The 72,089-nt window shown below is 37.3% G+C and overlaps 4 protein-coding genes across 5 annotated transcripts; 1 reads left to right on the top strand and 3 right to left on the bottom strand.

Annotated features, from left to right (window-relative positions):
• Positions 1 to 26,511: 26,511 nt before the first annotated feature.
• On the bottom strand, positions 26,512 to 30,511 carry LOC133822980 (protein ALP1-like). Of its 2 annotated transcripts, XM_062255493.1 has the most exons (5): positions 30,320 to 30,511; positions 30,168 to 30,224; positions 27,442 to 27,949; positions 27,091 to 27,322; positions 26,512 to 26,997 (listed from the first exon to the last, which is right to left on the bottom strand). In XM_062255493.1, the coding sequence occupies exons 3-5, from the start codon at positions 27,931 to 27,933 to the stop codon at positions 26,519 to 26,521; spliced, it is 1,203 nt and encodes a 400-aa protein (XP_062111477.1). In that variant the 5' UTR covers positions 27,934 to 27,949; positions 30,168 to 30,224; positions 30,320 to 30,511; the 3' UTR covers positions 26,512 to 26,518. The 2 variants fall into 2 exon arrangements, with proteins under 2 accessions (XP_062111477.1, XP_062111476.1); XM_062255492.1 differs by lacking the exons at positions 30,168 to 30,224; positions 30,320 to 30,511 and adding an exon at positions 28,778 to 29,579 and having other exon boundaries at positions 27,442 to 28,690.
• Positions 28,115 to 29,104, bottom strand: LOC133824688 (L10-interacting MYB domain-containing protein-like). The gene is made up of 2 exons (XM_062257651.1): positions 28,778 to 29,104; positions 28,115 to 28,690 (listed from the first exon to the last, which is right to left on the bottom strand). The coding sequence occupies exons 1-2, from the start codon at positions 29,102 to 29,104 to the stop codon at positions 28,115 to 28,117; spliced, it is 903 nt and encodes a 300-aa protein (XP_062113635.1).
• A 1,895-nt stretch (positions 30,512 to 32,406) lies between the features above and the next one.
• LOC133822979 (pentatricopeptide repeat-containing protein At1g26460, mitochondrial) lies at positions 32,407 to 36,858 on the bottom strand. The gene is made up of 7 exons (XM_062255491.1): positions 36,190 to 36,858; positions 35,139 to 35,361; positions 34,546 to 35,028; positions 33,795 to 34,001; positions 33,240 to 33,377; positions 32,962 to 33,150; positions 32,407 to 32,788 (listed from the first exon to the last, which is right to left on the bottom strand). The coding sequence occupies exons 1-6, from the start codon at positions 36,795 to 36,797 to the stop codon at positions 32,962 to 32,964; spliced, it is 1,848 nt and encodes a 615-aa protein (XP_062111475.1). The 5' UTR covers positions 36,798 to 36,858; the 3' UTR covers positions 32,407 to 32,788.
• Positions 36,859 to 48,960: 12,102 nt separating this feature from the next.
• Positions 48,961 to 49,861, top strand: LOC133824687 (uncharacterized). Its single transcript, XM_062257650.1, has 2 exons — positions 48,961 to 49,683; positions 49,727 to 49,861. Exons 1-2 carry the CDS (start codon positions 48,961 to 48,963, stop codon positions 49,859 to 49,861), a joined length of 858 nt encoding a protein of 285 aa, XP_062113634.1.
• Positions 49,862 to 72,089: the final 22,228 nt, after the last annotated feature.

The raw sequence follows: 72,089 nt of genomic DNA, 5'->3' as shown, positions 1-72,089 counted from the left end.
ATCAAATTCCACCAAGCACGGTAGTGGAATCGATCTCGAGCACCCTAGGTTAAGTTCTCGCATCTAAAAACCTCATTAAGGCCAAAAATGCCTTTAAGAGCCACGGCCCTAGGCCCTCCATGCCGCAGCCCGCCTCCTCCCAGAGGCTCAGCCTCCCCAAAAATCACACACGAGCCGTGGCCTTAAGCTTCCCATGCCGCGGCCCGCCCAGAATCCTTTGATCCGTAATGGGAAATACCGGGTAAAAAGCTGTGCAATCCCACACCGCCTGGGGAAAGTCAAGTGTGATGATTCTGAGACTGTGTAGGTATGGGACTACACAGTTGAAGAGGGCTTGAATGGATTGATGGATACTACCTATATCAACAAGATGCATTTTCTTTTTGGTAGCCCATCACTTAAGAACTCCAAAGTTAAGCGTGCTTGACCTGGAGTAATCTCAAGATGGGTGACCTCCTGGGAAGTTTTCCCAGGAAGCGTGCGAGTGAGGACAAAGCACGCTGGAAAGACTCATGTTGGTTGTAGGGCCAGTCGTCATTCCATGAAGCAGCCATAGTGACGTGGGGCATTACAAATGGTATCAGAGCCTTGACCCAACCGGAAGTGTGGCCGACGGGGACATCGGACTCCTAGGGGGGGTGATTGTGACATTCAGAATCCCGTGATCTACAAGGGGAAAGACTGGGTAAAAAGTTGTGCAATCCCACACCGCCTGGGGAAGGTCAAGTGTGATGATTCTAAGACTGTGTAGGTATGGGACTACACAGTTAAAGAAGGCTTAAATGGATTGATGGGTACTACCTATATCAACAAGATGCATCTTCTTTTCGGCAACCCATCACTTGAGAACCCCAAAGTTAAGCGTGCTTGACCTGGAGTAATCTCAAGATGGGTGACCTCCTGGGAAGTTTTCCCAGGAAGCGTGTGAGTGAGGACAAAGCACACTAGAAAGAATCGTGTTGGTTTATAGGGCCAGTCGTCATTCCAGGAAGCAGCCATAGTGACGTGGGGCGTTACACAAGATGTGTTCGCATGGTCACACTCGGACATGGTGGGAATCAGTTTGAATGTCATGAGCCATACACTTAACATTGACAAAAGCTTCCCCCCGAAGCAGCAAAAGCGAAGACTCCTAGACGATGATAGAAAGAAGGCCTTCAAGGAAGAAGTCGACAGGTTAAAGGAAAATCGATTCATACGAGATGCCTTCTATCCTGATTGGATTGCCAATCTAGTGTTGGTTCCGAAACCCAACAGCAAATGGTGAACCTGTATCGACTACTCTGATCTTAACAAGGCATGCCCTAAAGACTTTTTCCCCTTACCTCGGATAGATCAGCTCATAGATGCCACGGCATGTCACGACATCATGTCATTTATGGATGCTCATTATGGATATAACCAGATCTCCATGCACGCACCGGACCAAGAACATACTAGCTTCGTAACCGACAAGGGGTTATACTGCTACAATGTCATGCCTTTCAGGCTCAAAAATGCTGGAGCCACATACCAAAGGCTGGTGAACAGGATGTTCTCTGAACATATAGGGAATAACATGGAAGTTTATGTTGACGACATGCTAGTCAAGTCCAAACATAACAATGACGATGTGGATGATCTTGCCGAACGCTTTACTGTATTACGGAAATAAAACATGAAGCTCAACCCACAAAAGTGCTCTTTCGGAGTGTCTTCGGGAAAGTTTCTAGGATTTATAGTAAATGAACGGGGAATAGAGGTTAATCCAGAAAAAATCAAGGCATTAATTTATATGCCCTCACCTCAAAAGCATAAGGATGTCCAAAGTTTAACTGGATGGATGGCGGCGCTAAGTAGGTTTATTTCGAAATCTACTGACTGTTGTCTTCCTTTTTTCAACCTTTTAAGAGGGGCAAAAAGTTCGAGTGGTCAGAGGAATGCGAGCTTGCATTACAGAACCTAAAGAAACATCTCGCCGAACCACCAATCTTGTCAAAGCCTATCCCGGGAGAAGTCTTGTACTTGTACCTCGCTACAACCGAGCACACCATTAGTCTCGTGCTCGTCCGAGAAGATAAGAAGGTCCAAGAACTAGTGTACTATGTCAACAAAAGGTTACTGGGGGCAGAATTAAGATACCATTTAATGGAAAAACTTCTCAGCCTGATCCACTCATGTTGAAAGCTCCGACCTTATTTCCAAGCACACCCTATTCATGTGTTAACTGACCAACCACTACGACAAGTTCTATCTAAACCAGAAGCTTCTGGAAGATTGTTAAAGTGGGTTGTCGAGCTCGGTCAATTTGAGATTACATACCACCCGAGAACGACCATCAAGGGACAGGCCCTAGCAGATTTCATTGTAGAGTGTAATGGAGTATCTAACGATGAAGTTGTAACCCCAGCCCGCGAGCTGTGGAAACTTTACGTTGACGGATCCTCCAACGAACATGGATCGGGGGTAGGCATTATACTGATCACCCCAGCAGGAAATCGATTCCACAGCTTTAAGGTTCAACTTCGAGACATTGAATAATGTGGTCGAATACGAAGCATTGCTAGCAGTACTTCGAATAGCCAAGGAACTCAAAGCTAAGGCTATACACTGCTATAGTGACTCACAGCTGGTGGTCAACCAAGTTTTGGGGGAATATCAGGCTCGGGGCATAAGAATGGCCGCGTACCTAGACAAAGCAAAAGTTGTACTCGGACAGTTCGAATTCTATGCTATGGAGCAGGTTCCCCGATAACAAAATTTGAATGCAGACGTATTGGCTAGGCTCACTATGACTAGCGAAGCTGATACACTGAACGTTGTCCCAGTAGAGTTTCTATCACCCCGAGTATCAGCGAGCCTAACGAAGATGACATGTGCATGATCGACTCTCAACTTACCTGGATGACCCCAATAGTCGATTACCTAGAAACTGGAATACTCCCAGCAGAACGGAACGAGGCTCAGAAACTGATGTATCAGATCCCGAGATACACTATTGTGGAAGGAAGGTTGTATCGAAGAGGGTATTCTATGCCATTACTCCGATGTGTAACTTCACCCGAGGCGAAGAAAATTTTGGAAGAAATTCATGAAGGATTCTGTGGAGATCACACTAGGGGGCATAGCCTATCCAAGAAGGTGATAAAACAGGGATATTTCTGGCCCACAGTCAAGGCAGATGCATTTGTATATGTTAAAAAATGTGATAAATGTCAGCGATTTGCTTCAATTCTGCGAGCTCCACCTACCGAACTTACCATGTTGACCTCCCCATGGTCGTTCGCAGTATGGGGCATTGACCTTGTAGGCTCGTTACCAAATGGCAAAGGTGGGGTAAAGTACATTGTGGTCGCGGTCGATTATTTCACAAAATGTACTGAAACTGAACCTCTGGCAACTATTGCATCGAAAAAAGTTTTAGACTTTGTGGTAAAAAAATATCATCTGCTGATATAGGATGCCCAAAAAGATAGTGTCGGACAATGGTACCCAGTTTGACAGTGACCTGTTTACCCATTTCTATGAGAAAAATGGGATTATAAAAAGCTTTTCCTTTGTTGCCCATCTTCAGTCAAATGGCCAGGTCGAAGTAGTTAACAAAACCCTAAAAGGCTCCATAAAGAAAAGGTTAGAAGAGGCTAAGGGAAGGTGGCCTGAGGAGTTGCCTCGGGTTTTGTGGGCTTATCGGACCACAGCTCAAACTTCGATCGGCCATACTCCTTTCTCCCAAGCATATGGTTACGAAGCCATGTTTTCGATTGAAGTCGAAATACCTACAATACAGAGCCATGCGTACGATCAAGCCTTGAACCAATCCCAGCTCAAAGAAAGTCTAGACCTCATTGAAGAAAGACGAGATGAATTTCAACTAAAAAATGATGCATACCAGCAATGAGCTACCAGATATTTCAACAAGAAGGTTCGAGATAGGAAGTTCGGATTGGGAGAGCTGGTCCTATAGCGTGTGTTTCTGGCTACACAAGACCCGTCTGCTGGAGTACTCAGACCTAACTGGGAATGACCTTACCAGATCGAGTCTATCATTCGACTTGGGGTATATAAATTGGCGATACTAAACGGAGAGTTGGTGCCGCAAGCTTGGAATGGTGAACATCTACGACCTTATTATCAATAATGTAGGAAAGATGTTTTTGTTGTAACCAAGCTTGTTTATTTTTCAAACATTTGTTAATAAAAATATTGAATTTTGTTCCAAAGTTGTTTTTTTTTTATTAAATGTTGTATTTTTTGCAAAATCCTTTAATTTAATAACCTATGGTCACACTCATAGGATATTAAGGGGGAATCAGTGGTATACAATCATACCATAAGTTTGAAAAAGTAAATAATATAGAATAAAATTTCTGGATCGTTAACCCGACATAAAAATGTTAAGTATACACGAAAACTAACAAAAATGTATCGATCATTAACCCGGCATAGAAGTTATAAGTGCATACGTGAGCTAAAGCTGTCTGAATATAACCAGATGCGCGAGCTGAGATGGTCTGGACATAACCAGATTATAAAAATTATAAGTGTCTGGATATACCATATGCGTGAGCTAAGATGATCTGGACATAACCAGATTATAAAAATTACAAGTGTATGGATTAATAACCAAACACGTGAGTTAAGATAGTTTGGACATAACCAGATTATAAAAAAAAATTATAAGTGGATGGATTACAAACCAGACACGAGATAAATAAGTTTGGAACAAACCAGCTAAAACTAATCGACGGAAAGTTGGAATGTAAATAGACCTATTTCGAGTTAAGTCGAGTCTGAGGCTGGAATATTTTGCAAAAAGATAGTTTCGACCTCACAACCTTGGGGAGCTACTCGAGGAAGAGGAAAAGTGACTAGAAAAGAAGATATAACTAAACTACTAATCTTACATGCCATATAAGTACTTTCAAGTGCATGGTGAAAGTAAGGACTGACACTGACAAATAATGAGATCAGACATGAATATATCGGGTAAATTGTGCATGAATGCATTGAAACTCGAGCTTAAATCCAACAAGTGTGTTTGCACGAATAAACAAACATAAAAGCAAACCTTTAATATAGATGCTTGAAATATTTCGACCTAGAAATGTAAAGCAAAAATATTAAAGTAAAAGTTGAAAGTAAAATCAAATGTATAAAGGTTTTCGAGCAAGAAAATCATATATATAAAGATTAAAATTACTGTTTGAACAAACATAAAATATCCCTAAAACGAGCTATAAATTTTCTTTTCCCTTAGGGCATAAATACAAGAGTATTACAAAATGTTAATGGGACACAGCCCATGACCTCGCTTCTATGAAGCAAGTGCATCCCCCTCAGCAACATCAGGCTTCTCCGCCGTCTTTTCGGCCTCCTCCTTGGCGTCCTCCTCGTCCAGCCGAGCCTGCCACCTCTCAAGGAACTCATCTTCGAGAGTGTCTAGAAAGCTAGTATCGAGATCAGCATTGTTGGCCCAGATATGGTACATGGCCATATCAACAACATGATCTTTCTTCTGCTTAAACTCCTTGAGAAGGTGAGCCTTCTCACCCTCAATTATATCAAAGGTGGCCTTCTTCTCCTCCTCGAGCTTAGCATTCAGTTCCTCAAGCTCTTTGATCCTGGAGTCTCTCTCCTTGATTTCAGCATCCTTAGCCTCCAGTTTTGACTTGAGGTCAGACACCATCGACTTTACAGCCTTGAGCTCGTCCACGAGCTTGATCTGGAGGCTCTTCGCCTCCTGAGCGTAGGACAAGCTCGAGTGGACTTTGTTGTTTAGCTTGTAATTAAGCTGAGAAAACATGGCAAAAGCCTATACACAAAAAACAATGGGTTAGTAAACATACAGAATAAGTCCAAATGGGAAACATGACATAGTAAAAAGACTTATCGAGGTGAGGAGCTCGCTGCCCTTGTCATAAAGGGTGTTGTTGTCTCAGCAGGAGGTGAGGAACTATCATTGAGGGGCCCCAAGGTTGCTGAAACTTTGGCCAACTCTAGATAGTACATCCGAGCCCAGACTGGCTCCGTGTGTCCCCACAGCGTTGTTGATCACATACTCAGGGGTATGGATCGAAATCGACAACAAGCATTCCCGTGTGGGAACTAGCTTCTTTGGAGCCGGAGCAGTCTGTTGAGAAGTTTGAATTGCAGGAGGTAGGGGGAGTGAGACCTCAGTGGAGACTCTGACCTCGGGATCAGCAGGTTGGCTCGAGCCGTGAGTTTTCGAGGCAGGAGGTGTCGCTTCAATTTTTTTCAGAATTTTGGAGGGTTGCCTCGATCTTTGCGAGGCCCTCAGGCGCTTGCTTTGCTTAGCTCCCGAGTGCGGTTGAGCACATTGTCAAGGTCAAATTCCATGTCGCCTGCACATACACAATTTACACATTAGTGAGCAGGCCAAAACGACAAAAAGAAACAAGGCTAAAGTCAAAAGAAAGCTAACTGGAACTCTCCTCTGAGCTTGTGCTCGGTGACCAAGTAATCCCCCTATCTTCAGAGGAGGCTGGGGGAGTCCCTTCCCTATACGTAGGTGATAGCCTCAAAAGGTCTCTATAGTCATTGGTACTGTATTGAACGGTAACCCCATCCCAAACTTCATTTAAACTATACATAGTTTGGAACTTTCCTAACCAACTATCGAACCTATGTACCCTATGATCTACCCAGGACCAAACATGAAAGTTATCTCTGGAATCTGGAAATAGGATCAGAGTGTTGGGCTTATATTTAAGCATAGAGGGGGACCACATGGTCGAGCTAAGTATTATTTTACCTCTACCACCTGAGCTTGAGGCCTTGTCTTGGGCTTTGTTTCTCGAGGTGGGATTTTTGTGACGGCGAGCCACAGAGGGACGGTCCCGTGAGCTCGATGACCTCCGTCTCGGGGGGAGCTCCTCAATGGGAAGTGGCACATGCTCCCACTTAAAGTACTTTCGGTAGGCAGCATCGTCTGTCGACTGATCTTGCTCCAAGAGGTCGCAAGCTCGGAGCCGTTCTTCATGGAGAAGATAAGATAAAGAGCGTCGACCATATGGAAATTGGAGCAAGGCCTCCTTATACTCCACCATGGATTCCGAGGGTGTGAGACAGTGATAGTTGGTTGAAGAAAAGGATGTGCTATTATTCTGAGCATAATCAATCGAACGAACAAGAAAGAAATAAGAATGAGCACTTACGGATGCGTTGGAAAGAACAGAATATGGAAGGAGTGAGGTCATTCGTCCAAAAGAGGGTCAGCTTGAAGTTTGGAGGATGGTTTGGCATATCCTCAAAAATCTTCTTCTCCTTCGGATAGCTCGACAAGTAGTATAAGCCATCCCCTCCCCGAGCTCAAGAGGGGTTGTTTTTCAGACAAAAGAAATATAGAATCTCTTTTGGTTAGGGTCCTTCCCACTTCAGCTCGTGATATAACGACCTGAGGGCAAAGAGAACCCTATAAGAGTTGGTCTGGAGTTGGAATGGGATGAGCCCAACAAAATCCAGAAAATCCTTAAAAAAGGATTTCAGGGGAAGTAGGGCCCCTGACTTCATATTCTCGCGACTCCAGGCCGCGAGCTTGATCTTACTATCGGGATTGCCATCACCTGGGGTGTAGCAGCTCCGCTCGTTTGGGGTTGCAGGCCGAAAAATCAGTGTGCCGGAGAGTTTCAGGCCCTGGCAGGCAAGAATCGCAGAGATTTGGTCTGTTGAGGTGACCAAGCTCCAATAATGCTCCGCCTCGAAAAAAACCCTCTTGCAGGGTTGGAATAGACGCCGCTTGAGAAGTACAAGGGCGATTTGAAGGGTCCTCCATCAGTGAAAAGGAAAGTTCACCAGGCTCGTAAGCAACAGTGACTTTGAGTTTAGGATCAAGTGGGATAGGTCTGATCTCGGGGTCCGAATTTGGATAAACTGCGACCTGGAGTTTTTTCCTTTTTCTTTCCATGACCTCGTCAATCTGACATCATAAATGGTCTCGGATGTCCTCTTGTTCACACCTCACGTTGTGCTCGCGTATCAGTCGCTGGTTCCGAGTGAAAGGAGACTTTGGACTGGGAATTGATGGAGAGTAAGGAATTGTGAGCACTGACCCCCATAGATTCTTAGAGTTCTACGACATCTAGCAAGAAAGAAAAGGGTGAGGGTCAGGCATACAAGAAATGAGAATACAATTTTGATGATTCGAGCTCGAAAGCCCGAGGTCTTGAAAGGACATATCGAATTCAAGGAAGAACCCCGAACTATTTTAAAGTTCGGACTTCAAGCGTGTACTTGATGCGAGGGTCAAAAAGTGTGGATTCATTTTAAGAATCCCGGATTTTCAGGAATAAAGTTGACGGTTACCCAAAAAGGTGATAATTTTGGGATTTGTGCAATTGAAAACCCTAATTCAGAACCCTCATTTCTTGGCTTACACGATACACTACCCTTAATTTAAAAAACCCTATTTTTGCATTTCTTGCACTAAATCTGGGTTTGAGAATCGTGATTTTAAAAAATTTTGAATCAAAAGTTTGTGTAACATCAGATGCACTACTTTGCAAAAGATGGAAATAGAAACTAGTAAACACATTCATACAGTAGAAAAATGCGTAAATAACAGAGTAAGGATGAAGAACATGAACTTACACAAAGTTGTTTGTGGGAATAGTGAGATCGTCGATTGTAATGGTGATAGCAAGAAGGACTTCACAGAATCGAGCGAGTTGAAGTATTTTGTTTCTGTGGTTTCAAGAACATACAATGAAAATTCAAGTTTTTCTCTTTTCTTCCTCTGGTGCAAGTTTTTGCTAAAGAGAGTGAAAGTGAAATGAAGAAGATGAAGTGGGTATATTTATAAACCCCAGAGGATATCAAGGGTCGGACTGATCTGGGCCTTTGGCTTGATTAAAAATTCGATCTAACGAATGGGGTACGAATATAACATTGGCGGCAAAAAAGGAGATACGAAAAGACGTGGGCAGATGTAAAAGGTACTCAAGTACTCTGACTGCGCAATCCTTGCCTGACACGTGTCCACACTCAAGTGTAGTAGGTGGCCCGATTTTCGAAAGTAGCAGTTCAAAAGTTTCCTTCTCATAGGATTCGAACTGATACTTTTGAGGGGGAAAAATGTTACATCCCGATTTTGAGAACGGAGATCTTGATCTCGAAACTCAGGGTCGTAAGGTGTTAGCTCGAAACAAGCATAATTGTCATGTAATCAACAATTCAAAGACAGTCTCCTTGAGCAATAAATGCGACAACATCAGGATTGGTGAGCTCGGAAACTACGTGGTCTCCGAGGTGTTCCGAGGTTATAAGTTAGGCTCGAAACTCACAATGGCAATGGTTCAACACTTGCATAAATCTCTTGATTCATTTACGACAAGACGATTCGAGCTCGAGTATTGTGAGCTCGAAGAGGGTGGTCTCGTCAACGTTACTTGTCAACAACAGAGGTGAACCAAGTTGATGAGCTCATGATGGGTGAACGATCTCGAAGGCGTGTGAGTTAAATGCCTAAGCTCGTAAGCTGTGTGTGTACATGTTTACTGTTGTAAAATCCCTATGTTTAAGGGATCTGATGTGCTCTGTTATTAAATCCCAAATATCATGGGATATTACCGCGTACGTAGAAACTAATGCATTTAATGGCATTTATTTGAATTGATTTGTATCATATCAACTCGAATTATGTGGGAAGATATTTAGTAAACCACTCTATAAATAGAGTGGGACGAATCATTTGTAGAGACTGAGAAACTGATAATGGGAAAACTTTGTATAATTGCTTCCAGAAAGCTTTAAGAGAATTCCAAAGAGTTAATAGCACTGACTCGTGGACTAGACAGATTTTAACTGTTGAACCACGTAAAAAATCGTGTCTATACATATTGTTTCCTCTGGTATTTTTCGTTTAATTGCTCTTCTTTTCTAAGTTGACGAAAAACAACGTCAACAGAGTGCTTTGAAGATATTTAAAAAATAATTATATGTTAATCAAATTAATATGTATATATATATATTGATTATTTTAATTATTAAGATATTTTAGAAAATATACAATGAATAAAAAAATTAGATTAAATGAGAAAATAGAAAGAGTGCTTTGAAGAGATTTAAAAAATGACTATATGTTAATCAAATTAATAAAAAAATTAGATTAAATGAGAAAATAAAAAGATTGCTTTGAAGATATTTAAAAAATAATTATATGTTAATCAAATTAATATGTATATATATATTGATATTTTTAATTGTTAAGATATTTTAGAAAATAGAAAATGAATAAAAAAAATTAGATTATATGAGAAAATAGAAAGAGTGATTTGAAGAGATTTTAGAGTGCGACATAATCTCTTTGAAGCTCTCATTTATATATATACTAGAAAACATAGCCGCACTTTGCGCAGTTTTTTATAATGATTAAAAAATATATATTTTTTAAATATTTTTTGGGAGATTGTGTGTAAGAGATTTATTTTCATCCCGTAGAACATGCTCCTTATATTTATATGTAAGGGCATATTGACCGTAATTTTTTTCATGATAATGTTTATTATATAGCGAGTCTTCTGCAGGTTTTCGAGAAATTCTAAATAATTAAAGTGTCAAAAATAAAATTCGAACTACTTGTTCTACGTGTGCTTTTATTTAATATTACTATTATTTTATACGCTTTGCGTTGTTTTTTTATTTATTATATAAATTTTTATTTTTAGGGTAGAAAATTTATAAATCATGAGCTTTTGCACAATCATTCATTTTTTTAAATAATTTTTTTATTAATTTAATTAATAATGTTCTCAATCAAATTAATATCACATTTATATATGTTGATATTTTTATATTGTTAAGATATTTTGGTTTTAAATTTGAAATATCAAAACAATAAATCTTGAAGATAAATGTCAATTTATATATGATTCATTTATTATTATAATTATTAAAAAATTAGTTATTTCTAAATATTTTATTTAAATATAAATAAATATCTTTATTTTAATTCTGAAATGTCAAAACAATAAAAAGATAAATACAGATGAATTTTTTTGAAATAAATATAAATTATATATGATTATTTATTATTATAATTATTAAAAAAATAGTTACTTATAAATAATAAAAAATATTTTTGAAATTTTGAATTTGAAATATGAAACAATAAAAATATTATTATGAATTGAAAACCTTCAAGATAAATGTGAATTTATATGTGATTGATTTATTATAATATTTATTAGAACATTAGTTATTAATAAATATTAAAAAAAAGTTATGGAAAAGACATTGTGTTTTGTTTTTTAATTATTTAATAATCATAAATTAAATAAAATAGAATAAAAAATGTAGAAAAATTAGAAATAGATTAGAGATTTTGACTTGAATTCTCTTTTTTTTTTTTTAAAAAAACGTGTGACATTTTCCAATTTTGACATTGTCATTTAAAATATATTTGACGACGAACGTGACATTATTCATACTTGTTAGGTTTAGAAGTTGGCAGATGTGATAAGTTATTATATACTATTTCTACTCAAATATATTAAAATACATATACATATATTAAATTTTCTATGTAGCAACATATTTTGATGGGAGGGTAAATTTAGATTTTTTTTCCATTCTATTTACTCGTATCTCTTTCGAAAAAATGGAAAAATTATTGAGAGAGATTATAGGATTTTGTATCATAATTATAAGATTCAATTTAAATTGTACCAAAACTTCACATATAATAATAATAATAAATTTAATAATATCTATCGAAAATAATATTTAAAATTAAATTTGTATTCATATACAAAAAAGATATTTTTTTTATAAAATATCTTTAATTTTAAAAAAAAAAAGTCTAAAAAATAGATATGAACATATTATTATAAATAAAAAATTAATATCTTATTTAAATTTAAAATAATAATAGTAAATTAATTAACCACAAATAAGCAAATAAAAAATAAGACGGTTATATCAATTTTATTTTTATTTTTCTATTTTTTATTTATTTTAAATAATAATAGTAATTAAATAAAATATAAATATATTAGAACTCGCAATAGCTTCCACACCAATGAAGATGGTGGAAAATCTTTTGATTAATGATGCTACAGAATCTATTTGAAGATAATAGTTGAATAAATACCAAAACTTTAAAGATTAACAAACATTAATAATTGAATAAATATCCGAGAGGATTGTATTATTATTAACATGCAAATCAATCAAATTTGGATATATGAATTGGAATTCATTGAAAATTGAAATTGAAAGAATTTAGAGAGAAGAAGAGAAAAAAAATTAGGAGATGGTGGAAAATCTTTCGATTAATGATGCAACATAATCTATTTTGAAGATAATAATTGAATAAATACCCAAATTTCAAAGATTAACAAACATTAATAATTGAATAAATACCCGAGAGGATTGTGTTATCATTAACATGCAAATCAATCAAATTTGAAGATATGAATTGGAATTCATTGAAAATTGAAATTGAAATAATTTAGAGAGAAGAAGAGAAAAAAAATTAGAGTAGAGGATGGAAAATCTTTCGATTAATGATGCAACATAATCTATTTTGAAGATATTAATTGAATAAATACTCAAACTTCAATGATTAACAAACATTAATAATTGAATAAATACCCGATAGGATTGTGTTATCATTAACATGTAAATCAATAAAATTTGGAGATATGAATTGGAATTCATTGAAAATTGAAATTGAAATTGAAATAATTTAGAGAGAAGAATGGAAAAGAAAATTAGAGTAGAGGAAAATAAGATATTATTAGAATATATATAGATTCACAAAGAGATATTTATCTATTTTTAAATAATAATATCATATAAATATCTCATTTAAATTTAAAAAATTACATTTATTATTATAATTTATAAAATAAATAAAAAAATTAGATTAAATGAGAAAATAAATAGAGTGGCTTGAAGAGGCTTTAGAGCGCCACATCATCTTCTTGGTGCCCTCCTTTGTATATATATATATATACTAGGTAGAATTAACGTGCAATGCACATTTGCTTAGTTTCAAAGTTGTAAGCATTGTTTATAATTTTAATAAAAACTGGTTCACTTTTAAAAATATATACATATATATATTGTTGACCCAAGATTTGACCAACTGACACGGAGTCAGAATATGATTGATATGAATGATTATGTAGAGAAGAACGTAATGACGAAAAGTAATAACAACACGATATTTTTATAGTGGTTCGGCCCCAGGATCTGGTAATAACCTACGTCCACTTAGATTGTTATTGATATGAGAACCAAAGGAGTGATCAAAGAACAAGGGTTCAATGAGTTTCACTAACCTCTCAAGAACAATACAATATCACTAGGAGAATTACTTCAGTCTCAAATGATTCAAAAGCCAAAAGTCCCTTCCTTGAGCTATCTTTTGCTATTTATAGGCTCAAGGGGGATTACAAAAGATTGTTACAGATATTCTTTCCTGGATAATCAGATACTCAGGAGATTGTGTGAGTTAAATTCGGGATTTAGAAAGATCTTCTCATTAATGTTGCTTTGTATGCGGAACTATCGACCAGACTGGTCGCAGATAAGACTAGGCTGCTTACTGCTCCTAATGCGTCTTCTGGTCGATACTCTAGCAGAGCTTTTCCAGGTGTCAGCCACGTGTCCAGGGATCACTTGCCACATCATCAATGCTAATTTTTTGGATAACATTTTCCCCCCAAGTTTATTTATCACTAGCAATAAATAAACTTTTGGACGAACGACTCTTCGGTAACCCCGCCTTACGTGTCAGAACCCTTCGTGTGTTCTTGGAAAAAGTAACCTACTTCTGTCTAATCACGTCTTTTCGACTCCCCAGAAATAATTCGACGGCCATTCCGCTTCCCCATACTTCGAAAAAGGGAAACTGATGATTACACCTTTTTAATGCCACAGACAAACTTATATAATACCTTCGAAATCTTTCTTTTCTTTTTACGTACGCCATTGTCTTCTCAAGAAACCCTAAAAACCAGAGCTTTAATCGTCCCCGGAGACCGTTTCTTCTGTATTTTCAAGGCTCAGACCGAGAGTTCCTTGATCTCCGAAGGCCCTTTTTCCATCTCCACGATCGTTTTCTTGGTAAGTTTTCAAATTCTTATGCTTCAAATTTTCGTGGTGCATGCTTCTATATGTTGACTGTATGAGTCCATATGCTTTTGGTTTGAGATGCTTGTGAGTAGAATGTTTTGTAGGCAAAAAAGGGTTACGAGTTAGTTAAATAGTCAGGATCATACTTTTAGGACGTAAGATCGAAGTAAAAATTCGATCTTTAGGCTAGTTGGAAAATAGGTTTTTCCCGCCCTAAGGGGAGTTGAAAAAGCTTTTTTGAAAAACTTTTTACTTTCACCCTTTGATCCGTCTTTCAAACTGTTCGTATGGAACACTTAGCTTTTTGTTAGAATGCTGTTGTATAAAAGCTTGGCTTTCATACTCGACCAGCGTTATTCTAAAAAGCTTTTAAAAATTCTTTATCCTCACCTCCCCATTCTTCTGTTTGCAGACATTGATGCCAGATTTGTGGGGAGGTGAACGACCCATCGACGACGACCTTCTCGCCCAGCTGCTCGAGGGCGAAGAACAACCGGCCGACCGAGTTCACGAGATTCCCTTCTCAGGATCCTCCACTAGACCTCGTCCTTCTCCTCCTCAAATGGCCCGTTCCAAATCCGTAGGCAAGAAAAGACCTGAATCTGAAAACAGTCCAAACCTTCCTCCCCAGCCTGATTCGCAGGCTAGGGCTCCCTCGACCAGTGGTCGAGAAAATCCTATTCCTGACCCTAATATCCAAACCAGGGCCCGCCCTCGCCATCAGAATTTTCCTGATGTCGAGTGGTATACTTCTCCGACCAGCTTAGTGACCATGCGGATGGTTGCTAACTACTTCAGGAAATACCCTCTTACAGGGGTTTCCATTACAATTCCTACCGTAGACCAAAGGGCTAACCTCCCTGGGGGCATATACAGTGCCTGGTCTCGGTATCACTTAGAGGCGGGGGCTTACCTCCCTCTACATCCTTTTTATGAGGGGGTGGCCAATTATTTCGGTGTCGCCCCTTTCCAAATTACTCCAAATGGATATAGAATGCTGGCCGCACTCTATATCTTGTATAAACTCAAGAAATGGCCAAAACCTACCCCTCATGAGGTCAACTATCTTTTTGACCTTAAATCCAACCCGCAACAATATGGAACGGGTTTCTTCCACTTCTGTCACCAGGAGACCAACCAGACCTTCCTGAGTGACACCACGCATATATCGAATGTGGGGCAGTACAGTAAGGAATACTTTCTTACACCGGACATAACCAGCAACAACCTGGCCTTCGCTCGAGGAGGTAAGTGCCTTCCTTTGACTGGTCGATACTTTTAATCAAGGTGTCTCCTTTCATTTTTCTCAAATTGCACTTTGTCTTTCAGGCCCATGGTTACGTCCGACCCCAACACCAGACGTGGTGTTGAGGTCCAATAGACTGGCCAGGATGACAGACGCAGAAAAAAGCGTCAATTCCCTGGTCACCGATGAAAACTTGAGGCTGTCTGGCCTCATGGCTCCTCGCCATGAAACAAGAGGGTCCGTGGTAGACGATGCCACTGCCAAGGGGGTTCCCGAGCAGCAACCTCCTGCGTCCCCTCCTTGAAGGAGGCCAACGGGGGTTACAATCAGGGAGCCCACAGGCGATCCTTCCGCAGAAAGGTCTTCTGCTCCCCAAGGAAAGGGGAAACAAAAGGCCAAAGAGCCAGTTGTGGACCTGGGGGAATCCTCTGATGAAAATGGTAAATTTATTTTGCTTTTAAGTAGCTTGCCGATTCCCTGTCATTTGTTTGACGGGGAAGGCAACTATACATATACTCCAAATTTAGGGCCAGAGTTCTTCATGCCAGATAATGAGTGTATGACTAATAGAGTCAATAGTATATCGACCAGTAGTTGTAGCTCGAGTACTAACTTTGTGACCTTCTTTTTCGTTTTGATAGATAGTCTTCATCTGTTTTTATCTTTACCCTTTTGCATGCTTTTTCTCGTGTGCAGATATGGCCACTCCCAACGTCTTCGATTTATACAATGCTGAGGAGAAAGAAGAAGTTCCTCAGCTCCGAAGGAAGTCGTCGCGGAGACAAACTGGCGAAACAAGCCAGAGACCGGCCAAGAAAAATCGAACAGAGGACCCTCCCAGGGATGTGCTAGCTGGGCAAACTTCTATTCATCCTCCGGCCCCTCCCGAGAAAGAGACTCCTCCCGCTCCAAAGATCCCTCCTCCGGCTCCAAAGAACCCTCCTCCGACTGCACCCAGCAGGGAACAAGATAGGCGGGAAGAGACCCTTGGGGCCAAACTCTCGAGTTGTGCCGTACGAGTAGCAAAAGACCGCATTGCGTTCATCGGGAAAAATGACCGCGTCAAGGATGCAATGGTTGAGGCAGAAAATATGACGGTCGACCTGATCCTGAACAGGACCTTGAACGAAATAGCCAGCGTAAGTACTTCTTTAATCCTTTTGGCCTTAGTCTTTTAGTCTTTGCCACAGGTTCTAACTCTTATCCTTTGTCTTCAGGCTTTGCTGTCTGCCACCACTGCTTGCACCCGCACCCAAGCTACCATCGAGCAGGCTAGGGCAAAGGCCATTGAGGGGTACCAAGTGAAGGCAGCCGAGGAGCTTTCGGCTGCAGAGGCCAGGCACGCCAAGGAGTTGGAGGCGATGGTCCAACAGAGGGATGCTGCGGTGACAAAGTTGTCGGAGGCTGAAGCTGTGAAGGAAGCTGTGATAAAGTCGAGGCAGGATTATCAGGATGCCAGCCGCACCCACCTTCGTGAAATCAGAAGATTGGAAGAGGTGCTCAAACCCAAGGACGAGGCCATTGCCACTCTCGAGGGAAAAGTAAAGCAGTTGGAGCTTGAAAACTCCAAAAATCTGGAAAGGTATAAGAGGACGACGCTCCGATGTTTCTACAACTTCTGGAAACACAATCAGGGAGCCGACTTCAGCTATCTTTCATAGGATATAAGGGCTGCCGAGCTGGCTCGATGCACTGCCCAACTGGCTGAAGAGGAGGCAAGAGCGAGGATCCCTGCTTCCCCAAGTCTGGTTGGTGCTGAAGAAGAAAGAGGGGTTGTTGAGGATGTTGTCAACCAGAATGCCGCTAATGACCCTCCGACCCCAAATGCCTCTTGAGCTTTTCCATTATTTTTTCTTTCTTTTTGATTACACGACCCACGGGTCGTGATGTAAAGACAATATTTTTATTTTAAACTTTGCTGCACGGGCAGTAAATCTTTTTCTTTTACTTGAACAATTACATCCAAGCAGTGATGCTTGTGGTGTAAAAGGTTGCATGATGCTATAATATTTTCATTTATTATAACATTTGTCCGTATGACCGAACTTAGCATAGTACTTTGGCATGATTTAACCAAATATAAATTTTGAAAAATACTCTAAGTACCTTAGCATGCTTTCACTCATTTTGCTCATGTGTTTACATACCTCATGGTATGCTTTGCTATCGATGTGCCTTATATGCCCCCCAAGTGATCGAGGAGCTTTAGGTCCTTGGTCACTTGCCTTGACCATGACCTGTCCGAACATTCCTATTCGTGTGTAAAAATAATACTTGTAATACAGCAAAACAACACACGTAATGAACAAATACTTGCAAATATAAACTCACAAAGGTTGGCAAGAATGACTGGCTGCGCACAGTCCCTTATAATCTCGTATTAAAAATGGACTAAACATGTCTTTACGAGTGATTCTGAAATAGAATCTTACAAATACGAGCGATTAGCCATATAGCGTGGCTAACCCTCTTTGCTAAACTTGTAAAAAGAAAAATTAATACAAGCCAGTCCTTTAAGAAGAACTGTTCATTGATAATACTTGCGCAGGTGTTCTCCATTCCAATAACGCGGAACGAGATCTCCGTTTAAGCGTGCAAGTTTGTAGGTGCCCGGATAAAGGACTTCTTCAATTTGGTAAGGTCCTTCCCAATTAGGTTCGAGCACTCCAGCAGTAGGGTCGTGGGTATTTAAGAAAACTCGTCGTAGCACCAAGTCTCCGACGTTGAATTTTCTTTCTTTAACTTTGGAGTTAAAGTACCGGGCGACTTTTTGTTGGTATGCAGCAACTCAGAGTTGGGCCTTCTCCCGTATTTCGTCAATCGAGTCTAGGGATTCCATCATCAGTTGGCTGTCCTGGTTCTGGTCGTATGTTAGACGTCGATGTGAGGGGGGATATAATTCGACAGGCAACATCGCCTCATATCCGTAGGCCAAGGAAAATGGGGTATGTCCTGTCACTGTTCGGTGAGACGTCCTATACGACCAGAGGACTTCAGGCAGTTGTTCTGGCCATGCTCCCTTAGCTTCTTCAAGCCTTTTCTTCAGGGTGTCTTTAAGAGTTTTATTCACGGCTTCGACCTGCCAATTCGCCTGGGGGTGTGCGACTGAAGAAAAGCTTTTAATGACTCCATGTCTTTCACAGAAATCGGTGAATAAGTCGCTGTCAAATTGGGTCCCGTTGTCTGAAACTATCTTTCTGGGCAAACCATATCGACAGACAATGTTCTTGATAACGAAGTCAAGGAGTTTCTTGGTCGTGATGGTAGCGAGCGGTTCAGCTTCGGCCCATTTGGTGAAGTAATCGACTGCCACGACTGCGTACTTTACTCCGCCTTTCCCTGTAGGTAGGGATCCAATCAAATCTATTCCCCATACTGCAAAAGGCCACGGACTTTGCATCTGTTTTAATTCGTTTGGAGTTACTCGTGGAATCTTGGAGAATCTTTGGCATTTATCACATCTTCGTACAAACTCCATCGAATCCTCGTTCATAGTTGGCCAGAAGTAGCCTTGCCTTAGAATCTTCTTTGCCAAACTTTGCCCCCCAGCGTGATCCCCGCAGAAGCCTTCATGCACCTCTTTCATGAGTTCCTTAGCTTTTTATGGTGTAACGCATCTGAGTAGTGGCATTGAATATCCTCTTCGGTACATAACACCATCGACCAGTATGTACCTAGCGGCTCGCCTTTGTAGAGTTCTGGCTTTGTTCCTACCTGTTGGCAATGTACCATTTTTCAGATACTCCAAATAAGGTGCCATCCATGTATCTTCCATCTGTATCTCCATACTGGATTCGATTGTTTGAATGCTTGGCTCACTCAGTCTCTCTACTGGCACGATGTTCAAAGTGTCAGCATCCTTCGCGCTCGCGAGTTTGGCTAAGGCATCTGTGTTTGAATTCTGATCTCGCGGGATTTGCTGGAGGGTGTACTTCGTGAACTGGGCTAGCAGGTCTTTTGTTTTATTTAAGTAGGCCATCATTTTCAAGCCTCGCGCTGATATTCTCCTAGGACCTGATTCACCACCAGCTGTGAGTCACTGTAGATATCAAGCGTCTTTATGCTCATATCCTTTGCCATCCTCAATCCAGCGAGGAGTGCTTCGTATTCTGCTTCATTATTTGACCCGGTGAAGTCGAACCTGATGGCGCAGTGAAATCGATGCCCTTCCGGCGTTATCAATATCACTCCCACTCCAGCGTGGGCTTCATTGGAGGATCCATCCGTGAATAACTTCCACGAAGGAGCTTTGTCTTGAGGCTCAGGCGCTTCAGGTTGTTCGCACTGCTCGCTGTCTGGGAGTTCGGTGAACTCTGCAATAAGGTCGGCCAAGACTTGTCCCTTGACTGCTGCTCGCGGTGAATAAGTTATATCGAACTGCCCCAGTTCGACTGCCCATTTTAATAATCGTCCAACCACTTCTGGTTTTTGGAGGACTTGCCGAAGGGGCTGGTCAGTTAGAACTGTAATAGGATGAGCTTGAAAGTAGGGGCGTAGCTTCCTAGAGGCCAGGATTAAGCAATATGCTAACCTCTCGATTGGTGGATATCTCAATTCTGCCCCGATCAGCCTTTTGCTGACATAGTAGACTGCCTTTTGTACGCCTTCTTCCTCTCGCACTAGTACCGCGCTAGCAGCAACTTCTGTAATCGCCAGGTAAATAAACAAAGTTTCTCCTTCAATTGGCTTTGATAAGATGGGAGGCTGTGCCATATGGGCTTTCAAGGCCTGGAATGCTTTCTCGCAGTCTCCTGTCCATTCAAACTTCTTATTTCCTCTAAGTAGATTGAAAAAAGGGACACACTTGTCTGTTGATTTTGAAATGAATCTACTTAGGGCTGCGATTCTCCCAGTTAAACTTTGTACATCCTTGATCCTCTCTGGCGATTTCATGTCGATCAGGGCTTTTATCTTGTCGGGGTTGGCCTCGATTCCTCTTGAATTTACAATAAACCCCAAAAACTTCCCTGATCCAACTCCGAAGGAACATTTGAGGGGATTTAACTTCATCTGGTATTTGTTCAATACGCTAAAGCACTCTTGTAAATCCCTCACATGTCCTTCTGCCTTTTTAGACTTTACCAGCATGTCGTCCACGTATACCTCCATGTTTACTCCGATTAGCTCCTTAAACATGTGGTTGACTAGCCGTTGGTAAGTCACACCTGCGTTTTTCAGTCCGAAGGGCATTACTTTGTAACAGTATAAGCCCGTATCGGTCTGAAAGCTGGTGTGATCCTCGTCAGGGGGGGTGCATGCTAATCTGGTTGTAGCCTGAATATGCATCCATGAACGAGAGGATCTCGTGCCCTGCAGTTGCATCGACCAGCTGGTCGATTCTTGGGAGTGGGAAGCAGTCTTTTGGCCAGGCTTTATTGAGGTCTGTAAAATCCACACAGGTCTGCCACTTGCCGTTAGGCTTGGGAACCAGCACTGGATTGGAGACCCACGATGGATAAAATGCCACCCTGATGAACCCATTCTCCTTTAGTCTTTCGACTTCTTCTTTTAAGGCTCTTGATCTATCTTTATCGAGCAGCCTTCTCTTTTGTTGCACGGGTGGAAAGGTCTTGTCTATATTCAGGACATGGCTGATAACTGTGGGATCTATCCCAGCCATGTCTTTATGTGACCAGGCGAAAACCTCCTGGTTCTTTCGCAAAAATTCCACCAGTGCGTTCTTCGTGGTAGGCTCTAAGTTTTTCCCAACCTTTACGACTCTGGTCGGGTCTTCTTTGTCGAGTTGGACCTCCTCCAGGTCCTCGACGGGTCCAACATTCTCTTCAAAATCCCCAAAGCGAGGATCCAAATCTCTGTCCTCACTTTGGGCAACACCCTATTTGGTGACTTCATCACCGGATTGGGCTTGTGTATCAACTGCCATCTGCAACCTATCTGAGGTAGCGCTCTTCGACGTTACACTCTTCGCCTTTGTGATTGAGGCATTGTAGCACTCCCTGGCTTCCCTCTGGTTTCCCAACATGCGTCCTACCCCCGCGTCTATTGGGAACTTCATGGCCAAGTGCCACATAGAGATGACGGCCCGCAGATCAACCATTATGGGCCTTCCAATAACGGCATTGTACGCCGAGGGACAATCGACCACTACAAAAGTGGTGAGTAATGTCCTTGTTGCAGGCGTTGTACCCGTCGTTACTGGGAGCTTGATCAATCCGGCGGGGGCGAGTCCTTCTCCAGAGAAGCCGTATATCGTTTGGTTGCAGGGCTCCAAGTCCTTAACGGAAAATTTCATGCGTTCCAGTGTTGATTTATACAGGATATTCACTGAACTTCCTGTATCGACCAGTACTCTCTTCACCATCATGTTGGCCATCTGGATGTCTACGACCAGCGGATCGGAATATGGGAACCTGATGTGTTGGGCGTCGCCATCAAAGAAGGTTATCTCACCTTCCTCTGACCGAGCCTTTTTTGGTGCACGGTCCTCCACAGTCATCATCTCGATGTCCTGGTCGTGGCGCAGAGTCCGAGCATATCGTTCTCTGGCCTTTCTGCTATTTCCCGCGAGGTGCAAGCCTCCACAGATGGTTAAGAGTGTGCTAGTCACGGGGGCAGGCTGTAAGGGTGGCGAGCGTTGGCGCGTGGGCGCTTGCTCGTTGCCACCCGGAGCTTCTCGTTGGGAATTTCCCGAGGCCCGTACGTATCTTCTCAAGTGTCCTTGTCTAATAAGGAACTCGATTTCGTCTTTCAACTGGTTGCATTCATTGGTGTCATGTCTATAGTCGTTATGATAACGACAGAACTTGGTAGTGTCTCTCTTCGAAATATCCTTCCGAATGGGGCCAGGTTTTTTGTAAGGCACACTAGAACTTGTGGCCTGATAAACCTCTCCCCGAGACTCAACGAGGGCAGTGTAGTTAGTGAACCGAGGTTCATAACGATTACCCTTGGCTCGTTTGTTGTCGAAGGTGGAAGGCTCGTTATACGGCCGTTTTCCACCATTCTTGCCATTGCCGTTGTCATTTCCGTTGCCTTTGCCGTTGCCATTAGGTTTGGAACCATTGGCGGCTTTGGCAGGTTCAGAAGCCTTCTTATCCTTGCTTGAGGGCTTTCCGTCGTCAGCGATGGCTTCTTCGAGCTTGATGTAGCGATCAGCCCGGTCCAAAAATTCTTGGGTAGTTCTCACTCCTTCCTTTCAGAGACTTTTCCAAAGGGGAGAACGACGTTTTACCCCTGCGGTAATGGCCATCATTTTGCCTTCGTCCCCCACCGTTTTTGCTCCAGCCACCGCTCGCATAAAGCGCTGGATGTAGTCCTTTACTGACTCCCCATCTTGCTGGCGAATTTCGACCAGATGGTTTGCTTCGGTTGGATGCACACAACCTGCATAGAACTGTCCGTAAAACTCCCTTACGAACATTTCCCAGGAAACTATGCTTGCAGAAGGGAACTTAAAAAACCATTCCTGCGCAGCTTCAGAAAGTGTTGCAGGGAAGATCCTGCACCGAGCGTCTTCGGACACTTTCTGAATGTCCATTTGAATTTCAAACTAGTTGACATGAGACACTGGGTCTCCATACCCGTCAAAGTTTGGGAGTGTAGGCATTTTGAACTTGCTTGGAGTTTCGGCATTAGCTATCCTCTATACGAAAGGAGTGCCTTTCCTCCTATCGTGGTTGATGTAAGATGTCCTTCCCCCGACCAGCTGTTGCACTACCTGGTTGAGGGCGTCTATCTGGGCCTGTACAGCGGCAGGAATCGTTGTGGCCTCTGTTGGCGGGGGGGACGTTCTCGCCATGCCGCTCGTGGCGATCGTTGAGTACGTCACACAAATCCTCATCTCTTCTCCGCTGCTCGCTACCCCCGAGCCTGTTGAAGACATTATTTTGTTTGGGCTGCCCCCCGGCATCCCATCTATTGGGTTGGTCATCTTGAGGTACCTGGCTCCTGCCTTTACCTCTTTCTTCATTCCTTCGGCCAGTGTTCCCCTTGTCTGAGTCAGCCTCATTATATCCATGGCCATCTCTGAACCTCGACTGGCTATGGTGGGATCGACTGTTCCCTCGATTTCCATTCCTGGCTGAAACGTCCCGAGCGTTAGAGGGCGGCCTGCGCTGGTCGTGGTGTCCCCGTGCATCATCGTGCCATGGGGGACCTCGGACCGCAGAGCCTAACTCTGAGTCCCTCCTGTTACCAGGGGGATACTGACCTCTGTTCGGTAGGTTTGGCTCATCACCCCTATGGCGTCTAAGACTACGAGGCTGGTGCTCGGCCCTATTCTGCCTTTGTTGGGGGGGATTGCCGCGACCAGCCTGGGATGGTGGCTGCACCTCAAGATCCAGCGGGACGTCGTCATGGGGCGCTTGAGGCTGCTCTGGCCTTTGTGGACTTGAAGGCTGGATCGGTGGGCTTGGATTAGGACCCCTCTGGGGTGGCCCATTCGCAGGTTGGTCAGACTGCGAGGTAGGTGCGCCCTGATTTCTAGCCAGTTGCAAGGCCGCCTCGAGGGCTGCCATGGCTTCACTCTGGCGGCGGTCCATCTCCGCCTGCCTTTCGCTTAGTTCCGCGCGTTGCCGTTCAATTTCCTACTGCTGCCGTGCCACAACTCCGGCAACAGTCTCCTGACTGGCTCTCAGACTAGCCAGCTCTTCCTGCAACGCGCCCAGGGTACTCTTCAGCGTTGCATCATCCATTTCTTCCTCCTCAAAGTCCAGATGTGGCTCATCCTCCGCCACGCTTGCAGGGGGAGGAGGAGGTGGTTTTGATGGCGCAGCAGCGGCCGCCTGTCCAGCTTTCCTTCCAGTTTTCGCCATTAGTTTTCTCAGCAATGATTAATCAAGCTCTCAATGAAAGTACCAGAATGTTGACCCAAGATTTGGCCAACTGACACGGAGTCAGAATATGCTTGATATGAATGATTATGTAGAGAAGAACGTAATGACGAAAAGTAATAACAACACGATATTTTTATAGTGGTTCGGCCCCAGGATCTGGTAATAACCTACGTCCACTTAGATTGTTATTGATATAAGAACCAAAGGAGTGATCAAAGAACAAGGGTTCAATGAGTTTCACTAACCTCTCAAGAACAATACAATATCACTAGGAGAATTACTTTAGTCTCAAATGATTCAAAAGCCAAAAGTCCCTTCCTTGAGCTATCTTTTGCTATTTATAGGCTCAAAGGGGATTACAAAAGATTGTTACAGATATTCTTTCCTGAATAATCGGATACTCAGGAGATTGTGTGAGTTAAATTCGGGATTTAGAAAGATCTTCTCATTAATGTTGCTTTGTATGCGGAACTATCGACTAGACTGGTCGCAGATAAGACTAGGCTGCTTACTGCTCCTAATGCGTCTTCTGGTCGATACTCTAGCAGAGCTTTTCCAGGTGTCAGCCACGTGTCCAGGGATCACTTGTCACGTCATCAATGCTAATTTTTTGGATAACATATATATATATATAATATAATGAATTATAGTTCTATAGTATATATAAATATTTATATCAATAATCTTTACATATATGATATCTAAACATAACATTGATATATGTATATATATATTTACAGCACTACATGAAATATTTATAAAATACAATAATATTTAAAAAGAAATTAATAATAGAAATAAAATAAGAATAGAAAATGTCATAGTATAGACAGTGGTATACATGCATCAATTAATTTAGTTTCTAATGTATTTTTATTTTTAAGTTTATGTTTGTTGTAGTTTTTGAATTTGAATGGGATAACAAGAGATTGTATATTATATGTTTAATATAATATTAAATTTTAATTTAATTAAATTTTATTTAATTTATAAAATATATGATTTTATTATTTTTAAATATTTATCATTGTAAAATATCTTATTTTAATTTATTTAATTTTATTTAAGATTAAGTCATGTTTACAATCTCTGTTAAATATAAGAATATTATGTTAAATATAAGAATATTCCGTTAAAGTTAGTGGAATAAAATAAAAAAAAAACCGTTAAAACTAATAATTTTATTATTTACACATTTATTATATAAAAGATAAAGATATATATATATATATAGATTATATCAAGGTTTAAAGTAATAAAATAAAAATAATAATGTCTGTAACTACCCTAATAAACTGTTGGAAAAAATAAAAAAACATGTAATAAGTAGTTAAAAACTTAAAAGAAAAAGTAATTGTCAATAATTATCTCAAAATGTAACGGTGAAAAGAAATAATTTAAAAGTAAAATTATTTTTACAAATAAAATAAATAAATAAAATGAGCTTTTTACTAAAAATAAATAAAATTATTCTATAATTTAACCATCTTAAAAACTTTTTAAAACAATTTCAAAGAAATAACTAACTAAAAGCAAATGATCTAAAAATGTTCAATACAAACAAACGGATTAAAACAATAACCGTCACCAGAACAATGATCACTGGAAAAAATATAAAGATATAATGATAATAATATCATCATAAGATGTAATACACTCATCATATAATGTAAAACAAAATAACTGCCACAGAGTAAAGGAAGACATGTTTTTTTTTTGTCTCTAATGAAATTAAATAAATATATGGCCAAAAGAAATGAACTACACACACCAAAATGTTTCCTCTCAGGAATACTTTTTTTAAACCTTTTCTTCCACCTCAAATTAAAGAAACAAACTACGGAATAAACAAACTACAAAAGAGGGTGTTTCGCATTGTTTTATGTTTTCTGTTTTCAAAATTGTGTTTTCAAAAATGAGAATAGAAAATAGTTTTTGTAGTTTTCAAAATATAATGGTGTTTGACTATTATTTTCTAAAAACAGTTTTCAAAAACCAAAAAACCAAAAACATGTTTGGATGATAAAAATACAAGCAGTTTTTAGAAAACATGTTTTTTTTACAATAATTGTTTTAATACTTATTATTATTATTTTTTTAATAAAAATGCAATATGTCACATACATATTTAATCTAACTTAGTTATAATATTGCTAATTTTCATATAAATTAACAATATATCATATTGTTTGAAAAAATATATAATCTAAAAAATATCTAAATAAATTTTACAAGTAAAATATCAATAAAATATTATAATGCTTAAAAAATGTGAGAAATTTTATATTTTAAATAAAATATTTAATCTAAAGTATATAGAAAATCACCATTAATCTACAATATGTCCCCATAAACACAATTTGAATACTAAAATTATTTTATAGTAATAAAATATAGTTGACTAATTTATATTATTATAAGCTGTCCACATAGCTTGAGCAATACGATCTCGACATCTTGCCATTGCTACAGCAGATTCATCAGATAAATTGACTTCACATCTTGACACACTAGTGTTAGCTTCCTCTAAGTTGTCTTCACCCTCAAGTTCTTTCTCTTCCCATTCTCTAAACATATGATCATACTGTGTGCGTTGACGAATAAAATTATGAAGAGTGCAGCAAGCAATAACTATCAAAGGTTGTCTACTCAATTTGTAAGGTGGCATCATCTTCAATATAGGAAAACGTGCTTTTAGTACACCAAAGCACCGTTCAATGACATTCCTAAGAGAAGAATGCCTATAATTGAATAGTTCTTTCATACCACGTGGTCGATTGCGTCCACTATTGTATTCTTGCAAATGATATCTTTCACCACGATATGGTGGGAGAAAACCTTTTGTGCATGGAAATCCAGAATCCAAAACATAGTATTCACCTACATAATAAAACATGTCAAAAAAAAAATAGTTTTCTATATGCACCATCACATAAATTATAAAATAATAATTCAATCCTAGGCTTTCAATACCTTCTTTAGGCAATGGAAACTTATATTTAGGTTGCGTAATTGCATCTATAAACACTCTGGAATCATTTGCGGTACCCTCCCAACCAGCAGATACAAAAGTAAAGAACATTTCAAAGTTACAAGCACACAAGACATTTTGTGTTACCACATTTTTTCGGCCTCTGTAACTGACTTGCTTATCTGTAGGGACACATGCACTCACATGTGTTCCATCAATGGCACCAATGCAATTCTGATAGTACAAAAATCCAAAACCATTATAAACATTTATCGAAGAAAAATGTAAACTAAAAATATGTGAAAATATAATTTATATATAAAGTTATAATACATTGGATGTATATTAAGTACCTGAAACCATGGGTAGTATTTTGAGGAGTTGACAATATGAGAAGGTACCGGAGATTGAGTTAGTCGAATGATATCCTGTCCTAATTTACATATTGCCTTTAATGTTAAATGGAAGTGCCTATCAATAGTTTCAAGCGAATGTTGAAATCGGTCAGCTATAAGTCTCATTCCCACATTTTGACCAACAATTATAAGGAAAATAGCAACTGCTTCTTCAACTTTAATCTCTCGTGTGTCCTTAATGTATTCCTTTTGTTTTAAATAGGTACATAGCTCGATGAATACATTTTTATCCATTCGCAATAATTCATAGCATGTTCTCTCATGACCACCTAATAACTCTCTCACAAAATCTTCTCCACATAAAGAAGATGTTCTTTGAGGGATTTTCTCGATAAACTTTTCATTGTAATCACTTAAAAAGTTTAGCATCAAAAAATCTGAAAAATCATCAAAATCACTATCTGTAGAAGATGAACTAGAATCATCCATTTGATTACTCTGAATCCTGCAAATTATTTGACATGCATAATAAACTTAGAAAAAACCAATACGTATTTGAAACCAATAACAAAGTCTCCACTAGATTATCTTAACATAACATACTATAATAATGTCAAGCACACATAAAGTAAAACTCAAAGCCTACACAGTCAAACATATCACAGTATAGTCAAAGCCTATCTAACCAAGCTCTCTTTCTAATAGTAGACATATTAATAAAAATCTCTCTCCAATATGGATCCTTAAATTTCTCAACAGCTTTCATGTAGGCATCATCACTGACTTCTTCCATTCCTTCGAGGATTTGCATACAATTTGTGAGAGAAAACTCATGATTTTGGCTTCCTCCTCCTTCGGTTGTACTCTTGTATTTTTCAGCTTTAGCTAAAGTGGCCTCTGCTCTTACTTTAGCTACCTCAGTCCATGCAACAATTGCATCACTCATTTGTTGTGATTTTTGTCTCTTAGCTCTTCGCTCTGTACTTGTAGTTGTTGAATTTTTTGTTGAACGTTTAAAAACATCATCAACAAGCCGAGAGCAACTAGTAGAATCATTCTCATCAATATCATGGACGTCTATGCGATCAAATTCATTCTCCATTTCCTTTTCATCATCAGTGTTGGGCAGACCTGAAGCAGCAGAACGATGGAACTGACCAGTGGCAGTTGACTTACTAAAAATTAGTTCCAACAATACAAAATGATCACATCCTTTCTTGCGATATTGTGTTGCCTTTGGGTGTGCCTAAAATAAAAAAGAAAACTAGTTTCATCACTTAATTTGATTCAAAACTAATTTTTTATATAAATAATAGACTTAGTTTGTTCTTACCCTTAGATAATTCTGCCATATTTCCTCAGAAGTAACCACAGTATTGGTTTCACGATCCCAACCAAATCCAGTTTGTTTCAACAACTCAGCAAACTCGCGATACTTAGTGCGCAACCTATTGAACTTTTGCTTAATTTGTTTAATTAAGTATTTCCGCTTACTTTTAATTTGCAACTCCTCAAGAATTTTCGCCCATGTTTTTGAGCCAAATTGACCACTTGCCATATTTCCTTTATTCACTTCATCAACCATGATATCGATGAAAATCTTCTCTACAGTTGGTCCCCATAAACATGCATCATCAACATTTGTGATCTCAATGGCCATATTTCAAATCTAGCAATATTCCATACCATAAATTATCTTAGAGCATAGCCAATATAAGACACTAAACACAAATATTATATTCAATAAATCCTATTTATTTCCTATTAGCTTATAACCCCACTCCTTAAGATCAGCCCCTGTCATTGCCTACACAATCATATGATAAAGGAAAGGTCTCTAATGAGGCAATAGTCAAACAAAACACTTCAACTTTGGCCATTGCACATTGCCCAATGCCTAATGCCATATAGAAGAGCTATCTAGCATGTCAACCTAGAAAATCAACATTGTTATGTCTTCTCTTTCCAAAATCTATTCCAAGAAAATCCATTGCATATATATATCCTAATATATATCACAGTAAATTTTATATTTTAGTGTAACAGTGAACTTATGAACTTCAAGTTGAGACAAACACATAGCAATACCACAAGAATAACATAAATTAAAATAAGATTGTCAAGCAATACATTGATATAATAATCAATTCAATTGAAAAGCAAATTTTATGAACTATGTTACCCTGCTATGAACTATGAAAAGCAAATGGATCTAATCTTACCCTGCTATGAACTATGTTCATATTTCAAGAAAATTTTATGAACCTCACTACCCCTTTTAACCTGACTACATTCTTGTTTTGTTCGATAAAGCAAGAACCATGTAGAAAATCCCAGAAGACAGTTGTTCTGTTTGGTAACCATGAAACAGATATATATATATATAAATGCAAGAGTTGCAGTACCAAAACAATCTATACATGTTTTATATAACAAACTTCCACATGTAATCATCCAAATACAACAATACCCATAAACACACTAAAAGGGTCTTTCATCAATCAACACTGTTAAGGATTTGACCACATATATATATATATATATTTATAGAGTAGCTAGCTATAACCAGCTAATATGTGAATATTCAAAACTTGGTCAAGCTCAAAAAGCATGAAATCCATGACTATACATATTAGACACTCGTACCAGCGTATATGCTAAATGGCAAAACGCCAAGGAAGAACCATATATTTATGTATATATAAATATATAGAAGGAGATACCTTAAAAAACCAGGAGAATGGCAGAGTGAAGGTCTAGCTGCAACATCAAGATATGATCTGCAGAAGAGAAAAAAAAATTAGGGCACAAAAGTGTGTAAGATAAGAAGAACACACAATAAAATGTTGAGAGAATTCGTTTCAATCAGTAGTACAGAAGAGAATTTGTGCGTGGAGAATGTCCTCAGAGGCGGAGAGATGGAGGAGAAGGAGCTCAGAGCTCCATTGAAGTTCATTGACTGTGCTTCTCCTATTTTCGTCGAGAGAGAAATGAGAGATCTGAGAACATATTTTGAAAACATAAATAAGGTGTTTTCTAAATTCTTGTTTTTTTTAACTCAGTTTTTTAAAAACTGTTCTCAAAAAACAAAGCCAAACACATCATTTGTTTTCAAAAAACAATTTTCTATTTTTTAAAACAGAAAACTGTTTTTGAGTTAAAGAGCCAAACAGGCCCTTTGTTTGACATTATTTTTTGTTTTTCGCTTTTAAAGTTAGATTATCAGAAATGAGAATAAAAAATAATTTTTATGGTTTTCAAAAATCAAAAGGTGTTTGGTTAATATTTTTAAAAAATAATATTTTAGTTTTATTTTTTTTAAATCTTAAATAAAAAATTAACAAATATATTTACAAAGAGAAAAATCTTTTAAAAGTTTGTAATAAATAATGAGATAAAATAATTTGAAAGAAAAAATGATGAAAAATAAGAATTGAAAAAGTAATGAGAGAAAATTTGAAGAAATAGAAATTGAGAAGAGAAAAATTGATTTAAGAAAAAATGAAAGAGAATGTGATGAGAAAAAAAAAGTAACGAAGGAGAAGTAAGTAGAGAAAAAGCAATGAGAGATGAAATGTGAGAGAGTGAAAAAATAAGGAGAGATGAAATGAGGATATATTAAGGGATGAGAAAGAAAAAAAAAGGATATAGTAAGTGATGAAAGAGAAAATGATGAAAAAAAATATAAAAAAGATAGAAAGTGAAAAGAGAGAAAATAGCGAGAGATGAAGTGAAGAGAGAAAAGGTAAAGGGATAGAAAGTGATGAGAGAGAAAATAAGGAGATACAAAATGATGGGAGAGAAAGTAAAGAGAGATAAACTAATGAGAGAAAATGACATTACAATAAATCATGTTAGATAATAATAATTAAAAAAGTAATGTGACAAAAAAATAGATAAAAAAATTGAGAACATTAAAAAACAACTTTTTGTTGTTCTAAAAATTTTATATTTTTTGTAACTTTGTTTTTAAAAATTATTTTATAAAAACAAAGTCAAACATCTTAACTTGTTTTCAAAAAATAAATTTTAGTTTTTAAAAATTAAAAATAATTTTTTTAGTTAAAGATTTAAACTCCTTCTAAATTTTTATATATTTTATTTTTAAGAAAGTGAAGTAATAAAAAAATGGAAGGGGAAAAGATAAATCATTAAATATACATAAATATATACAAACCAATATAACAAAAGAATACTTACAGAAAATCAAATTCAGAGGAAATTTGGAAAATACATAGAAGAACCAAAATAAAACTGAATAGAATAAAAACAAATGAACAATGCCAGATCCAATGCTAAGAGAAAAGTAGTGATATATCAATATGAAATATATAGACAAACTAAATATAAAATCACGAACAAATTCAGAATATACTCAACAAAATCCATCAAACCGACAAGAAAACCGCTGTCGTTGAAACAACTAAAGAACATTGTAGATGGAAAAAGAAATCCAAAAATTTCATAAATTAATGAGAGAAAAATACACATCTATTTATTCGCCTCTCAAGAACACTAACGATTGGAAAACCGTTACCGGGAATTAGATCACCAGAATTTTTTTGGGAAGATCCGTCCATTGCTAAAATATGGTTCTTCATGTCTCAACCCCTACTTTATTTGCCCTTTAGAAAAAAGGACCATTTTATTCACAATTTATTCTTATTAACCATTTTAAATTTCAAATAATTAAAAATTGAGAACTTAAATATAAAAATTGAATTTCTCAAATAAGGCGTAAAACATATTTAAATTAATTGGGTCTGAATTGTATTTTTCATATCAACTTTTTTAAACGAAAATCTTTAAGGCCTCTTTTTAGCAGTAAAAAACAGTTTCGGTGATATTTTCAAGAAAAAACATCAAGAAATCTGATGAAGATGTGGAGATTCTCTTTTACTAACATTAAAATGTTAAACAAATTCTACAAGGATTATTAAAACTAAATGAAGAAAATTGAAATAAAGATGGAAGTACAATATGTTAATCTGCATCAAGATGTTTTTCCTATCCATCACTGGATGGACAAAAGTACACTGTTCAGTTATCTAAAAAAACTGATTTTTCCTACAATTTATTCGCTCAACATCAGAACTACTTCTTACTGTTCTAGTCTAACAAATTAAGAAAAAATATATAGTAATAAATATGAAAGAGGAAAACAAAATTAAGGAGCATTATAAAAAAAGGACTGATCCTAGCATTAATCCTGCCAAGCCTCAAAATTTAGTATACTCAGTTAATTTACAAACACTGTCGAAAATTATCGAACAAAACGCTCGAACTCTCTCTTGGTGAAACAAATGAGAAGCGTTCAGATTTTCCGTATCATTAAAAAGCCAACCTACACAGAGAAAACAGGTACTTATTCATTACAAAAATAAGCTTAAAGACATGTTCAAAGAACTCAAGGGGCACGCATGCAGCATTTTATTTTAATTTAGAAAAATGCAGAATTAAGCAACTAGAAAATTCTGTCTTTGATTCTAGCATCTCTTAACTTGTGCTGATAGTTACCTATGAGGCAAACTTGTTGCTGTAGTCAAGATTGAACAGCATGTTCCTGCGATTCTCATTACCCATCCGAATCTTGAATGTTGTTGCTAAAGAATTCACACGATCATCGCTTTCACAGTCCATCTCCCGAATACATCGTCTCCTGGTATTCTTCAATGTTTCTTTGGATGGCTCAAAACCGGCATTTACCTAGCATAAAATATCACACCTTGAATTAGCTTCTTCACATAGACAGCAAATAAAAAAGCACAAGCTATTGATTGCAAAAATGAAGTTACCATGCTATCAATAACAGAGAGAGCGGCTTTTTGATCTCGGTTGACAAGATGAGCATCAACAAGTATCGAGTATGACTTTGCATTGGGTTTAGCGTCCAAACTTAGCATGTGATCGAACACCCTTGAAGCTTCGAATGTCTGCCATGATCACATAATTAATTAGCAAAGTATAGGTCTCTGTTGTGCAAATATTATGCAAATGTGTCTTTCCACCATGTTCAGGCCCATTTGCATCATCACATGCATGCAAATTAGGGCCTCGAAAGAACTGCACTATTCCACATTAATAGACCGTTCTAAAGATGACACTATCTGCCGAGAGAACTTTACTTTTTCCCCCTCTTTCCACACAATCAACCTAATATGATTATATGAATACTTCTCATGAAAATAAATTGGGGTGCAGCAGAACAAGATTACCTCTAGACATATTGGAAAACCTATATGCATGGTAGAGAACATAACGAACTAACTAAAAGCCACAGTGGGCTTACAAAGTGCATGTCTTTGTGAGCGTTTATGGAAGTGAGACAAAATGCAGCCTAAGATGCGCACCTTCTTGAGCCTCCCAAAAGCATACATTAGAGCATTGTAAGAATGAACGTCAGGAGCCAGCCCAAAGGAAGAACTAATTGCCTCAAAGGTCTGGTATGCACGATCAAGGTCCCAAATATTTGCACATCCTAATATTACACAGTTCAAAGCAGCGACTGACTTGTAAGGAGGGTCTGCACGACTCAAATTCTCCAGTTGAAAATACACCTGGAAAAGAAATTAACAATTATAATAATAAATAAAGGTCAGACAATTCTCACCTTCTATACCAGATTAACATAAAAAGCACACATTCATCCATCTTTATTATTATATGAAAGAAAGAAAAAAAAAGGCAAAAGAACTACCAACAATTCAAACCTTAGGACTTCTAAAAAAAATCTATAGTAATAAAATATATGCCTATCTTCTTGTATCATTAAGTTATAACTATAGTTGCACGCATTTACTTGTTTAAATGTTTATTAAAGTGTATATACAATAGCAGAAGAATTATCAACAAGTGTATCCTTAGGGATTTCAAAAGTATCAATTGTCACACGTGTGTATCTTCTTGTTTTCAGTAAGTTATGATAAGCTATATGTTATTATGCAGAGTTACTTGTTATACATATGTTACTTCTAAAAGAACAAAAAAAATTAATAGTATTATTGAACACATATATAAATGAAGGTAAAGGGAAAGGATAAAGGATATTCACAAGATTGTAGCAAACTGAAGCTATCGTATTTAATGGATAGAAAGACATACTGCATCTAAAGTCTCAAAACCTTTCTTGGAACATGCCACAACCAATGGAGATAAAGAGGTGAATGGACAAAATAGTTGAGCTTCTGCTATTTTATTGGAATGTTCATAAGCAGACTCAAACTCATTTAACGTACTAAAAGCTCTCCGTAGCTCCCCCAACGATGCCAAGGCATATATCTTTGCAAGGTAAGATTCAGGATTAGGGGCCTTCTTTTGACGCAATGAGCGCTTTAGGATTGCCCACGATGCATCCAAGAGATTAGAATTGTAAGTTCTACCAGCAGTTCCAAGTGCTGACACAAGTAATCCTTCATCCACAGAAAGAGAAACAGAAGGCCTTGCTTGTTCACCTCTAGCAATCCACTTGGCCAAAAACTCCAGGGCATGATAAGCTAACTTGCTATTGTCCTCTTGCAATGAAAGATCTGCAATGAGGTTGCACGTTGCCCAGGGAGGACAAAGAGATTTGTTTTGTTCCATTGACTGATAACTCCAATTAAAACCAAATTACACAAGTAAATAACTAAATATTATTCTAAATTTTGCACCTGTAACTACAACTCAAAATGTAGTAGTAAGTATCAATTACATACCTTGCACTTCTCAATAATCGAAACCAAGGCATCCAGCCTGCGAGTTTTGAGACAGACTCGAACGAAATCTGTAAACACCTTCACTGACAATGTATAGCCAGATTTTAATGCCAAGTCTATATATTTGACGCCGTCATTAATTCTGTTGGTCTGAAAAAGCAAGGCAAGAACCAAGTTATACGATTCATCATCAGGCAGAGATTCTTTCCCAGTTTGCAGCATCCTGAAAAATTTGAAAAGAAAAGGGTCAGTGAGAATGAGATAAGTCAATGTGATTACAAATAGATAAGTATATGTACCAAAATGCTTAACTAGATTCCTGATTTAAAACACCCTCATGGCCATTAGACACGATACAACTAGCTTACTCAAGCACATAAATCTTTGTTTTCAATCACCACTACAGCAATGCATTGTCTGTAAAACACATTCATATAACCATAAAATTTCCTCGAAAACACTAGGGGGGTCGGTTTTAATTGAACTGTCATCAGATAGAATGGTTTTCTCTAAAGCTGCCTTCCATATTTTGTAATTTTCCTCTTGTGTGACTTGGCAAATAGACAATATATAGCCTTAGAAGGTAAACCTCAATTCCCCCCCAAAAAAACTTCTTTTCTTTATTTGTTTATTTATTTGAGGTTTTAACAAGGAGCCTAGAACAGAGCCTAACACAAAATACAAACTGAATTGAAAAATCAGTTTTCTCAGAATTCTCATTTTTAGTTCTCAGTGCTTATTTTGTTTTTAAGCACACTAGCAACTATGAAACGGCAATTATTTTTGTTCATTATCATTAGTTTCTTTTGAGTTTTTTTTTTCTGCTGTAAATTTCAGAAAAAGAAGTTTTAAGCATTTTGAAGTAGAAGGCCAATCATAAAAATAAATGCTTAATCCAATCTTAATGTTTCAGCATAGAAATAGTTCTATATATTCTTATAAATGCCAACAATTTAGTAAAATACTCAATTATACATTTACATACATACATATTTACCCACATTTAACATGAATACTTATATGAATCAAATGGGAGTTAAAAATATCCAACCGTTCAAGCAACTTCAAGGCAGCTTCAGTCTCTTTGGCCTGGTACATAACTTCGAGTACTAGATTAAACGACGCTGTGTTTGGCTTGACATCATACTCATCCATTTGGGCCACCAGATCCAGCAACTCTCCGGCCGACGCTCCGGTCATCAAATTGGCCCTCAGGTAATTGTTGAAGAGATTCACGTCAGGCTTGTTAGGCTTCCCATTCTTGTCTAGCGACCGAACCCAGTACTCAAACAACTGCTTCATGTCAGCCCAGTTCTGTGACGCCATCCAATCGGCGAATAAATTCATAAGGCTCGCACTGTCTAGGGACTGCGACAAAGCTTGGATGTGAGGGGTCGACGACCGCTGCAAGAAATCAAGAGGAAGCAACGACTGAGCCATGGAAGCATTTGTGATCGGGCTCCTCCAGTTCTCATGGTATAGGGGGCTACCGGAGGCCGGGTTCGGGGGAAGTGGAGTTGCCGGATCGTGATTTGACTCCGCCAGCTGAGGCTCTTGACTCAAGAACCCGAAGGTGGTGATGGACTTAAATTTAGAGTTTTGACTTAAAGTTTTGACTAGGGTTCGGGTCCGACCGAAAATAGCCATTTGGGACGCCATTGATGGAGAACTTGACTGACTGGTTAGGGTTTTTGATGAGCGAAGGTCAGTTCAGTGTTATCGAGGCGATCAAGGATTACATGGTAAATTCAGGCGTATATTCTGGGTCCAATTGGCAGGCCCATATATTAATGGACTGAACAAGACATAAGCCTCAAATGTCGAACTGGGCTATATTACCCATTTACACTGACCTGGGCTGGGCTTTCGGGGATCAAGATGTTCCTAAATTGGGTTCATTAGCACATATCTGGCCCGAACAAAAAGTGAAAATACTTTTAGGATATTTTTTTAGAAATTTACACAATATACTATTTTTGTTTCCAAAATATCTCTTACACGGTGGTACGAAAAAAATTGCATTGTTATTGTCTCTCTAACAAGTATCTCTACTTTTAAGAAGTAAAATTGAAAAGAAAAGAAAATGAAGTAAAGCTTTCATTTATTGGTGTCCCACAATTATATATATTCGAGATTATACTTTTTTAGAACATATGTTTTGTCTTATTATCTATTTGAACTTGTGTTTTGACAAATTACTTTTTAAACCTTGTGTTTTGTAAAATTGTTCAAATAGATCATGTTGACTAGCAATTTTGTTAACAACTAATTAAACAAAGCTTAAAGAAATAGATATTGAGACACGAGATTTTAGGTGGTTCAAGTTATGAATTAATCCTAGTTCACGAGTCAAATATATTTAGATTAGGATGTTAAAATCTTGCAAATGTTGAGCTTCTATGGAGGTTTTCATGCAGCATTTTGGCAATACTTTGAAAGAAAGAAAATGAATCCAAGATCCCTTACAAAGTGTGCCCTAGCCCTATTTATAGATGGCTGAGGGAAATTAGTTCCCTGATGAGGACTAATTACAATTAACCTCCCATAATAGGGACTTAAATGTACAATAAATGGTAAATTCCTCCAGTTAAAGCGCTGGTGAACCCCCTACGTATCTCAATGGACCCAATACGAGGTATCAACCCATTACTTTATAGAGCAACATTCTCCTGACAATGTCAGGAGAGTAGTAGCGTGCTTTCCCATGTCAGGCGTCGTCCTGAGATATCCTACTTGTCGCTTATACAGAATTGACACCATTATCTGTGTAACAGTGAATGTCAGATGGCTGCTTGTGGTTAAGGTCAGTCAGGGTCACTGTGCTTGACACCTGAGCTTTATTCCAGGTTCAGAGGATGATTCTCGCAGAATTGGAGGACATGAATAAAATAGACGGGCTTGTAATAAGACATGGAGCATTTAACTGGAAGGTGGTTCTCGAAAGTGACATGTTAGAATTCTAGCGTTGAGTCTGTTTACACTATATTGATTGATTATAGTGCTACACATTCGTTTGTCTCTAGTAGAGTGGTTGATAGACTGTGTAGGCCTTGTGATTTCTTTACTGTGGGGTTTGGGACCTTATTCCCTACTAGGGAACTAGTAGTTTCTATGAGATGGATTATGTAACGTCCTGCGTTTCGGATACCTTGAAACGACTCGAGTCGGGATTGTTTTCCCCGAGTTAAGAATATTATTTTAAATAATATTATATTTGTTTGGAATTTATTTCCATGAGTTATTGCTAGCCAAATTATGAATTTTGTGTTTAAAAGTTAAGATAAGACTTTCGGTCTTAGACCGACACAAAAACCCTAATCGGGTACAAATCTCATAAAATAAAATGAAAAACTATGGCAAATATATTTTGGGCATAAAATACATTCATAAAAATTAAAGTTTGGTAAAAAAGAATAAATCTAAGGGAAAATGGAAATTTTAAGGCATTTTGTGTTAAATGCTTAATTTTACCAAATTGGGGAATTTTATTCCATGAATGGACCTTAGGTTAAAATTTATTGTGTGATTAATTAAATTAAATGTGAGAGACATTTAATTTAATTATTATGTGTTAAGTTTTGTTTTCAAAACTTAATAAGAGTGAAAAATGTTATAGGAAGTTAAATTAGATTTTTCTTCTTAGGAAATATTTATTAACTTTTATATAATATATATATATGATCACATATATAAAATAAGTGGTGGCCGGCCATGTGAAGGAGTTAATGGGGTTGACCAATTTTTTTTTTAGTTTAATCCCAATTTAAATATAAGGGTTAAGGCATCAAGTGGATGGTAAAAACACTCAAGTGATTAGATATTTTTTTTAGTTGATATGCTCTTCTAACCCTCCCCAACCGACCCCACTCTCTCTCTCACTTTCACTCTCATCTTTTTTTAAAACTCTCTCTCAAGTTTTCTCTCTATCTTCAACCTCAAAAACACTAAGAAGGCTTGGAAGCATTAAGCTTTGGTCTAGGAAGGGTTTCCATAAGGTAAAGTTTCAAAAAACTTGACTTTGTAAAGCTTTTAACCATAGGTCTTTCAATAGCTAACTATCTATGTTGTTGGGGGGAGTTGGTTAAGGTATTGAAAGAGTTTTGAAGGACTCAAAGCTAGTAGGAACATCAAAAACCTGGAGCAAGAACAACAAGAGGAAAAAAGTTTACTTTTTATGGTTGTTATTGTTTGGTTTTTATTTTTAAGCATTATTTTGTATATTTAATGCTTAAAATATCTTATTGGTGATGTGATAAGGCTATGGTAGTTGCTCAATAATTTTTATGATGCTTGTGTGTTGATTTTTGAAAATAGGGACCATAATCCCTAAGGGTTTTGGTGAGAACTCTAAAACAAAATACAAGTTTTACAAAGACCTAAATGGCATACCAAAAATGGAATTGGGAAATTTTGGTAACAATTGGGTATGTAAATTTCAAGTTATGACCTAACAAAGTATGTAGTTAAAAATGTGAAAAATAGTGTTTTCACACTTAGTGTAAAAATGAGATTTTGGAACTTAAGGTAAAAAGTAAAATTTTGCTTATTGCAAGATAAAAACTTGGTAAGTCTTGAAAACATATTTTGACCTAAAATACCACTTTGAGTTTAGTGAGAATTATTTTTATTAAATAATTTTTATTCTTTCTAAAAATAAAAGAATTTATTTATTAATAAGTTAATAGATTAAAAGAGGGTTTAAAACCCTATATTTTGATAAAATAATTAAGTGAATTATTTTTCTAGTAAGCAAACTTGATTAATTGACTTCGGAAAAAATTAACTAATCAAGATGAGAAATTTTTAACGGTTTTCCTAATTAAGATAAATTAGGCAATTTTCTTTAAAATGTTTTTAGATATTAAAACCTTAAGAAAAATAAAAGGGAAATTATGAATTTATTTTCTTAAAAAATAATTAAGGAATTTAATTACTATTTTTCGGGATATAATACTAGCTAAAATCTTTTATATATCTTACCAACTATTGAAAGTACGGGTTAATAGCGGAACTTTTAAAGAATAAGATTTTTAGCGAATTGTGGGAAAATACTATTGTGATACTCGAGCCTAAGTATCGAGACTATAGGGTAGGTCTCCCCGAGACTTAGGGTTTAGTCTCAAATATTTTTGTATGAATTTCCTTAATGGGTTTAAAACCAAATAAGGATCTCTAATCCTTACAAATGATTTTTAAAATGACCAAGCTGCCCAAAATAATAATAATGAATTGTGAAGTGCCATAATTAATCCGAGTATACTGTATGGATAATTACAGCATTGGCTAAGCTTAACTGAATTATACATTGGAGGGTGAAATCTTGCTGAGAGCAAAGGACTCCAGGTAAGTCAACTTCTATTGTGTGGCTGCAACATGAAACGACTATTGAATTGTACGTTAGTATAGACACATGCACATATATACACTGTCGTAGAAAGTTTGCTTAGAGACGTTAGTCCTAGTTGGTGCTGATTCAGAAAATATGATCGGTAGATATCCGTCATATTCTAGACGGCTGATCCCCGTCATACTGCTTGATTTTATTTATGTCTGGTTCATTACTGCGACGAGTGGCCAAGTGGTGAGGATTGCTAGTTTAAACCTAGGGGCGCCAAAATGAATGGGACCTAGGGGCCCTCATGCTTACCTAATCAGTGAACTGTTAGAACCCGAGCAAGTGCTCTGATAAGTTATTCCCGGATAGTAGCCGTGAATATTGGCCATTCAGTGAGAATGCTTAGAGATACTAGGGGTTGCCAAGTTTGAGTGAGGCTGAACACCCTAGGGGTGACTGCTCACCAGCACCACTGATTAACATAGAAGTCTCTGTAAAACTGTGTAACTTCGTTTACACTTTTGGATAAGTAGTGATGCCCTAGGTAACGTGATGGTTACCCTTGTGAGGGATTTACTCTTGGATAAGTAGCGATGCCCTAGGTAACACGATAGTTACCCTTGATGTGGATATTTATTGGCTAGATCTTAGTGTTGAGACTCGGTTCTCTCTTACAGATTTGCATTTATGCTGGAGGGCGTGTTATGCCCGAATTGTTTGAAGTTGTCGAGCGTTGGTCTCAAATTATATTGTGATATATTATATATGCTTGCTCTGAAATTTTTTGAGTGCAGGGATTTATTTATTGATAAGAAATAGTTGTGATATAATATATCTACTTGTTCTAGGATTTTCTGGGTGCAAGAATTTATCTGTTTCTATGAAATAATTTGTCATTGGTTATCAGGCATGACCATAAGTTTGCCAAGACGCTTTTGCGTTCTTGAAATTGATTGTGTAGGGTCTGGATGGATCCGGAACCCTAATTCTCTGCATGCGTTTGTTTTAAAGTTGAACTTACTAAGCGTTTTCGCTTACCTAGTTGTTTCCTGTTGTAGGTAAGAACAAGGGCAAGGCAGAGCAGTGAGCGTTGGAGTCTACCTTGCGAATGTACATGTGGACCGACCTTTTGGGAAGCTGTTTTATTTTTGGAAATAAAACTAGGCTCACTCTACTCTTTATAAAATATGTTTTGTATTAAATGTTAAGTATGGCCATACGACTTTTAAAAAGTTTTTTTAATACGAGTTTTTGAGACATTTGGTTAAATGAAAACATTTATATTTCCGCATTATCGAGTCTTAAAAATCTGGGTCGTTACAAATTAGATCCTTGCCAGTAGAGGTGGATGGTAGAGAGTTGTCAGTAGACCTGATTGAGCAAGCTATGGAGGATTTTGATATGATTCTGGGCATGGATTGGTTAGCCAAGTATGGGGCAACCATAGATTGTGAAAGGAGGATGGTGACCTTTAAGCCCAAGGGAGAGAACTCGTTTGTATTTGTGGGTGCTATGAACGGGCCTCGTATTCCGATGATCTTAGCACTGAAGGCTAGAGAGTTATTGTAGGGAGGTTGCATAAGATTCCTAGTGAGCGTAGTGGATACCACTAGGGATGTGCCGGTTGGGCTGAAAGAGACTAGATTGGTCTGTGAGTTTTTAGATGTATTTTAAAAAGACCTACAGGGATTACCACCGCAGTAGGAGATTGATTTTGTAATAGAGTTGGCACCGGGGACAGAACTAGTACCTAGAGCACCATACAGAATGGCTCTGGCAGAGTTGAAAGAGTTGAAGGTACAACTACAAGAGTTACTGGATTTGGGATTCATTAGACTCAGCTTCTCACCGTGGGGTGGGCCAATGTTGTTTGTTAAGAAGAAGGATGGGACACTGAGGATGTGTATCGATTACAGGGAATTGAACAAGCTGACTATCAAGAACAAGTACCCACTACCGTGGATTGATGACATGTTTGATCAATTGCAGGGTAGGACAATATTCTCAGAGATCGATCTTCGATCTAGTTATCACTAGTTGAGGATCAAAGATGAGGATATTCTGAAGACGACCTTTCGCACAAGATATGGACATTATGAGTTTCTGGTCATGTCGTTTGGACTGACCAATGCCCCAAAAACTTTTATGGATATGATGAACAGGGTGTTCAAGGACTACCTCAACAAGTTTGTGATTGTCGTCATCGATGATATCCTAGTCTACTCTTAGACAGAGGCAAAACACGAGAAACATCTCTGATTGGTACTTCAAAGGTTGAGGAAGCACAGGTTGTATGACAAGTTCAAAAAGTGTGAGTTCTGGTTGCCTCAGGTGACCTTTCTTTCTCTCATTGTTAGCAGAGATGGAACTAAAGTTGATCCAGCTAAGATTGAGGCACTGAGAGATTGGCCAAGGCCTAGAAGTGCATCACAGATCAAGAGCTTCCTTGGATTGACAGGATACTACCGACTCTTTGTGGAAGGGTTCTCAAGGATTACTACACAACTGAAAGAACTGACACACAAGAATCAGAGGTTTGTATGGTGAGACAAATGTGAGAACAACTTCTAGGAGTTGAAGCGACGATAGATTACAGCTCTAGTACTAAGTCTTTCATCAGATCAGGAGAAGTTTGTGGTTTACCGTGATGCGTCAAGGCAGAGGTTAGGCTGTGTCCTTATGCAGGTAGGGAAGGTGATCGCTTATGCATCACGACAGTTGAAAGAAAATGAACAGCAATACCCTACACATGATTTGAAGTTAGCAGCAGTGGTGTTTGCACTAAAGATATGGCGACACTAACTTTATGGGGAAAAGAGTGAGATATACACTGACCACAAGAGCTTAAAGTATTTCTTTACCCAAAGGGATCTAAACATGAGACAGAGGTGTTGGCGGGAGTTAGCAAAAGATTATGATTGTGAGATTCTTTACCACCCAGGGACAGTCAACGTGGTTGTAGATGCCTTGAGCACCCAGAGGTCCGGGATAGTTATTCAGTTTGAGGCAGATATCGAAGGTATTGGCAGAAGATATGACTCGAGCAGAGATTGAGTTAGTGGTGGGTCGGTTAGCCAACGTCACCTTGAAGTCCACTCTTTTGTAAAGGATAAAGGAGGGCTAGTTGAGTGATCCTCAGTTGATGAGGCGCAGGGGGGACATCCTAGCTAGAGTGGCTAAGGACTATGCAGTTTCAGATAGATTTGCAGAGATACAAGGAGCGAATTTGTGTCCCGATGGATTCTACTATCAGGCGAGTGATTCTAGATGAATCTCACACGACACCATATTCATTACATCCAGGCAGCACAAAGATGTACCAAGATCTGAAAACCTTGTATTGGTGGCTTGGGATGAAGAAAGACGTGACTGAGTATGTAGCTAAGTGCCTGACATCTTAGCAAGTTAAGGTTGAACATCAGAGACCGGCAAGGTTATTACAACCTATGGGTATCCCTGAATGGGAATGGGAGGACGTCACTATGTACTTTGTAGTTGGGTTACCCAGGACAATGGGTCAGCATGATTCAGTGTGGGTGATTGCAGATTGATATACCAAATCAGTCCACTTCTTACCAGTAAGGATGAACTATACAGTGGATCAATATGCTGATCTTTATGTGAAAGAAATATTATGTATCCATGGGGCTCCTAGGTCTATCGTATCAGATCGGGACCCCATCTTTACTTCCAAGTTTTTGGGAAGTCTGCAGAAGGCTATGGGAACCCAGTTGAAATTCAGTACAGCTCACCATCCTCAGACAGATGGTCAGTCAGAGAGGACGATTCAAATACTGGAAGACATCCTTTGGGCATGCGTTTTGGACTTTCAAGGGTCCTAAAGCAAGTATTTGCCGTTTATAGAATTTTCCTACAATAACAGCTACCAGTTGGCCATTGGGGTGGCTCTTTACGAGATGTTGTATGGTAGGAGGTGTAGGTCGCCCATTCACTAGGAGGACATGGGTGAAAGGAAATACTTGGGTCCTGAAGTAGTTCAAAGGACCAATGAGGCCGTATAAAAGATTAGAACTTGGATGCTCGCGTCACAGAGGAGACAGGAAAGTTTTTCAAATCTGAGGCGCAAAAATGTGGAATTCCAAGCGGGAGATTGTGTCGTCCTTAGAGTTTCGCCACTGAGAGGGGTGGATGTTTGAAAACATTCAGAGCACGCAGCGAAAAAATTTGTGTGGTGGGCCCATTGTGTTGATTTATTAAGAACATCAACAACAAAAAAATTTCATTAATCATATAAACAATTTATATGACTAAGAAAACAATCCAGAAACATTAACATACAATACTATTAATCATGCAACAAATATATGTATACAATATATTTATATACAACATATAAACAAAACAAAAATCAAGAACATAAACTTTTACGTCTTGAAGCCTATCAAGTGTTCTTGAGTCTTTTCGTGTTTTTTTTTTCGATCTTCCTATCCAAAGCTTTGAGCACTCAAACCATAATCTTTCGGAGTGTTCTCTACACCTCAAGATGTGTGTGGGCACATAGAGAACATGGGTTTGTATTTTAGGAATCACAAGTATTTCTTAGCACATGAGAACTTAGATTATGGTCTGAGAATGGCTAGAATAAAGAAGGACAAGAAGAAATAGTTTTGTCTGACAAAAACTCTGAGAACTATTATGAATTGTCTTCGTATTGTTGTGTCTTTTTTTTGTTATTATGTATTTCTATTGTGTATATCTATTTTTTCTTCTTCTTCTATATCATATAGAGATTTTTCTATCACCTTATTATTCATAATAATAATAGTAATATATTAAAATATCATATTGATGATAGGATTTGATTTAGGTAAATATCTAACTTACCAAACTTGAATTTTTTTTAAAAAATTATTAAATAATTAAATAAATAAAATAAAAACTATACAAATACAATATCTGTATATGTGGTACACGCATGGCACAGTCCTTGGACTGTGTCAGGTGTGTTATGCTATTCCCTTTTCAGGGATCTTGCATTTTTCTTTTATTTAATTAAAATCAATCTCCCACAAAATAAGGTGTTAATCTTTTTAAGGAAAAGATGACGACCTGATAAGGTCATTTTTATATTAATATTTGTTAAGTTTTTCCATGCTTAAATGGTGTTATGGTAGCATTTTTAGTAGTTTTAACTTAGTTTCGTGATTCTACACCATATTTTCTACATTGCATTTTATGATGATAAATCTGACATTTGATGGCAAGTGTAGTTTATAAATCATAGGTTGAAAAGAGACTCACTGAGATGAGGTTAAAATGAAGTTTTAGGAACATTCCAGGCTTTCAGGATTGAAATATTGAAGTTGCGGCAGCGTACAAGCTATCTAAGGTCGAGAATTAAAGAAATTGAAGATAGGTCGCGACCCATAAAATTCAGGATGCGGCACTTTAATTGGAATTGACGTTTCAGATTTTATGTTCCAGACAGGCCACTGCCCAGATTTTTCAACCCGCTGCCTACTGTGAAGAAAAGTGAAGTTGGGCCGCTACCCAGTTTTTTCAGGCCACGGCCTGCGTGACCAATTTCTGCTCATATTTTGTTTTGGGCCGCGACACGCATTTTCCAGGCTGTGGCCTGCGACGTTGTTTTCAGATTTTTAATTACATTTTAAATAGAATTTAAAGGAGACTATACAAAATTATTAGGGTTAATTTGAGATTAAGTTTTTATTACGGTTTTTGAGAGAAAAAGACTCAGAAAGGACTGGAGAGACTACTACAACACTATTGTTCATCAATCAAGTTTCTTTTCTTCCCTTAATCTCTTTAATTTTAATTATAATAATGTTTGTGATTATGATTACTATTATGGAGTAGGTTCTTTTTAGGTTAAGGGTTAATTCAAAACCCAAGACATGAATTCTTGATTGTTGTTAATGAATATTGTTCTTTAATTTCTCTCAATATTAAATTGTTTCTATTTTTCCAATTGAATGTTATGAATTTTGTGATTTCTTGTTAGGTGGCCAACTAATTAAGGTTTTACATTATTTAATTGTCATCTTAGAATTACTACTCACCTAATAGTTTAGGATTCTAAGTGTAAGTGATAAATTGCAATTGGTAGTGATGTCAAAAGAATTGTTGATTGTGATGAAAAATAGAACCTAGGTTAAATGAATTATATACTTCATTAATTTATTGCCTAGATTAACTTGTCTCCATAGAAATTAATGCTTTATCTAAGTTAAATAGATTGTATGTTTCATAGATTTATTGCTTAGCTAAAAGAGTTAATTATTGAGCGGTTCACCTTGATTACTTATAATAGGGAGACTAGGATAATTGTCTGCTTCAGCGTTATCTGCAAGGTTAATAGTTTAATTGAGAAATTGGAATAATATTTATTATTAGTGATTGTGAATGATTGTTGAGGGTGGAGATTAACCTTTAACTGTTTCTTAATATTGTAATATCAATTTTTATTTACTTTCTAGTTTATGCTATTTAATTTTGAGTTCAAAATCTAAATCCCCCTTTTAAGTTTTAGTGTTAATTATTTAATAATAAAGTGAGCGATAGTCCTCGTGGGTTCGACCTGTGCTTGCTATTAAACTAAAATAATTGGAAGTAGTGAAAGAAAAATAATTGTTAAATTTGTTGTGGTATACGACACACATCAAATTTTTGGCGCCGTTGCTAGGAACTATTGTTATTCTTTTTATTATTCAAATTTATTTGTTTGCATCTAATTAGTTTTTACTGTGGAATTGTCAGGTGTATATGCCTGGTGAGGACGATACACAAGATCGACTACAAAAGATTAAAGATTATCTTGAGGCATCGTCTGCATCACACTCTTCCAGAACTATCACTAATAATCCACTCTTTTAGTGTCATTATCAACGTGCAGAGTCTGTTAAAGAGCCATTATCGTCTGACAACGAATCTGATTCTGATGATTCAGTTCGATCCTATAGAACAATGGCCCAAAAAAGGACGTTGAAAGAGTTGGCAGCGCCAGATCTTGACCAACAACCGCTTTGCATCCAGTATCCACCTTTAGATGTTAACTTTGAGTTGAAGTCAGGCCTCATTCACTTAATGCCCTCTTTCCATGGGTTGGCTGGTGAGGACCCGAATAAACATTTGAAGGAGTTTCATATTGTCTGTTCTAGTATGAAACCTACTGCAGTGACTGAAGAACAAATTAAGTTGCGAGCTTTTCCTTTCTCCATGAAGGATGCAGCTAAAGAGTGGTTGTACTATCTTCCACATGGTACTGTTGAAACCTGGAATGGTATGAAGACCATGTTCCTGGAATGATATTTTCCAGCATCTAAAGTTGGAAGCATAAGGAAAGAGATCTGCGGTATAAGGCAATACACAAGGGAGTCTTTGTATGAATATTAGGAGAGATTTAAGCAGTTGTGTGCTAGTTTCCCTCATCATCAAATAACTGAACAACTCCTCATCTAGTACTTTTATGAAGGATTACAATCACTAGATAAGAGTATGATTGATGCAGCTAGTGGGGGTGCACTAGTTGATCAGACTCCTGCTGTAGCCAGGAGCTTGATTTCTAATATGGCTGGTAACTCACAATAGTTTGGCATTCGTCAAGATCCTACTCCACCACCCAAATCAGCTAATGAAGTGAACACCTCTAATGCTAATTAGCTTGGTCAACAATTGGCCCAATTGATTGCAGTGGTACAACAACTTGCTTTAGGCCAACAGGTGCGGCCATGTGGAATTTGTTAGGTTGTGGGGCATGCTACTGATACTTGCCCTACTTTATTTGAGGGAGAAACTGAGGGTGTTAATGCTGTAGGAAATTTCCCTGGTCAATTACGTCATATGTACTATGAACCCTTTTCACAAACTTATAATCCTGGCTGGCATGATCATCCAAATCTTCGTTATGGGAATCAACAACAAGTTGCTCCACAGTCTACACCTGTGAGACCACCTTCTTTCACTTTGCAACAACGATATCAACAGAATTTTGTACCTAGACCATCACAAGCACCTCAAGCTGCTCCACCACCAAGTGCCAAACCCTCTACTGAGGATTTAATCAATGCAATTTCTACAAATACTCTTCAATTTCATAAAACTACCCAAGCTTCCATCAAAAGTTTGGAGAATCAGGTAGGACAACTATCAGCATCATATAATAGGTTGGAAACTCATTTGTCTAATAAATTGCCTTCACAACCTGAGATGAATCCCAAGGAGAATGCTAGTGCAATAACGTTGAGAAGTGGGAAGTAATATGATCCACCTAGTCCTCCAATGCCTAGTAAATTGTCATCCAAGCCACAAGTTGATTGCTCAGTTGATGAAGATGTTCCTCCAAAGCCAACCAACCTTAGACAACCAAACCCTAAGCCTACTTTTGTCACCCCACCTCCTTTCCCAAGCAGACTAAAAAGGAAGAGTTTGACAAGGAAATTCTTGATACATTCCGAAAGGTAGAAGTGAATATTCCTCTTCTTGACGCTATTAAACAAGTGCCATGCTATGCCAAGTTTTTTGAAAGAGTTGTGCACAAATAAGCATAAGTTGAGGGGTAATGAAAAAGTTAGTGTGGGGGATAATGTTTCTGTAGTTCTTCAAAAGATGCTTCCCCCAAAGTGTAAAGATCCTGATACTTTTACTATCCCTTGCACTATTGGTAATAAAAGAATTGAGCGTTGTATGTTGGATTTGGGAGCCTCTATAAATGTCATACCATTCTCCATTTATACTTCATTGAATCTCGGTCCACTTGAAGAAACATGGGTGATTATTCAACTTGATGATAAGTCAAATGCTTATCCTAGGGGTGTAATAGAAGATGTTTTAGTTCAAGTGAATGAATTGGTGTTTCCAGCTGATTTTTATGTTGTTGATATGGAAGATGAATCTATTCCATGCTCCACTCTAATTTTGTTGGGAAGACCATTCATGAAAACTACAAGAACTAAGCTTGATGTGCATCACGGTACATTGACCATGGAATTTGATGGGGAGACAATTCGATTCAATATTTTTGAGGCTATGAGGTATCCAAATGATGTACACGTTGTTTTCTTTCTTGATGTGTTGGATATCCTTTCTCAACAAGTCTTAGATTTGCATAATGAAGATTGTTTGGAGGTTGCGTTGAGAGAGCATCTTGTGTTGACCGATGAAGATTTTTCTGATGAGATCATGGATGTCATAACCACACTCAATAGTGGTTTTAACAAGACTTTTAAGAAGGTTGCATTTCTAGATTTTACTGATTTCTAATGAGAAATTGCAGTCATCAATTGTTCAAGCTCCTACACTTGAATTGAAGCCACTTCCGGAGCATCTCAGATATGTTTACTTGGGGAATAATGAGACACTTCCAGTTATAATTGCAAGAAATCTTAACCAAGTTCAAGAAGAAAAATGATTAAGAGTACTTCAAGAATATAAACACAGCCATTGGTTGATCTATTACTGATATTAAGGGGATTAGCCATTCTATGTGCATGCACCGAATTTTACTTGAAGATGGGTCTAAACCAACACATGAGGCACAACAGAGATTAAATCCACCTATGATGGAGGTTGTGAAAAAGGAAATACTGAAGCTTCTTAGTGTGGGTATTATTTACCCAATTTTCGACAGTCAATGGGTGAGTCCAGTTCAGGTAATGCCAAATAAGTCTGGAGTCACAGTGGTAAAGAACGATGAAAATGAGTTGGTGCAAAAAAGAATGCAAACTGGGTGGCGAGTTTGTATAGACTATCGAAAGTTGAATGCGGAAACTCGTAAAGATCACTTTCCATTACCTTTCATTGATCAGATGCTTGAGAGGTTAGCAGGTCATCCTTATTATTGTTTTCTTGATGGTTATTCGGGATATAATCAGATTGTTATTTCTCCTGAAGATCAAGAGAAGACAACCTTCACATGCCATTTTAGTACATTCGCTTTTCGATGTATGACGTTTGGGTTATGTAATGCTCCTGCCACTTTTCAGCGATGTATGATGAGCATTTTTTTTAGAATATATTGAAAACATTATTGAGGTTTTTATGGATTATTTTAGTGTTTATGGTGACTCATTTGATTGATGCCTTCATAATCTCACTTTGGTACTCCAACGGTTTATTGAAACTAACCTTGTGCTTAATTTGGAAAAATGCCATTTTATGGTAAACCAAGGTATAGTTTTGGATCATGTGATTTCAGTCAAGGTAATAGAGGTTGATAAGGCAAAGATTGATTTATTTTGTTCTCTACCATCTCCGACTAGTGTGAAAGAAGTGAGATCATTCCTTGGGCATGCCGGGTTCTATAGGAGATTTATCAAGGATTTCTCTAAAATTTCCACACCACTATGCAACCTTCTTTAAAAAGATGTAAAATTCGAGTTTAATGAAAAGTGTTTAGTGGCTTTCAACTTATTACAAGAGTCTTTGACTACAGCTCCTATAATTCACCCACCAAATTAGGAACTACCTTTTGAACTCATGTGTGATGAAAGTGACTATGCCGTGGGAGCTGTTCTTGGGCAACGAGTTGACAAGCTTCCTCATGTTATATACTATGCTTCTAGCACTCTCAATGATGCTTAACTTAATTATTCCACCACTGAAAAAGAGCTCTTGGCAGTCATTTTTGCCTTGGAAAAGTTTCGGTCATACTTGATTGGAATTAAAGTGATTGTTTATACCGATCATGCTGCTCTTCGCTATCTATTGGCAAAGAAAGAAGCCAAGCTTCGGTTGATTCGGTGGATTCTACTTCTTCAAGAGTTTGACTTGGAGATAAAAGATAAAAAGGGTTCTGAGAATTTGGTGGCGGACCACTTGAGTCATCTTATTCGGGATGAAGATAATTTGCCCATAGAAGAAAAATTTCCTGATGAGCAACTCCTCGCCATGCAAGAAGTTATTCCTTGGTATGCCGACATTGTAAACTACCTTGCTTCAAAGGAGTTACCAAGTGATCTCACACAAGCACAATGAAACAAGATCAAGCATGATGCTCGCCACTACATATGGGACGAACCTTATCTTTGGAAGCATTGTACATATCAAATCATTCGAAGGTGTGTACCTGAATCTGAATCCCATTCCATCCTTGCTTTTTGTCATGCTTATGCTTGTGGTTGACACTTTGGACCTAAGAGGACAGCTCGTAAGATATTCAACAACGGTTTTTATTGGCCCACAATTTTCAAAGATTCTTATGCTTAATTATAAGGCATGTGATTGTTGTCAACGAGTTGGTAACATAACAACCAAGGATCAAATGCCTCAAACTCCTATTTTAATTCTTAAGATTTTTTATGTTTGGGGTATGGATTTCATTGGACCATTCCCATCTTCTTTTGGCTATGAATACATTCTTTTGGCAGTGGATTACATGTCTAAATGGGTAGAAGCAATTGCAACTAGAACGGATAATTCAAAAACAGTAGTGGATTTCATTCGTTCCAACATTTTTGTGCTCTTTGGTACACCTAAGGCTATACTTAGTGAATGAGGCACTCATTTTTGTAACAAGAGTATAGAAGCATTATTTTGACGCTATAGTGTAACTCATAAGGTGACCGTTGCTTATCATCCACAAGCCAACGAGCAAGCGGGGGTTTCTAATCGTGAAATCAAATTGATTCTTGAGAAGACTGTTAATCCAAACTGAAAAGATTGGAGTACAAGGCTTGATGATGCCTTGTGGGCTTATCGTATGACATATAAAACACCTATCGGTATGTCACTGTATCGGTTGGTGTATGGGAAGCCTTGCCGTCTACCGGTAGAGCTAGAGCATAAGGCTTGGTGGGCTGTAAAGAAGTGTAACATGGACATGATTATTAAACAAACTCTTTTGTAATCTTTTATGATTATTAAACTGATTCACTAAATGATTTCATGGAAAATTTTCAATTTATTCACATAACCACTTGTGAATCCCAACTTCTAAGTCTTAGATGTTGTACAATCAAACATACACATAGTATAACAAGTGTTAAAATTATGGAAATAATAAAGACGATAAACACTATTAATTATTTAATCTTTTCTAATATGATTAGATTCCATTTCCACAACACTAATTATGCTTAGCATTCTAGTTGTATGTGAATTGGGTTTGAATTCCAAGTTCACATGCAAACTACTTGAATTCCAAATTCGAGTTTAGACTTCCTTTTGATCAGATCAAAGAAGTCTCTAAGTGACTTTACTTTGCATGTTGCATAAATTTTTTTAGAAATTTTCTTTGCATTTGATCAAAGTTTATGCATATCTAAAATAGATGTCAATCAATATTGACTTATTATTTATTATTTATTTTAGCTTTGAACATTAAAATGTTCAACATACATCTCTATGTATTAGCTAAACGATTATGTGTTTCTTTTAGCCTTTATTAGAGAAAGGTCTTTTGGTTAATAATTAATAGACTATATAAACAGGGAGAGAACCATTGAATGGTTGCAATAAAAGATTGTCTTTTATTTGTTATATGTATTTAATTAATTACAAGTCAATCTAAAAAATAAATTCACATTTATGTTTCGCTCAATTGTGGTTGGAATAAGATGTCTTACTAAATCTATGATTTGCATAATAATTCATAATTATCATTTATACTCATTGATAAAATAGGTGGAACAAGTATATTTCAAAAATAACAACTAACTTTATTATTCAAAAGAAATACTAAACTTGTTCATTCATCAAATAAAGGAATCTAGAAACATAGTTTCTAGAAAAAGAATTTATTAATTTCTTTCATAATGAAAATCAACTATTTCAAAATGACCAAAAATTAAATCTTTTTAAACTAAACAAAACAAATTTTTAAACTAATATTTTCTTTATTCAGTTGTCTTAATCATTTCTTCTTCGCTTTGGTTTCAATGCAACTACTCTTTTCCTCAAAAGATTTATGCATTCCTGAAAACAAAAACATATGAAAAATATTATTAATGGCATAATTTTGAATCAAGCATTCAAAAATATTAAAGAAGAGATTTTGAGTAAATCGAATTTATCCCGTATTTCAAAAATTGAGCATGTGTTTATCATGGCCCACATCTCGTGTGTAGTTTCAATAACCATATATCTTTCTTTAATGTCACCATGCATAATCGATAACATGCATTGACTGTTGGGGTTTTATGCCCTAATTAAAACTCAATTTCTTTGTAATCTCATTTATTATCAATAAAAGAATAGAAATCATTTTTTGACTTGGCTAATCACTTTGCTCACATGTGTTTATTTTAATGATTATTTGTTTAATATAAACTTCTATTAAATCTCGAGTATATAACTAATCATATTTATAGTGATGTAATCACAGTGGAATATAAATATGATTATATGTTCAAACATAAGTTAGTCCTAAGATTAGTCAATGCATAGGATTTACACTGACTTGCCAATCTACGATATGATCTACTTACACATTGTAGTGTTATGTTCTTTCCAGAACATTAACAAAATGGATAAGATCGAATGTATTTGTTACATCGGACTGGACTGATATTGACAGTAGATAGGATAAGTAAACATATCGTTATTATCTATTCTAGTCATATCATATAGTTGACCATAGGTCAATTCAATCTCAATTCTGAGTGGTTAGTATTCTAACTGTTATATTATTTTATAATATAATGTAATATTATATTATATTATAATATAATGTTTTAGATTAAATAAATGTGACAAAGAGTGTCACATATTGTAACATATAATAGAGAGTTACAATATTTAGATATATGAGATATATCCAAATAATGTAACATATTTGGTGTTACAAATTTGTAACTTCCAAATATTACCCTTTATTGTGTAAATTTGTTGTTACACAATATTGACATGAATTTTGTGGATGCCAAAAATCCACCAAGAAAAAAAATCCCCAGTACATGGTTAAAATACAAGGCTAAAGGACACTTAGTCACATTATCAGGCTCAGACCTATAAGTCTTGTGAAACCGGGAGATGGTCCCAAGGGAAGCAACACCTTGTGAGCCGTGAAGTATGGCCTTTGTGGATGCTCAATATTCCAGGCTTGTAAAAGATCCAAGGCACATGCTAAGGTCCCATGAAGACCTAAATACAAGTCTGAGCCGCGGGACGTTCGGGTCACCGTCATCTTGCAACTGCCTCGCACCACCTCTCGGCGCATGTGTGTCTCGCGAAGCCCCAGCCTCGCACCACCTCTCGGCGCACCCAGCGAGGCGGCTCACGCGTCACAGCCACATGCACCCCAGCGAGGCCCTGTCTTGCATAGAAGGATCAGGCGCAGGAGCGTCACGCGAGGCCGGCACCACACCCTCGCCTCGCTCGTGCACCTTGCCGCGCCAAGGGCTCGCGAGGCCAGCGTCTCGCCCATGCACCTGCCGCGCTAAGGGCTCGTGAGGCCAGCGCCTCGCCCACGCACCTGCCGCGCCAAGGGCTCGCGAGGCCGACAGCACACCAGCGCCTCACCCACGCATCAGCCGCACCAGGGGGTCGCGAGGCCGACACCACGCTCTCGCCTCGCCCACGCACCTGCCGCGCCAAGGGCTCGTGAGGCCAGTGCCTTGCCCACGCACCTGCCGCGCCAAGGGCTCGCGAGGCCGACACCACACCAAGGCCTCGCCCACGCACCTGCCGCGCCAAGGGCTTGCGAGGCCGACACCACACCAGCGCCTCTCCCACGCATCAGCCGCGCCAGGGGGTCGCAAGGTCGACACCATGCCCTCGCCTCGCCCACGTATCAGCCGCGCCAGGGGGTCGTGAGGCCGACACAACACCCTTGCCTTGCCCACGCATCAGCCGCGCCAGGGGCTCGCGACAGACACCCCCACCTCAGCACGTCATGTCCGTGCCACTAAGAGTTGCCTATATAGTGGGCCTCGTTAGAGGGGCTCAGTCGCTCCCCTTGATAGGAGCTGGTGACGGGACACCACTCTTGCTGTGGGTCTAATATGAGGTAAGGTCAAGAACCTATTCCACGCACCCTTAGGAATGAAGTGGGGATTGCCTCATAGCGATTCATGCAAAGTCGAAAGGAATCGGAGTACAAACATGGTATTCGTACCAGATAGGTAGTGGTAGTACAAATGAGGTACCTGTTGTGGTCCTCACCAGCCCACCTCTGACACCCGTACGAAGCAAGTAGTGGAGGTATAACTGAGTACAAAAGCTGAGGTGCTCCCACAAACTCTGACCATGTACCAGAGCCGACACCACTACATCTGATACCACTCTCCTGATAGCGTACTTGTGTACAAATTGGTCCCATGGACCACAATGTATCAGGGGCCATTAGAGCCCCTTATAAAAGGAATCCCTCTTCAACATTGAGGGGGGTTGGAAAATTCATTGTATGCAGAGGCTATTGAGAAATATACAAAGGCTTGCTCCATTGTTGATCTGTGTTTACTTTTCCTTAAAGTTTATTTTAAGTTCTTATATAAACATCACCTGACTTACCTTTGAGTTTTCCGATCTAATTTTGTTGACGAGATTTCACCGTCAACAAATTTCATAAAGCCATATGTGATATGACTGTTAAAGATATGATTTTAACCCCAATAATGTGTTTTGGGAGTTACAAAATCATTTGGGAGGGTTTGGAACCGTTTGGAAAAACAACACATTTTTTAGTACTGAAAATGGTCAGTGGCCACGGCCACTGAATGTTGGTGGCTGCGGCCTGTGGGACAGAGGCTAGTGGCTACGGCCACTAATGTCTCTGGCCGCAGCCACAGGCTAAAAATGACCATTTTTCAGTTTTTTCAATCTTTGTTGAACGGCTCACCCAAATAACTCCCAAATCTCATTTTTAATTCCATATTAATCCAATTAAACATTGGTAACAACCATGGGGTTGGTGGAATTTGAAATTCAAAGGGTATCTCTAAACTCTATAAATAGGAGCCTATAGCTTACTTGTAAGACACAACATTTCTATCCATTAGAGCACTTGGCTAGAAACACCTTGAGGCTTGTTAATTCCAGAAAGTATTTCTTATAATCTGTGAGAGATTCCTTAGTGCTTGAGTTAGGGGGAAATAAGCTTTTGGACAAAGGTTTCAAACCTTGTTCAAGTTGGTGATCCCCAACACTCTTCACTTTGGTAGTGTGAGTGAGAGTTGTTTATCTTTTGTTTCTTGTTCCTTTCTTTCATTCTATTGCTTTTCATCTTTATATTGTTCTTCTCTATTTACTTGTATTTCTTGTTCAAGAGTTGTAATCTTTTCTTTTCTTTTGTTTCAAACACTTTACTTTATTTGTAACATTTTGCTTAGAGTTGTATTTTACTATTCTCTTCTTCTTCATTTTCTTTGTTTATTTGTAATTTTCAGTTATAAAGTTGTAACTCCTTTTAATCAATTATTATTTATTTGTAATATACTGCATAGAGTTGTAATTTATTATTATTTCCATTGAGGCAAAATACATATTTTCCTAACATTCAAAAGCTTATCCCTTGTTTGTTTCAATGGAATGTGAGAGCATCAAGATCATGAACCAAGACCTAGTGAGGTTGGATAGGTTTGATGGATCCAATTTCACTAGGTGGCAAGACAAGGTGAAATTCCTTTTGACAACACTCAAGATAGCCTACATCCTTGAGTCATCCTTGGCACCTCTAGCCGAGCCATCCTACAAAGACACTCTCGAGGAGGTGGAGAAAAGAAGGAAGAGGGAGGAGGACAATCTTCTTTGTAGGGGTCATATCCTCAACGCCCTATCCGGTAGGCTCTATGACCTCTACATTGAGACCAAATCGGCCAAGGAGATATGGGATGCACTTGAGAAAAAGTTTAAGGCGGAAGAGGAAGGTACCAAAAAGTTTTTGATATCTCAATACTTCTATTTCAAATTTTTTGGTGATAAACCTATTCTTCCTCAAATTCATGAATTGCAAATAATTGTTAACAAATTGAAAGTTTTAAAGATTGAGCTTCCCGATGCCTTTCAAGTTGGTGCTATAGTGGCTAAATTACCACCAACTTGGAAGAGCTATAGGAAAAGAATCCTTCATAAAAATGAGGATTATTCTTTGGAGGAGATCCAAAAGCATATTCGAATCGAAGAGGAATCGATATGAAGAGATAAACTTGTGGAGGGGTCTAATGGAGAGACTTCCAAAGCAAATGCGGTGTCACAACCAAAACATCCCAGAAACAAAGGGAAAAAGGGTAATGAGAAACCTTTGGGTCCAAAAACCAACCCAAACAAGTTTAAGGGCGAGAAATGCCCTTGCTTTGTGTGTGGGAAAAAGGGTCACTATGCTAGAGAGTGTAGGCATAGAAAAGACGAACAAGGACCTAAGGTGAACACAACTCAAGAGGAAAACATAGTTGCTACCCTTAGTGAGGTGAATGCGGTCCAAGGCAAGGTGAAAGGGTGGTGGTATGATACATGTGCGACCGTCCATGTCACCTATGACAAATCATTGTTCAAGACCTTTGAAGAGTAAAAGGGCAACCATGAGATACAAATGGGCAATGAGGGCAAATCCAAGGTACTTGGCAAAGGTACTATTGAAGTCTACTTCACCTCCGGCAAGAAAGTTACATTAGTGAATGTACTTTATGTTCTCGAAATGAGTAGAAACTTGGTAAGTGGTGATTTGCTTGGCAAGCCCGACATTAAAGCCATTTTTGAGTCCGATAAACTTATACTTACCAAATCAAATGTATTCTTGGGAAAATGGTACTCTTGTGAGGGAATGGTTAAATTGTGCACCAATGATGTAACTTTCAATGTTATCAATAAAAATGCTAATTCCGCCTATATTGTTGAGTATGATTCTTTATTTTTGTGGCATCTTAGACTATCACATGTAGGTTTTTCAACCATGAAAAGAGTAGTAAAATGTGGTATGATTGCATGCAATATTAAAAACTATGGTAAATGTGAAACATGTGTTAAGACAAAAATGATTAAGAAACCATTTCCTAGTGTAGAAAGATCATCTAATTTACTAGATGTAATCCATAGTGATCTTTGTGAATTAAATGGTATTTTAACTAGAGGTGGTAAAATGTATTTTCTTACTTTTATAGATGGTTTTAGTAGATATACCTATGTGTTTCTTTTAAAGCATAAAGATGAAACTTTTGATGCTTTTAAATTGTATAAATTAGAAGTTGAAAATCAACTAAATAAAAAGATTAAGGTGCTAAGAAGTGATAGAGAAGGAGAGTACTTCTCTAATGAATTCAATACATTTTGTGAAGAAAATGGTATAATTCATGAGTGCACTGCACCTTATACACCACAACACAATGGTGTTGCCGAAAGGAAAAATAGGACTTATCTAGAGATGATAAATTCTATGTTGGGGTTTTCTAAGTTGAACTTCAACTTATGGGGTGAAGCGCTTTTAACTGCTTGTCACATTCTTAATTGAATACCGATGAAGAAAAATGAGATATCTCCATATGAGTTATGGAAAGGAAGAAAACCCAACATAGGGTACTTCAAAGTGTGGGGGTGTCTTGCATATTGCAAGAAAAACGAACCTAATAGAACAAAGTTAGGTTCAAGAGCCATAAAGTGTGCTTTTGTTTGTTATGCCAACAATAGTAAAGCTTATAGGCTATTAGACTTAGAGTCTAATGTTGTGATTGAATCTAGAGAAGGTGAATTTTTGAGAATATGTTATGTGACAATAATTCTCAAGCTTCAACATCTCTAAAGGAGAATTTGTTATATGAGAACAATTCTCAAGCTTCTACATCCAAAGTTGATTCTCAAGAGGAGAATTCTCAAAAGGATGTAAAGCAACCCTTTGAACCTAGAAGAAGTCAAAGGCTTAAAAATCATAAAAGTCTAGTAGTGGATGAGATAGATTCTCAACGAATTTCATTCTACATGGTAGAAGGAAATAGAGAGGAAGTCATTAGGAAAATTCCTATTGTACTTCTCGTTGAGGATGATCCTAAGACTTATAGAGAAGCTATGCAATCGAGAGATAGTGCATTTTGGAAAGAAGCCATCAATGATGAGATGGATTCCATTCTTTCCAATAACACTTGGGAATTGGTAGACCTCCCACCGGGGTCTAAGCCAATTGGGTGTAAGTGGGTATTTAGGAGAAAATACCACACTGACGGCACTATCCAAACCTTTAAAGCTAGATTAGTAGCTAAAGGGTTTAGGCAAAAAGAGGGTATTGATTATTTCAATACCTATGCGCCTGTTGCAAGAACAACTTCTATAAGAATTTTGTTCGCTTTAGCTTCTATACACAACTTGTATGTTCATCAAATGGATGCCAAATCGGCATTCCTTAATGGTGACCTCAATGAGGAGGTCTATATGGAACAACCCGAAGGGTTTGCCCTACCAAAATATGAACATAAAGTTTGTAGACTTGTAAAATCCTTATATGGATTGAAACAAGCTCCTAAGCAATGGCATGAGAAATTTGATCAAGCCATCATGTCTAATGGGTTTAGACATAACAATGGAGACAAGTGCTTGTATTCCAAAACTTGTAAGGGATATGTGATCATTGTTTGCTTATACGTGAATGACATGGTTATTCTCAGTAATAGCATGAAAGGGATAGAAGAAACGAAGAGGTTTCTATCATCAACCTTCAAGATGAAAGATCTTGGAGAAGTTGACACCATACTTGGTATCAAAGTAAAGAAACATAGTGGGGGTTTTGCGTTAGGACAAGCCCACTATGTTGAGAAAGTATTGAACAAATTTAACCATCTCAAGGTTAAAGATGCCAATACTTTATTTGATCATAGTGTAAAACTAGAGAAGAATGAAGGAAGAGCGGTGGCTTAATTGGAGTATGCTAGTGCTATAGGGAGTCTAATGTACGCTGCCTAGTGTACTAGACCTAATATAACATTTGCGGTAAGTAAACTTAGTAGGTTTACAGGTAATCCAAGTGTGGATCACTGGAAGGCAATTGGAAGAGTCCTAGGTTATCTCAAGAAAACCAAATGACTAAGCCTTCACTACTCCAAATTTCCTTCGATTTTAGAAGGATATACAGATGCAAGTTGGATATCCAATCTTGGGGACAACTTGTCCACAATTGGTTGGGTATTTACACTTGGTGGAGGTGCAATTTCTTGGGGTTCCAAGAAACAAACTTGTATATCTCATTCCACTATGGAAGCAGAGTTCATAGCTCTAGCTACTACCGGCAAAGAGGCCGAATGGTTAAGGGATTTGTTGATAGAGATTCTCCTAATCAAAGATAATGTATCTACAATATTGATACATTGTGATAGCCAAGTGACATTGGCTAGAGCATACAACGGAGTGTATAATGGGAAGTCTAGACATATTTGTCTAAGACATGGATATGTAAGAGAACTGATTCAAAGAGGAGTCATCTCAATATCCTATGTGAGAACAAGTGAAAATCTGGCGGATCCTTTCACTAAGCCACTAACAAGGGATTTAGTGGCCGCATCATCTCGAGGGATGGGACTTAAACTCCCTAAAGAGATTCACGATTGATGGTAACCTATCTTAACACTAGTTATTCAACTAGTGTTAGGTTCAATAGGTAATAACAAGTCAATCAAGTGAATATTAGTTGTACTCAAAACAAGTCCCATATGAGATATTGAGTACTTGTGTGTTACCAAGTGGAGGGTTAAATCCGAAAGGTTTCTTAATAGAATTCAGTCTTGTAAAGACAAGTATTTTTGGTAACAAATACTGTAAGAATTCTACCTATATGGACCTAGGGGTGGTGTCGCCTCTCATGAGAATTGGGAGTATTCTCAAGAACGTCCATGAATGGAAAGTGCACATGGCCATTATTGGTGCAAAGCGAGACATAGAGGTCTCAAGTGAACATCGCAAAGGTGTGTGTGTTATCACCCATTTGTTATCATGAAAAGATGGCTCAATGCCTAGTGCAACCAATTTTTTGACAAATTTTGTGATAATTACACTATAGTAAAGTTCAAGTTGAAAAACACTTTACTTTATGCACTAATGCAATGACTCCTATATGAGAGAGTTCTTATTTAATCAAGTGGGGGATATGTTATATTTTAAAATATAATGATTGATTAAATAAGTGTTACAATAGATAACTATTTAATCTAGTGGGGGAATGTTATATTATTTTATAATATAATATAATGTAATATTATATTATATTATAATATAATTTTTTAGATTAAATAAATGTGACAAAGAGTGTCACATATTGTAACATATAATAGTGAGTTACAATATTTAAATATATGAGATATATCCAAATAATGTAACATATTTGGTGTTACAAATTTGTAACTTCCAAATATTACCCTTTATTGTGTAAATTTGTTGTTACACAATATTGAGATGAATTTCATAAATCCATATGTGATATGACTGTTAAAGATATGATTTTAACCCCAATAATGTGTTTTGGGAGTTACAAAATCATTTGGGAGGGTTTGGAACCGTTTGGAAAAACAACACATTTTTTAGTACTGAAAATGGTCAGTGGCCGCGGCCTATGGGACAGAGGCTAGTGGCTGCGGCAACTAATGTCTCTGGCCGCGGCCACAGGCTAAAAACTGACAATTTTTCAGTTTTTTCAATCTTTGTTGAACGGCTCAAAAAACCCAAATAACTCCCAAATCTCATTTTTAACTCCATATTAATCCAATTAAACATTGGTAACAGCCATGGGGGTTGGTGGAATTTGAAATTCAAAGGGTGTCTCTAAACTCTATAAATAGGAGCCTATAGCTCACTTGTAAGACACAACATTTCTATCCATTAGAGCACTTGGCTAGAAACACCTTGAGGCTTGATAATTCCAGAAAGCATTTCCTATAATCTATGAGAGATCCCTTAGTGCTTGAGTTAGGGGGAAATAAGCTTTTGGACAAATGTTTCAAACCTTGTTCAAGTTGGTCAAGTTGGTGATCCTCAACACTCTTCACTTTGGTCAACACTCTTCACTTTGGTAGTGTGAGTGAGAGTTGTTTATCTTTTGTTTCTTGTTCCTTTCTTTCATTCTATTGCTTTTCATCTTTATATTGTTCTTCTCTATTTACTTGTATTTCTTGTTCAAGAGTTGTAATCTTTTCTTTTCTTTTGTTTCAAACACTTTACTTTATTTGTAACCTTTTGCTTAGAGTTGTATTTTACTATTCTCTTCTTCTTCATTATATTCTTCATTTTCTTTGTTGATTTGTAATTTTCAATTATAAAGTTGTAACTCCTTTTAATCAATTATTATTTATTTGTAATATACTGCATAGAGTTGTAATTTATTATTATCAAGGAACTAAGTGTTTTAAGGATAAAATACAATGAGGGGTTAAATGGTATTTTAGTCTCATCTCATTGTAGACCGTCTATAGAGGATCGAGTGACAATTATGGTTGTAACGTATCTATATTACTTATAGAGCGTTCTATGAATTCAAGAGTGCAATTCCGAGTCTTTAGTGGAGTCACGAGGAATTAATAAGTTAGTAAATTTATTTGTTAAATTTATGATAACTTATTGGAGATTGATTTTATAGGCATTGTACCTTGGATAAAATCATCTAGATAGTCTCAATTAATTGATTTAATTATCAAAGTTGACCAGGTCAATTTTGGATAGTTTCACAGAGTAATGTAATTTAGAGAAGAAAAGAGAAATTATAGCAGATTTATTAATTAAGATAAATTGGTGTCTAAATTAATAAGTAAGTTTAAATCAAGGTTCAAATTATAAATAATTAATTTGATAAAATATTTAAATAATTATTTAATTAATTAAATCAATAGAAAAAATACATGCCTTGATTTTAAGTCCAATGGACTTATAATTAAATGAGAAATTTCACGGGCCTAAAGCCCATGATAATTTCAACCTAGGGCTGGTAATTGGCTATTATTTTTATGATTTTTTAATTAAATAAATGACCTAATTGAGTCTATAAAATGAATGCTAAGTGAGAATTGAAAAACGATTACAGAAAGACTTTCTGACTAAAAATGAGAAGATCTAGTAGGTTTTAGATTCTCTCTACAAACATAAGTCTTTTTTCTAAGCCTCCATATTCTTTTATCTTATTCTCTCTATGTCTATCTCATGTGTTGAGAATTGCCCACCTTAGTCTAGGTGATTCTAAGGATACTTTGGAAGACTGTGAAGAAAATTGAAGAACGCTTCAGTTTCTTGGTGATACTCTGCGACAGAAAGGATACAAGAGTTAGAGAAACTGAATGAATGATTCAATCATTCTGCTGCACAATAATGTAAGTGTTCTTAACATTATCTCTGTATGAATTTAATTTTAGAAACATGTTCTTGATTATCTTGTATTAATTTGTTTAAATATAAGATCTACATGAAAATAAACAACTGGCCTCAGAGTCTTTGTTAATCTTTATTTTCATGCATGAACATTTTTAAAATTGAATTATTTGATGTGTTGAGCAATTGGATGTATTTCATGTTTTTATGAAGCATATTGAATTTTATGTGATTATTAGCAATTTTAGGTTATTTTGTTGTGTTTTCTATGCCATTAATTTTTATAAATACTTTATTTTGTGTAAAACATGGTAAAAATTAATTAGAAAATAAATTTTGGTTTGAAAAATTGCACAAAAAAATTTTCCGAATTTTTTTTGTCTGGTTGCGCATCCGCGTGCGCCATGTGCACGTCACCCAGCACCCCGCGCGTGCGACTCTCAGCGTCACCCCACCTGCGCGTGTGCGATTCTCGGCTGTCACCCTGCCGCGGGCGCATGCGCGCATCCACCCAGCCACCGTGCACGCACCCGCCCAGCAACTCGCACACGTGAACAGTACTCGTCACGGGTACTGTTCAACCAATTTTTATTTAAAAAAAAATTAAAGAAAAAAAAATTGTGAAATTGCTTTTTATATGTGAAACCCAAAATATCATATTTATTTTATCTTTTAAAATAAGATATTTTTGATTGTTTAATATTTAAAAATTAGATATTTTCTACAATGAATCAAATTCAAATTTAAAAATAGGCTAACAACTTAATTTTAAATATTTTAATATATTAAAATATTATAATTAAGGTATCAGATATTAAAGATATTTTCTTTTAAATACTTGTTTATTCCATAGTTTTTAATATTTAAATTATTTGAAATTTGTTAGTTAGATATTTTTATGGTTATTTGAATTTGTTTAACTGTTTTGAGATATTTTAGGATTGTTATATCTATTAATATATTTTTTTAAATCGTTAAAATATTTGCTTATAGTTGTAACAACAAAATATATTTTTTGAAAAACAGTTAAGATATTGATTTTAAAATTTAAAATTGGTTAGATTTTGAAAAATATCATTTTTTTCAACCAATTAATAAAAATATATTTTTTATGGGATTTAAATTAACTATTGTTAATTGTTGATAAATCCTATTTAAATTAAATTAATATTTTTTTGTTCAAATTAACCTAAACCAAGTTGATTGTTGATAAATACAATTTAAATTAACTATTGTTAATGTTGATAAATTTCATTTAAATTGACTTATTTTTTGTAAAAATTTAATTAATTCGAATTTTTGATAAATTCTAGAAAATTAATTGTGGTATTTTTTGCAAATGAAATAAATTGTGGTATTTTTTTTGCATAAATTTGTAGACTTGCTCATATAGTAACATGATTAGGTCCATCCAATTATAATATGTCTGTTTGCACTATATGTGGTATTTTTACAATTGGGCTTAGATGCATATAGTGGCCCATATATTTGCTTAATATATGGATTTTGCCAAATAAAATATTCATAAAATGATAGGTTTTATTTGGGCCCATTAAAAAATATAAAGTTTAAATTCATCTCTTGTGGGTGGTTCCACTTGTGAAAGCCCATTTGCTTTGCATGACTATAGTGGACCTAATCAATTAATAACAATTAATAAAATGAATGTTTAAATTCCTTTCTTTTGGACCTTGTATGGAAGTAAGGGGGTCTTAGTAGTGGGAATGACATACTGGACCCAACCGTCCTCCATACAAGCTCAATTGTTAAGAGTCATTTGCCTGAGTTTGACTTAATTGTATATGTTCATTATAATAGTTAAACATAAATATTGATTAGCAACAAATTAATTCTAATTTAATTGAATTTGTTTCAATGTGACACTTTAGAATTAATAGAAAATTATAGGACTTTGGTTTTAAAATTTAACTTTTCAATTTTTTGGAGAACCATTGTCATTAATTTTTGAAAATAAATAATAAAAAATGCTATTTTTTAAATTTTATAATGAGCTTAATTTAAGAATTATATTCGATCTCCACCGTTGGTTTTAAAAGGTCTATAACTTAATGGGGACTCGAGATGCTTTGATTCGTTCCTCTACGGAAGGTGTTCATTAGTTATTTTGACAAGGTTAAATTTCAAAAGATAGATAATTATAGGTCAAATTCTAGACTCACACCTATGGTGACTACTAGGACTAAATCTATTGATTATCGAAAAGGAAAGGGAAAAGAGGGGAAATTGAGGTTTTAAGCTCGAGAATTCGAATGTTAAGGCTCGAGAAGGATTCTACTACCTGGTTTAGTAGAATCCAAGGTCCCAGAGGCTAGATTAATATTCCGAAGTTATTTATTGGTTTAGGACTTGATGGATGGTTATTATGAATGCGTTGTGGCTAGGTTTTCAACGAGGCTCAAATTAGGGGACTGTGCTCGAAATCGCGTCGACTTATCAGCTCGGGACACAGGTAAGAAAATTGTTGTACCCGTAGAGCAGGGCACAACCCTATTGTTTGTGTTTCAGGGCACAACCCTATTGTTTATGCTTAATATATTTGTGGATATCTGTGATTATTATGCTATGCATGTTTGTGAGTGAACGGCGAAGGCCGGGAATGACGAAGGATGATAACGGCGAAGGCTGAGAACGACAAGAAACTGGGTATGGCAAGGGGCCAGGATCAGCATTGAGCACCCTGAGTGCAGGTCGTTAGGGCGAGACCCTCCTAGGGTGCTGTATCCACTTGCTCGGTGAAGGCTGGGAATCCAGGGCCTGGTAAAGTGCCTGGGATGACATAGACCGCTATGTGTGTCAGTCAGTTGGCTGTTTTGCTGTATATTCTGGATTGTTATGTTATATGTTATATGTTGAATTTTTTTGCTGGGCTTCGGCTCACAGGTGCTCTATGTTACAGGTAAGGACAAGGAGAAGGTTGACCAACCATGAGTACGGAGAGCGTGGAGTGATGGGTACATGTTCGGCCTACCTGGCTGCCACGACCAGCGTTATTTTAGGAAAATGTACTGTAATTAACTGCTTTGTCGCTTAGGTCGATCGAAATTATATTTTTGGGTTGTAACACATTTTCTAAACAATATTTTGGGATCCTAATTGTATAACTTTTTTTTTTATGATTTCAATGAATGTAAAATTTTTTATAATTAATGCCATTAAAATAGTTTTATTTCAGTTTAGTCACACTTTTAACCTAAAACCTTGATTAGCGAGCTGATGGCACATTTTTAACTCACATAGTAACGACTCTAAGGAAGTAGGGTGTTACACCTTATTAGGAAGCATGCGATTCTGATAGGGCCTGACCCTTGACTGTTGATATGATTATGTGATTACCTGCTCAGTTGATATATGAATTCTTTATCTGCATGCTAGAGTTAAGAGCATGAGATTTCGTTGAAAGAGCGGGGGTTATTGATTGATGCATGAATGCTATGGGTATGTATTTTAGCACTACAATGATATGTGAATGTGGTGCTGTTTGATTTTCCCGTGGGGGAGGCTTTTGGATGCGCTCATCATGCTTAATGGGTCAAATTATTGACTGCAGACTAATTCGGAGGTTATGTGCCCAAGGCAGTTAATGGGACCCAGTGGTGTTTATACTGAGGTTGGGAATTATAGCAAGGGCCTAAGGCCTATGCCTGCTCCTCATAATTGGCAGCAGGTGTTTACAGATATGCAATTAAGATTGCAGAAGCAAGAGGAAGAGATAAGGTGTTTAAAACAACAAGTTTTATTAGGGAACACATCTTCCTTTGTTATGCTAGAAGTGGCACCAGTTTTGGCTCAGCCTAGGGTTGAGAACTGGTGGAAATTAATATATGAGAGATTTCAGGAATATTACCCTCCAGATTTTGAGGGAGGCCTAGATTCATTCAGAGCCGAACAATGGATGGGCATGATCAATTCCATCCTCGACAATGTGGTAGTGGTAGGTCACGATAGGGTGATCAGTGCTATATATGTGTTACAGGAAGATGCTCGTACTTGGTGGGAAGTGGTATCCCAGACACGAAATACATCTGGGATGAATTGGGAAGAATTTAGGCAGTTGTTTAATGAGATATATTATTGTGATGCAGTTAAGACTGCAAATACAAATGAATTTATGAACCTGGTTCATGGAATCACTACAGTAATAGAATATGTTAACAAATTCGATGGGTTGGCCAAGTTTGCTTTTGATATGGTACCCATGGATGTGGCTCAGAAGGATTGATTTATCAAGGGATTGAATTCCAGGATAGCTCAAGGCATTAGAATCGCCCAGTACATAAGATCTCTACCTATGCTCAGGTGGTAAGGAGGGCTCTTGTTGTTGAGAGCACAAGAAATGAAATATGGAGAGAGAGTGCTGGAGAGCATGGAGCTCAGGCAAGGATACCTCTGTTTATTTGTAATGATCCTATTTCTAAAACCTTGGACCATTAGATCTAGTATACATAGCTACTATTTTGGGAAAGATACATAAGAAATAATATAACTTTATTAAATCTCGAAATATTGTATCAAATACATAATAATAGAAAATATGGCATGGGTACCCATTGTTTAAAACATAAAACATAATTTTAAACTAAAGAAAATTGTTTACAAAACTAAATGCGGAAAAACATAATTTAAAAGACTAAAAATAAATAACTTCATCCTCGATCGACACGCAGTCCACACATTTCATCCATCCTAGACACATAAGCAAAGCTACCAAGAATCCTTCCGCCTTCCATATTCATTTTCCTGCATCACACTAAAAATAAAGGAATGAGCCTAATGCCCAGCAAGGAAAAACTACTAACACCATAAATATACACATAAAATTATATCATAACATATGCTATAAACATATCATAACATATACTAAAAACATATTATAACATATACCATAAACATATTATAACATATGTCATATACTACTACAATGGATATTATACTACTTGGGGCTTGTAAACTAAACAAGTCATATGCCCAATAGATTGGTGGGGCATGCTAGTCAAGCAAGTCATATGCCCATAAATTATTGGGGCTTGCTAGCTAGACAAGTCATATGCCCAAGGTCTAATATCATACTATAAATTATGTTAACATATTATAACACAACATAAGATAACATAAGCATAACATATCATATAAGCATACAAAATTCTATCCTATTTTCCTTACCAACATCGGGATATTTGAGAACAAAGACGGGATTTGGAACACTCCTAAAACCAACAATACAAATGGTGAGTATTTCTAAAGAATAAAGAATGAAAAGACTAGAACTAAACCACCAAGAGAAAACTTACCGAAAAGACACCTTAAGTTCAAAGAACTTAAAAACCTAACCACAAAACCATAACAAAAGTTAGAACATGAATGAAAACTAAAGAAACTAAGGAATCAAACAGGATTGAACTTAAGAATAAGGGTACTTTTGTTGACCTTATAGATTGACCTAACTCCAATACCGAAATACTCTAATCCTTACTTCCCAAGTGTTTGGTAAAGCTTAAGAATGATAAGCTTTTTCCTTTCCCACCCAAGTGTATCACTCTTATGTTCTCACTAACACCTTGGGGTATGATCACAACTAAAGAGTAAGTGAAAGGGCTGTGTTCTAAGTCTTATTTATAGAGTTCTAGGAATAAAGATCTTCTTTTTGACTTTGAATAAAAATAATGAATTTAATTGAAAATATTTGAATATTCTTCACTCAAAGGCTTAAGACTTGGTCAAATTGTTCAGAGAGGGGTTTAAGGAGTCAAAGCTTTATTTTTAAAATTAAAAATAATAAAAACAAATAGAATCCTAACTTCTAACTCCCTAAATCTCGTAACTCTAAACTTACTTGTAGAAAAATCAACACAACTGGAGCTGTAAGACTCCAATTTAGACCATCTTTATACCGTTAGAAAGCTAATTCAATTATCTACAACTTTAGAAATACTATTTTTCAAAAATCATAACATAACTGGGTCAAAAATAGGTTGGAAGTTACAGTACCCTAAAGTTACGAAAAATCTATTTAATTATCTAAATAACAACCTAATCCACAAATAAATAAAATTGTGACAAATGTCATGCTCCTAACAGATTTTGGTGAAGACTAAGTCTTATATTTCCCTTATTTTATCATTAAAATAATAATTCCTTAATAATCATGCATATGACAAGTATCATAATCCTATTGGCTCTATCTAAACCTTAGGAATAACCATGCTCATGACAAGTGTCATATTCTTATTGGCTCTATCCAAACCTTAGATTATAATAATTATCATATTAATAACCAGCAATATTAATCAAACCTTATGTTATAATTAATATTCTTAAACTATAGGTTAAACTTATAAAATCCATAACTATTGCAAGGAGTTTCCAACTAAGTCCCGGTTTGAACCAAAATCCACGAAATCTAACATACTACAAACTAATACTAGATATTGCTACTACTACTACTATCTAACTAGCTAAGTAAAATTCTGGGACTCTACAATTCTCCCCTACTTAAAAGAATTTCGTCCCCAAAATTTACTTATCAAACAATTCCAGATACCGATCTAACATGTCTCCTCCAACTCCCACATTGCCTCCCGTTCAGAACTATTTCTCCATAGGACTTTGTCTATCAGAAAACTCTTAGACCGTAATTCTTTCATCCCTCTATCTAGGATGCTAACCGGTCGCTCCTCGTAACTCAAGTCTTTTTGGAGTGCTATCGTATCGTACTTGAGGACGTGAGATGGGTCTGACACATATCTATGCAGCATCGAGATGTGAAATACATTATGAATATTTTTTAAAGCTGGCGGTAGGGCTAATCTATATGCAACTGCTCCCACTTTGTCCAAAATCTCAAAAGGACCTATAAACCTGGGACTAAACTTGCCTTTTTTCCCGAACCGTTTCACAACTTTCATAGGAGATATTCTTAAGAAAACTTGATCTCCGACTTTGAATTCCACATCACGCTGCTTGGCATCCGCATAACTTTTCTAATGGCTTTGAGCAGTGAGCATACGCTTTCTAATCAGCGCTACTACATCCTGAGCTCCTCTAACAACTTCAGGTCCAAGTAGTTGCCTTTCTCCTACCTCATCCTAATGCAACGACGATCAACCCTTCTTCCATAAAGTAGCTTGTAGGGTGCCATCCTGATTGTTGAATGGTAGCTATTGTTTGTAGGAGAATTCTATCAGCAGCAAATACTTACTCCAAGATCTCGATGTAAACACCGATCCTCTATCGAATACTATTGTCTTAGAGATTCTATGCAGTCGTACTATTTCTTGGACTTAAACATTTGTGTATTGATCTGCTGTGTATGAAGTCTTAACGGACAGGAAATGAACTGACTTGGTTAATCTATCTATTACTATCCAAGCTGAATCATGCTGCTTACTTGTTCGTGGCAAACCCGTCACGAAATCTATGGCTATATCATCCCATTTCCATTTTGTAATGCTAAGTGGTTGCAATAAGCCTGTAGGCCACTGATGTTTTTCTTTCACTTGCTGGCATACCAAGCATTTAGACACATACTCCGCTATATCTTTCTTCATTCCTAGCCACCAATATAACACTTTAAGGTCGTGATTCATCTTGGTCGACCCTGGGTGAACTAAGTATGGTGTATTGTGTGCTTCTTCTAAAATCGTCATCTTAATCCCTTGATAGTTTGGCACGCATACCCGATCCTTATATCTTAATAACCCTTGACTTGATATTGAGAAATCCGTGACCTTCCTTTTTCTAACTGTATCCATATGTGTTACTAACGTGTCATCATGCACTTGCCCATTCCGTATATCTTCTAACAGGCTTGACTGGATGGACCAGTTCGTCAAGTTACCAATGACTACTTCTATTCCAGCATTGATCAGCTCCTGCTGTAGCGACTTTTCTATTCCAGCTAATGATGCTAGACTTCTGTAATTCTTCCTACTTAGCGCATCAGTAACTACATTTTCCTTGAGGCGTAGGCTATCACCTTATCATTCTGCATCAGCACACAACCCAGTCCTTGCTTCAACGCATCGCAATAGACTACAAACTTATCATTGGGTGTCGGTACAAAAAGTACTGGTGCTGAGCATATCCTTAAGCAACTGGAAACTCTCTTCACACTTATCTATTTAGTTGAACCTTTGCTGCTTCTGGGTCAGGTTGGTAAGTGGAGTGGTTATCTTAGAAAAGCCTTCTACAAACCTCCGGTAATAGCCTGCTAGCCCAGAAAACTTCTTACCTTAGACGCGTTCTTTGGTCTTGGCCAATCTTTACAACCTCTACCTTAGATGGGTCTACCGCAATCCCGTCCTTGGATACTATGTGGCCGAGAAATGCTACTTGTGAAAGCCAAAATTCGCACTTCTTAAACTTGGTGTAAAGATGATGCTCTTTTAGTTGCAGCAAGATCAACCTTAAATGTTTCTCAT

This window comes from Humulus lupulus, chromosome 3 (genome assembly GCF_963169125.1).
Source record: "Humulus lupulus chromosome 3, drHumLupu1.1, whole genome shotgun sequence".
In the NCBI taxonomy this organism is placed as follows: Eukaryota; Viridiplantae; Streptophyta; class Magnoliopsida; order Rosales; family Cannabaceae; genus Humulus; species Humulus lupulus.
The sequence above is the reverse complement of the archived record's forward strand: the minus strand, read 5'-3'. Positions and strand labels throughout refer to the sequence as shown.

What these genes read in the sequence shown, in the direction of transcription:
- LOC133824688 (XM_062257651.1), bottom strand. Translation starts at nt 29,104, where the DNA reads ATGGCCATTGAGATCACAAATGTTGATGATGCATGTTTATGGGGACCA. An exon ending in TATGGCAGAATTATCTAAGG is followed by an intron (nt 28,691 to 28,777) that starts GTAAGAACAAAC and finishes TTTTTATTTTAG; the next exon opens with GCACACCCAAAGGCAACACA.
- LOC133822980 (XM_062255493.1), bottom strand. Translation starts at nt 27,933, where the DNA reads ATGGATGATTCTAGTTCATCTTCTACAGATAGTGATTTTGATGATTTT. An exon ending in AATACTACCCATGGTTTCAG is followed by an intron (nt 27,323 to 27,441) that starts GTACTTAATATA and finishes TTGTACTATCAG; the next exon opens with AATTGCATTGGTGCCATTGA. An exon ending in GTTTCCATTGCCTAAAGAAG is followed by an intron (nt 26,998 to 27,090) that starts GTATTGAAAGCC and finishes TTTATTATGTAG; the next exon opens with GTGAATACTATGTTTTGGAT.
- LOC133822979 (XM_062255491.1), bottom strand. Translation starts at nt 36,797, where the DNA reads ATGGCGTCCCAAATGGCTATTTTCGGTCGGACCCGAACCCTAGTCAAA. An exon ending in CGATTATTGAGAAGTGCAAG is followed by an intron (nt 35,029 to 35,138) that starts GTATGTAATTGA and finishes TGGAGTTATCAG; the next exon opens with TCAATGGAACAAAACAAATC. An exon ending in GTTTTGAGACTTTAGATGCA is followed by an intron (nt 34,002 to 34,545) that starts GTATGTCTTTCT and finishes TTTCTTTTCCAG; the next exon opens with GTGTATTTTCAACTGGAGAA.
- LOC133824687 (XM_062257650.1), top strand. Translation starts at nt 48,961, where the DNA reads ATGCCAAGTTTTTTGAAAGAGTTGTGCACAAATAAGCATAAGTTGAGG. An exon ending in TTAACAAGACTTTTAAGAAG is followed by an intron (nt 49,684 to 49,726) that starts GTTGCATTTCTA and finishes GAGAAATTGCAG; the next exon opens with TCATCAATTGTTCAAGCTCC.